This window comes from Triticum dicoccoides, chromosome 1A (genome assembly GCF_002162155.2).
Source record: "Triticum dicoccoides isolate Atlit2015 ecotype Zavitan chromosome 1A, WEW_v2.0, whole genome shotgun sequence".
Lineage (NCBI taxonomy): Eukaryota > Viridiplantae > Streptophyta > Magnoliopsida > Poales > Poaceae > Triticum > Triticum dicoccoides.
In genome coordinates this window covers 343,606,082-343,678,170 of record NC_041380.1, presented here as the reverse complement: position 1 = coordinate 343,678,170, position 72,089 = coordinate 343,606,082, and positions in this window count along the sequence as shown.

Sequence of the window (72,089 nt, the reverse complement as noted above, 5' to 3'; positions counted from 1 at the left end):
GTCTGAGCAGTGCATGATAGCCGCTGCGAAATGGAATGATATCGAAGATCAACTCTTCGCTTCAGAAATTGTCCGGAGATTCGAAGACAACCTCTAGTGTGATTGAGCCCGTATAGCGGGCCTCTGCACCTGGTATGACTCCTTTAAAGGTAGTCTTTGTGGGATTAATTCTTGATGGATTAACGCCCATTTTACGCGTTGTATCCTGATAGAGCAGGTTCAAGCTGCTACCACCATCCATGAGGACTCGCGTAAGGTGAAATCCATCAATGATTGGATCGAGGACCAGTGCGGCTGAACCGCCATGACCGATACTAGTCGGGTGGTCCCTGCGATCAAAAGTGATTGGGCAGGAAGACCATGGGTTGAACTTTGGGGCGACTGGCTCCATCACGTAGATGTCTCTGAGCGCGCGCTTGCATTCTCTCTTGGGGATGTGGGTAGCGTATATCATGTTTACCGTTTTAACTTGGGGGGAAATTTCTTCTGTCCCCCTGTGTTCGATGGACGGGGCTCCTCGTCATCATCTTCGCTTTGCGACCCCTTCTCCTTGTTCTTGGTATTTAACTTGTCGGCTTGTTTAAAAATCCAACAGTCTCTGTTGTTGTGATTGACTGGTTTGTCAGGAGCATCGTGTATCTGGCATGGCTGATCGAGTATGTGGTCCAAGCTGGATGGGCCTGAATTGTTCCTTTTGAGCGGCTTCTTCTACTGGCCGGACTTGGAGCCGCTGAATCCGGCATTCACCGCCGTGTCGTCGGTATTGTCGCTGTTGTTTCAACGCTTGTGTCTGTTGTGTTGGGGCTTGCTGTTGCTATTCTTGGCTTCCGTAGTGCCAGGTTCGCTTGCCCTGTTATTTCTACGAGCTAGCCAGCTATCTTCGCCCGTGCAAAAGCGGGTCATTAGTGCCGTAAGGTCTACCATGGACTTCGGCTTCTCTTGGCCGAGGTGTCGGGCGAGCCATTCGTCTCGGATGCTGCGTTTGAAGGTCACCAAGGCTTCGACATCCGGACAGTTGACGATCTGGTTCTTTTTAGTTAAGAACCTAGTCCAGAGTTTCCTGGCCGACTCTCCGGGTTGTTGAATTATGTGACTTAAGTCATCGGCATCTGGAGGTCAAACATATGTACCTTGGAAGTTGTCAAGGAAGGATTCTTCCAAGTCCTCCCAACTGCCAATGGAATTTTTGGGCAGGCTGTTCAGCCAGTGCTGGGCTGGCCCTTTGAGTTTTAGGGGGAGGTATTTAACGGCATGAAGGTCATCGTCGCGGGCCATATGAATATGAAGAATGAAGCCTTCGATCCATACCGCGGGGTCTGTGGTTCCATCGTATGATTCGATATTCACGAGTTTGAACCTTCTGGGAATTCATGTTCCATGACTTCGTTAGTGAAGCAGAGAGGGTGTGCGGCGCCTCTATATCGGGCCAGTTCATGACGTAGTTCGGATGGAGTCCGTCAGCGGCTTTCGGCTTGGGCGTGATTGTACTTGCCATGCTTGGCTTGATAGTCGTCATGGCGCATTGAGGCGCGCCCTCGTGATCCGTAGATCGATCTGGACAGACTTGTTTTATTCTTCAGACCCTGCTGGAGATCATACGTGTATCCCTGAGCAGTTTTGTCTCTGCCTTTGCGGTGAGGTAAGGCGGGCTGGTGTTCGGCTTGTGTTGCCACTTTGTCCTGGCCACGTGGTGGTCGGTCAGCTGCATTGTGCGATAATGGCATGGGCTCCAGCGCTTCGTCATCAAATTGAGGTAGTAATTTGCGCTTCGGGTAACTTTTGAGTGGTCGCTTAAGGCCGTATTCCTCGGCTGCCAGGATATCAGTCCATCTATCATTGAGCAGATCTTGATCAGCTTGAAGCTGTTGCTACTTCTTTTTTAGGCTCTTTGCAGTGGCAATTAGCTGGCGCTTGGAGCGCTCCTGCTCAAGAGGTTCCTCAGGCACGATGAAATCCTCACTGCCAAGGCTTGCCTCATCCTCGGAGAGTGGAAGATAATTACTGTCCTCCGAGTCTTCATGCGTGGCCTATTTACCAGGGCTAACTTGCTCATCTTCCCGTTCATCCTGTTCGGAAGTTGGCTGAATGGGCTTCATTGTCTTCAGCACAGTTCAGAGTGTTATCTTCTCCTGTACCGGTGTTACTATCTTTGTTGTGGCATGACTTAGAGCGGCGCCACTGACGCCGGCGCTTTGGTTGTATCTCGGGAGGTTTATCCTCAATCAGATCTTCCTTGTTATCGCCGTAATTCTCTTTTGGTGCATCCACCATGTATACATTGTACAAGGAAGTGGCCGTCCAGCATCCGGTAAACGGCGGGTTTTGGGCCTCTTCTTCTCCGACATCGTCGTCCGTACCGTCGATGTCATTGGAGCCATAATCGAGCATGTCAATTAAGTCTTCGACAGTGGCTATTAAGTGGGCGGGGGGTGGGAAGCGAAATTCGTCATCATCCTCTAGTTCGAACAGGATATAATTCCGCTGTGAGTCCCCTGCTAAGGATAGATTTTTTAATGAGTTTAGCACGTCGCCTAAAGGCGAGTGCCGGAAGATGTCCGCGGAGCTAAATTCGACGATCGATGACTGATCGAGCTCGACGCACGTGGACGCACATGGTTTGGAACCTGTAGCCGAAAACAAGTCCGAGGCTCCGGTGACGCAGACTCCACTCGAGGTTGGGCCTGTGTGCGGTTCTAACACCGCTGGGACTGCGACATCCGTGGCGGGGTTGAGCTTCCCGTCCTCGGATGGTGCGATCTGCTCTGGATCTGAGGCCAGAGTAGTTATAGGTGCTATCTCCTGGGTATGGTCCGATGAGAGATTTAAGTCATGTTCATCGTGGTGGTAGGGAGCGGCTACTGCCGCGGTCTCGAATCCGTCGAAGATCAAGTCTCCGCGGATGTCCGCGACGTAGTTCAAGCTTCCAAATCTGACCTAATGGCTAGGGGCGTAGCTATCAATCTGCTCTAGATGGCCAAGCGAGTTGGCCCACAGTGCGATGCCACCGAACACGAAGATCTGTCCAGGGAGAAAGGTTTCTCCCTGGACACTATTGTTGTGGATGATTGACGGGGCCATCGAACCTCTTGGCGACGGCATAGTGGAACTCTCAACGAAAGCACCAATGTCGGTGTCAAAACCTGCGGATCTCGGGTAGGGGGTCCCGAACTGTGCGTCTGAGGTTGATGGTAACAGGAGACAGGGAACACAATGTTTACCCAGGTTCGGGCCCTCTTGATGGAGGTGAAACCCTACGTCCTGCTAGATTAATATTGATGAGTATGGGAGTTACAAGAGTTGATCTACCATGAGATCGTAATGGCTAAAACCCTAGAAGTCTAGCCTATCTGATTATGATTGTGAGGATATATCTGTATGGACCTAGCCCTCCGGTTGACACCGGAGGGATCTAGGGTTATATAAGGTTGGTTACAGAGAAAGGAATCTTCATATTTGGACTCCAAGCTTGCCTTCCACGCCAAGGAGAGTCCCATCCGGACACGGGTAAAGTCTTCAGTCTTTATATCTTCACAGCCCATCAGTCTGACCCATGTCTAATAGGTCGGACGCCCGAGGACCCCTTAGTCTAGGACTACCTTAGGTCCAACCACACATATTTTTTCTTCTATTGTTAGAGGTAAAGCTACTTCATGGAGTCAAATCTTGTACTTGGTTCAAACAAGAAATAAAGTGGGGGTGGGGGAATTTAGTATGTACATCGGACGTTGTACAAACAGGAAGGAAAGGGGGTGAAAGTAGTACAGACTGGTCATTCAACCGGTCTCTTGGTCGAAAAGGGAAATATAGGGGAAACGATGTACACAATGGTATGACCAGGACTAGATTTGCTATCCACACATAGGAGTAGGTGGCTAGAGTGAACAAAAATGGGACCAACCCAGATATGTTTCTTGGATGTTTGTTTCTCGGGGCAACAAACTCTGAATCACCACTTTATGCCCCGATTTAGGTACATGGTGCTGGACTGCTGGTGCACCCATTGTCCCATGCCCTTTTACCAAATATTTAGTTGTTCTTAATCTAATGCCCCTGGTAAAATGAAGCCATGCCACTGTTTTAAGCCATGACAAGTTTAGCCAAATGTTTTTGCCTGTAATTGTTTGAGACTCTGATTGTTTCCTCTGTAGATTTTTGTGCAAACATGGATATCCATTTCACCTGGTTGCTGTTGTGACCTTTTGGTGCACTGCGCAAAACACTTCCTAAAAGAAGTGACTTTTGTGTTGTTTAACTGGAATGTCAGAATGGAACAATTGGTTCATTTCGGTGGAACTGCACAAAGAGAGATCTGTGTTCCAATCCTCATCATCCATATTGGCACCATAATCTTCCTTTAGGTAAGAATGATATTTAATGCATGTGTTCATCTCTATTTTGCGACTGCCATGAGAAAATAATGCTATTGTTTACTAGCACACTTGTACTCCCTCACTGACAAAACCAATTCTGAAATAGAAGGCCAATCATGTACTTGGTTTCACCAACTGGTGAGGAGAAAGAGAAACAGAGCATCAAGAGGAAGATGAAGAAGAATAAACAGTGCCAAGGTGATCTTGGTGAAGCTGAGGCCTCAGTCGAGGCCATTCAAGGGCTCCGACAATGTCTACCTTACATGTGAGACGATCCTCCAGGGAGCCCTTCCACTTTTGTGTATTGTCCATCATTAATTTGATGCTATTGTTAGAGTAATATGCTAATGTCTTTCTATCCTTTCTCACTAAGCTAATGAAGGTTTCACCTTGTTCCTACTTGTGCAAACAGGGATCATGTTGTGCCAATCATACATTTTAGTGGAACTACACAAGACAATACAATGAACTGTATCCCAGCCAGTGCTTTAACTCTGTTGGAAGTTCTTGATAATCTTTCGATATAATCTCAGCATCGGTAAACAAGAGCGATTTCAACCATACATTTGAAGTGCACAAAAATATATACTATTGAGTGACTCCAGTGAGTGTTTTATCATCTCTTCTGAGACTACATGAATAAGTTTTTTGCTCAGGTTGGTACCGGCCTAAGGCCTTCATCCATATTAGTTTGTTGTCATCTCTATTTGTATCATGCTACTGTCATGAGAAACTCCTTTATCTTTGCATGTTAAAGTTTTGCAACCTATGATACATGGCAATGCTTTGAGTGTTGAGCTAATTGGCACTGATTAAATAAACTAATACCTCTCTTTAAGCAATACTACTATGTTGCTAACTTTACCCATTAAGATAATGAGGGTGCTTCTATTTGTTAGTGTATGTTTCATCAACTAGTCCCACTACTACAGTAATCTCACTCTCTCAATATATGTGCCAACAGGGATTCTCGATTTTGGTGGAACTACACAAAAACTTTGGGTGCTTCATTACCTCGACAACTTCCTTCCTTTCCTATCAGTCACTAATCTGGGCTTCCTTCCTTCCTTTGTTGTCAGTCGATTCGCTTATCTCAGCTTCCAGTCAAAGGAAATAGTAATTGATATGCTACCTCACACGGGTTGGTACTGGTCTTTATCCTGATTATTGTTCTTGTCATATGTATTGGTAATTTGGTATTGTGTTACTGTTTGCCGATTTCATAAAGGAGTAACTTGGATCCTGAACTCATAGGGAAATCATTACATTGGGTGATTTCAGTAGAACTGCACAAAAGGATCAGATGGGCAGATACTTATGCTGCTGCTATGTACTCCAAAGTTCACTCAGACAAGCATCGATGTTGACAATAAGAAGTGCCTATATTCATTCGAGTATCAACCGACGTCAACCAGTTGTCAAACTCCAAGTATTAGGAGAGTGAACGTCAAAAATATTGCTTGGCGCATAGCCCAGAAAAATGCAGTCTAGTCTTTGGTCCCAACTTGTGCCTTTTGGTTATCGGCACATATGGTAGCGAACTATATGGCATGGAGCCTAAAGATTCCAGACAAATTGGTTGACGCATATATTCATCTGACACTTAATTAGTCTGCACGCCAGGGATGCTCCATTTTAGTTGAACTGCACAAAAAAATTGGGTGGTTCATTTTCTCAACCGCCTCCTTTCTTGTCTGCAATGTAGAATTTTGGAGAGCTACAGGACCAAGATGAGCTACTAAACTAGTTGGATGAAAGTAGTGGCCAAGTTTCTCAAACCACCCTCGGCACGAGGCCACTATTTGAGGATAAACCTACAAGCAAAGTTCGGATTGTTTGTGCTGCCTCTTATGTACTCGAAAGTTTACTCGTACAAGCATTAATTTTAGCAAGAAGTACCTCCGACTAAACACCATTTACTAGTCTGTACCCTAGGTAATTAAAGTTCGTCCATGGATGATATTGGTTGTGATCTCAACCATTTGGTTGCATAAACATACTGAACATGTGTATATCTGAATATTTTTGTGAATTATCTATGAATATTGTTGTGTGATCTATCAATCATTTGGATGCATAGACATGCTGAACTTGTGTATATATGAATATTTTGAGTTGTTGATTGTGAATGTTGGCTATGAATATAAACATGTCATGTGAACCTGAGTTTGATACGAATGTTTACCTGTTCTTTTGTACTTGTGTATGAACTTGTTAGTATGTCTACTATGGAATTTGTGATGTGTGGGTGTCAACATCACACCTTCTTCCCGAGAAGAATTGCACCTGCTTTATTAGGGTAGCAACGGCGCATCAGCTCTTCTTAATATTTTTGCTCTATCTTCCCCCTCCCCCACTCAACCCTTGCCGTAATGTTTTCGGCCTCAAAACAAACATAGTACTATGTTGTTTTTGGGGCTTGATGAAAAATCAAGTGCTGGTTTCTCTAGGTTGGCCCGCCCAGCAAATGGGTTGCTGGTCCACCATGGACTGGGTGGCTAAAAATACAAGTTGTATGGTGTAAAGGCAAGTATAATGCGCCACCGAGAGCCATCCACTAAAGAAAACATATCACGTCTGATGTGCTTCTTCAGTCGCGCCGCCGGCCCCCTCTTTAATCAAGTTAGCTCGGGGATCTAGTTGGTATCATTTTTTCCAGAGGGCGAACAAGTATCAGCTAGATCTAGGTATGCGTAGCCCACGACATACAGAGACAGTGGTTTCAACTTATTTTTTTAGGTCCATATCGGCCTATGGGCCTCCCAACGCAGGTTTTACTTTTTCTTAAAGATCGGCAACCCAATGTATTTTTTTAATAAAACGCAGTTCTCTGTTCTATTTATCTATATATAAGAATAATAATGTTGTGTCCAATTTATGTTTTCCCTTCTAACCACATTATATATATTTATATTATTACTATTATTGTATATTTTATAGAGACTTATATATACATTACAAAAACATCCCATGTGTTATTAACTTATAAAAGTAAATGTTTAACAGAAGTTGGCAAGGAAAATCATGGTTCTTTTTGACTCACAGGTAGGAAAATCCTGGTGATTGCATACAAAAAGCTTGCGAAGATTTTAAGGACCAATGTAATAATAACGCGCTCATTTTTATTTTGAGCAATAACTTGCTAATTTGTTAATTTTATATTTAAAAATGTGTTGCTCCGGTTTGTTTTTTGATATTAATTGCTCTTTCTAACCTAACATTATATAATGAGCCCAGCTAATTCGCGTATTTCAAGAAAGTGCAAATGGGCTGGGATTTCTTAGAAAATATTAAATGGGCCGCATTGACGCGAAATTATTTGTTCACCCAACCCAGCAAATGGACTGTACATTCTAGAAAACATGGGTTAAATATATGCCACATTTTTGCAGGCTCACATGTGGGCGAATAGGTCGAAGCCTACGCAGGGCGTTGTCAACTTGGTCAACAAATGATTATGACATCCACAACCATTGGATTTATATCCAATGGCCGTCATGCACCTTCAATCTCTCGTATTCTTCCTCCAGCGTCGCCGGGACCACCTGGTCTGGCCTCTGGCGGCTAGCGGCTCTTCTTAGCACGCATCATTGTGAAGCGCTACCCCATCGCCGGCCAGGCTATCCCTCCACCCCTCCACACCTTTAGTTATTCTCCACCGACTACAGCCCCACGCCGCACCAGAACCAGTTATAACCCTTGTACTCCTCTCAATCTGCGACTCCACTGCCACGTCTTCCCATCTCCGGGTCATTCCCGTCTGGGGCCTCTCCATCGTCCACCGCCTAGCTGCACTCGACGAGAGTCATCGGAAGATGACTGTACCTGGATAGCCTGACGGCTGGGACCCACGAGGTCCATGGTCGCAGGCAAGGAAAGTTCCTCCTTATTAAGCTGAAAAATGTTTCCTCCCCCTGATAGCTAGGACCCACCGGCTGTATCTTCGCACGGAAGGAAGTGGCTCCTTGTTATGCGAAAAAACTATTCCTCCCGTTGAAAGTTGGGACCCGTTAGATTTGGTGGCTGACTTGTGGGCCTACTAAGCGGATGTGTATGAAGGGCTTTGTCAACTTAATCAACAAATGATTCTAGCAGCTGGACCATTGGATGTTAATCCAACAGACATGCTCCTTCTTCAATGTCTGTTCTTGCTCCTGTCTCCTGTGGGTGGCAGTGCTGCCGTGCACCTGAACCAGTCAAGTTTCCCATGCCTCTTAATCCGCGACTCCACTGCCGCGTCTTCCCCATCTCCGAGTCATTCCAGTCTGGGGCCTCACCATCGTCCACTGGCCTTGGTGCGCTCGGCACGGTATGGTCAACATGGTCAACAAACGAGAGTCATCAGAAGATGACTATACGCGAGAGGCTGACAGTAGGGACGCACCACGCCCATGGACGCATGCATGCAACTGCATCCTTTTTACCCTGAAAAAAATTATGTTTTCTCCCCCTGACTGTTGGGACCCACCAGTTACATCTTCGCACGCAAGGAAGTGCATCCTTATTACAGGCAAGACAAAATCCCCCCTGACAGCTGGGACCCAACAGCTATATCTTCGCACACAAGGAAGTGCGTCCATATCCTGCCTGACAGCTCGGACCCACCCGGTCGAAGCGTACATAGCATTGTCTGTCTTGTTGGAACGTGTACATACACACTGGTCGATCGGTCGCTCTGCAATGATGAACTGTGGCCGAGTAAGTAGCGGCACATGTCATAGTATAGCCCCCCACGTAGCAGTTCAGTCTGTCCCGTCTAAACCGTGTACACATACATACATCCACACACCCAAAAATATGGCCACATATGTACATACAGGTGGGGTCTCGAATGCCTACTCGTGCATACGTACGGCCAGGGCTTGTGTACATGGCTAGGTCGGAATGGAGAAACTGCATCATCGTCGTGTTCATGGGGAGGCAACGAAATGCGTCGTGTTCATCGGGAGACAACGAAATGTGTGATGTTTGCTACCTCTTGAGCACTGCATTGGATTTCCCTGAAGAGGAGAGGATGATGCAGCAAAGTAGTGTAAGTATTTCCCTTAGTTTTTGAGAACCAAGGTATCAATCCAGTAGGAGGCTACGCGCGAGTCCCTCATACCTACACAAAAACAATAGCTCAACGCAACCAACACGCTTAGGGGCTGTCAATCCCTTCACAGTCACTTACGAAAGTGAGATCTGATAGAGATGATAAATAATATTTTTGGTATAGAGATGCAAAGTGAAAAGTAAAAGGCAAAGTAAAAGCAAAGCAATAATAAAGTGATGGAGATTGATATGATGGGAAAGAGACCCGGGGTCCATAGGTTTCACTAGTGGCTTCTCTCAAGAGCATAAGTATTCTACGGTGGGTGAACAAATTACTGCTGAGCAATTGCTAGAATTGAGCATAGTTATGAGAATATCTAGGTATGATCATGTATATAGGCATCACGTCCGAGACAAGTAGACCGACTCCTGCCTGCATCTACTACTATTACTCCACTCATCGACCGCTATCCAGCATGCATCTAGAGTATTAAGTTAAAAACAGAGTAACGCCTTAAGCAAGATGACATGATGTAGAGGGATAGTTTCATGCAATATGATAAAACCCCATCTTGTTATCCTCGATGGCAACAATATAGTACGTGCCTTGCTGCCCCTTCAGTCACTGGGAAAGGACACCGCAAGATCGAACCCAAAGCTAAGCACTTCTCCCATGGCAAGAAAAACCAATCTAGTAGGCCAAACCAAACTGATAATTCAAAGAGACTTGCAAAGATAAACAATCATACATAAAAGAATTCAGAGAAGATTCAAATATTATTCATAGATAGACTGGATCATAAACCCACAATTCATCGGTGTCACCAAACACACCGCAAAAATAAGATTACATCGAATAGATCTCCACGGGAGAGGGGGAGAACATTGTATTGAGATCCAAAAAGAGAGAAGAAGCCATCTAGCTACTAACTATGGACCCGTAGGTCTGAAGTAAACTACTCACACTTCATCGGAGGGGCTTGGATGATGATGTAGAAGCCCTCCGTGATCGATGCCCCCTCCGGCGGAGCTCCGGAACAGGCCCCAAGATGGGATCTCGTGGACACAGAAAGTTGCGGCAGTGGAATTAGGTTTTTGGCTCCGTCCCCGATCATTTGGGGGTACATAGGTATATATAGGAGGAAGGAGTACGTCGGTGGAGCTTCGAGAGGCCCACGAGGCAGGGGACGCGCCCTGGGGGGGGGGGCGCCCTCCACCCTCGTGACCGCCTCGTGGCTTTCTTGACGGAGGGCCCAAGTCTCCTAGGTCTTATCTGATGAGAAAATCATGTTCCCGAAGGTTTCATTCCGTTTTGACTCCGTTTGATATTCTGTTTCTCCGAAACACTGAAATAGGCAAAAACAACAATTATGGGCTGGGCCTCCGGTTAATAGGTTAGTCCCAAAAATAATATAAAAGTGTAAAATAAAGCCCAATAATGTCCAAAACAGTAGAAAATATAGCATGGAGCAATCAAAAATTATAGATACGTTGGAGACGTATCAAGCATCCCCAAGCTTAATTTCTGCTCGTCCTCGAGTAGGTAAATGATAAAAATAGAATTTTTGATGCGGAGTGGTACTTGGCATAATTTTAATTTAATTCTTCTTAATTGTGGTATGAATATTCAGATCCAAAAGATTCAAGACAAAAGTTCATGTTGACATAAAAAATGATAATACTTCAAGCATACTAACTAAGCAATTATGTCTTCTCAAAATAACATGGCCAAAGAAAGTTCATCCCTACAAAATCATATAGTTTAGTCATGTTTCATTTTCGTCACACAAGAATGCTCTCATCATGCACAACCCCGATGACAAGCCAATCAATTGTTTCATACTTTAGTAATATCAAACCTATAAACTTTCACGCAATATATGAGCGCGAGCCATGGACATAGCACTATGGTGGAATAGAATATAATGAGGGGGGTTATGTGGAGAAGACAAAAAAGGAGAAAGTCTCACATCAATGAGGCTAATCAATGGGCTATGGAGATGCCCACCGATTGATGTTAATGCAAGGAGTAGGGATTGCCATGCAACGGATGCACTAGAGCTATAAATGTATGAAAGCTCAACAAAAGAAACTAGTGGGTGTGCATCCAACTTTCTTGCTCACGAAGACCTAGGGCACTTGAGGAGGCCCGTTGTTGGAATATACAAGCCAAGTTCTATAATGAAAAATTCCCACTAGTATATGAAAGTGATAATATGAGAGACTCTATACTATGAAGATCATGGTGCTACTTTGAAGCACAGGTGTGGTAAAAGGATAGTAACATTGTCCCTTCTCTTTTTCTCTCATTTTTTTGGGCCTTTCCTTTTTTTATGGCCTTTCTCTTTTTTCTGGGCCTTCTCTTTTTTCTGGGCCGTCTCTTTTTTATGGCCTTTCTTTTTTTATTCCTCACTTGGGACAATGCTCTAATAATGATGATCATCACACTTCTATTTATTTACAACTCAATGATCACAACTCGATACTAGAACAAAGATGACTCTATATGAATGCCTCCGGCGGTGTACCGGGATATGCAATGAACCAAGAGTGACATGTATGAAAGAATTATGAACGATGGCTTTTACACAAATACTATGTCAACTACATGATCATGCTAAGCAATATGACAATGATGAATGTGTCATGATGGAAAGTTGCATGGAAATATATCTCGAAATGGCTATGGAAATGCCATAATAGGTAGGTATGGTGGCTGTTTTGAGGAAGATATAAGGAGGTTTATGTGTGAAAGAGTGTATCATATCATGGGGTTTGGATGCACCGGCAAAGTTTGCGCCAACTCTCAATGTGAGAAAGGGCAATGCACGGTACCGAAGGGGCTAGCAAGGATGGAAGGGTGAGAGTGCGTATAATCCATGGACTCAACATTAGTCATAAAGAACTCACATACTTATTGCAAAAATCTACAAGTCATCAAAAACCTCGGCACTACATGCATGCTCCTAGGGGGATAGATTGGTAGGAAAAGACCATCGCTCGTCCAAGACCGCCACTCATAAGGAAGACAATCAAATAACACCTCATGTTTCAAATTTGTTGCATAACGTTTACCATATGTGCATGCTACGGGGCTTGCAAACTTCAACCCAAGTATTTCTCAATTTCAAAACTACTCAACTAGCATGACTTTGATATTATTACCTCCATATCTCAAAACAATCATCAAGCATCAAACTTTTCTTAGTATTCAACACACTCATAAGAAAGTTTTATTGTTAATCTTGCATACCAAGCATATTAGGATTTTAAGCAAATTACCATGCTATTAAGACTCTCAAAATAATCTAAGTGAAGCATGAGAGATCAATAGTTTCTATAAAACAAATCCACCACCGTGCTCTAAAAGATATAAGTGAAGCACTAGACCAAAATTATATAACTCAAAAGATATAAGTGAAGCACTAGAGTAAAACTATAGAGCTCAAAAGATATAAGTGAAGCACATAGAGTATTCTATCAAATTCCAAATTATGTATGGCTCTCTCAAAAGGTGTGTATAGAAAGTATGCTTGTGGTAAACTAACAAGCAAAGACTCAAATAATAAAAGACGCTCCAAGCAAAACACATATCATGTGGTGAATAAAAATATAGCTCCAAGTAAAGTTACCGATAGAACTAGACGAAAGAGGGGATGCCTTACGGGGCATCCCCAAGCTTTGGCTTTTAGGTGTCCTTAGATTATCTTGGGGTGGCATGGGCATCCCCAAGCTTAGGCTCTTTCCACTCCTTGTTCCATAATCCATCAAATCTTTACCCAAAACTTGAAAACTTCACAACACAAAACTTAAAGTAGAAAATCTCGTGAGCTCCGTTAGCGAAAGAAAACAAAAGACCACTTCAAGGTACTGTAATGAACTCATTCTTTATTTATATTGGTGTTATACCTACTGTATTCCAACTTTTCTATGGTTCATAAACTATTTTACTAGCCATAGATTCATCAAAATAAGCAAACAACACACGAAAAACAGAATCTGTCAAAAACAGAACAGTCTGTAGTAATCTGTAGCTAGCACAAGATCTGGAACCCCAAAAATTATAAAATAAATTACTGGACGCGAGGAATTTATCTATTAATCATCTTCAGAAATAATTAACTAAATATCACTTTCCAAATAAAAATGAAAGCAGTTCTCGTGAGCGCTAAAGTTTCTGTTTTTTTACAGCAAGTTCAACAAGATTTTCCCTAAGTCTTCCCAACGGTTCTACTTGGCACAAACACTAATTAAACACAAAAAAGCACAACCAAAACAGAGGCTAAATAATTTATTTATTACTAAACAGGAGAAAAAAGCAAGGAATAAAAATAAAATTGGGTTGCCTCCCAACAAGCGCTATCGTTTAACGCCCCTAGCTAGGCATAACAAGCAAGAATAGATCTAGGTATTGCCATCTTTGGTAGGCAATCCATAAGTGGCTCTCATGATAGATTCATATGGTAATTTTATTTTCTTTCTAGGGAAGTGTTCCATGCCCTTTTTTAATGGAAATTGAAATCTAATATTCCCTTCCTTCATATCAATAATTGCACCAATCGTTCTAAGAAAAGGTCTACCGAGAATAATAGGGCAAGAAGGATTGCAATCCATAACAAGAACTATAAAATATACGGAAACATAATTCCTATTTGCAACAATAAGAACATCATTAATTCTTCCCATAGGTTTCTTAATAGTGGAATCCGCAAGATGCAAGTTTAGAGAGCAATCATCAAAATCACGGAAATCTAGCAAATCACACAAAGTTTTGGGAATAGTAGAGACACTAGCACCCAAATCACACAAAGCATAAAAATCATAATCTTTAATTTTAATTTTAATAGTAGGTTCCCACTCGTTATAAAGTTTTCTAGGGATAGAAACTTTCAACTCAAGTTTTTCTTCATAAGTTTGCATCAAGACATCAACGATATGTTCGGTAAAGGCTTTATTTTGACTATAAGCATGAGGAGAATTTAGCACGGTTTGCAACAAGGAAATACAATCAATTAAAGAGCAATTTTCATAATTAAATTCCTTGAAATCCAATATAGTGGGTTTAGCAACATCTAAGGTTTTATTTATTTTAATCCCACTTTTATCAATTTCATCATCAGATCTAAATATTCTGAATTCTTAGAACGCCTTCTAGGTAATGGTCGATCATATTCAGTTTCATCATGATTTATATTGCAAAACAAAGATTTAATAGGAGACACATCAATAACTTTTAGATCTTCATCTTTATTTTCATAGGAATTGGAAGAACACGCTTTAATAAAGGCATCTTTCATAGCACGCGTCCTAGAGGTTCTTTCCTTGCACTCATCAATGGAAATTCTCATGGCTTTGAGAGACTCATTGATATCATGCTTAGGAGGAATAGATCTAAGCTTTAAAGAATCAACCTCAAGAGAAATTCTATCAACGTTCCTAGCCAAATCATCAACTTTAAGCAATTTCTCTTCAAGCAAAGTATTAAAATTCTTCTATGAATTCATAAACTCTTTAACACTACTCTCAAATTCAGAGGGCATCTTATTAAAATTTCCATAAGAGTTGTTGTAGGAATTTCCATAATTATTAGAAGGATTACTAGGATAAGGCCTAGGATTAAAATTCCCTCTATACGCGTTGTTACCAAAATTATTCCTACCAACAAAATTCACATCCATAGATTCATTATTATTCTCAATCAAAGTACACAAAGGCATATCATTAGGATCAGAAGAAACACTCTTATTAGCAAATAATTTCATAAGTTCATCCATCTTTCCACTCAAAACATTAATTTCTTCTATCGCATGCACTTTTTTATTAGTAGATCTTTCAGTATGCCATTGAGAATAATTAACCATAATATTATCTAGGAGTTTAGTAGCATCTCCTAAAGTGATTTCCATAAAAGTGCCTCCCGCGGCCGAATCTAAAAGATTTCTAGAAGCAAAATTCAATCCGGCATAAATTTTTTGTATAATCATCCACAAATTCAAACCATGAGTAGGGCAATTATGTTCATTAATTTCATTCTCTCCCAAGCTTGTGCAACATGTTCATGATCAAGTTGTTTAAAATTCATAATATCATTTCTAAGAGAGATGATCTTAGCGGGAGGAAAATACTTAGAGATAAAAACATCTTTGCACTTGTTCCATGAATCAATACTATTTTTAGGCAAAGATGAAAACCAAGCTTTAGCACGATCTCTAAGCGAAAAAGGAAATAGCTTCAATTTAACAATATCATTATCGACATCTTTCTTCTTTTGCATGTCACATAAATCAATGAAGCTATTAAGATGGGTAGTGGCATCTTCACTAGGAAGGCCGAAAAATGGATCTTTCATGACAAGATTCAGCAAAGCAGCATTAATTTCACAAGATTCAGCATCGGTAAGAGGAGCAATCAGAGTGCTAAGGAAATCATTATTGTTGGTATTGGTGAAGTCACACAATTTGGTATTATCTTGAGCCATCGCAACAAACAAGCAATCCAACACATGAGCAAACAAAAAGCAAACGGGCAAAAAGAGGCAAATAGAGAAAGAGAGGGGGGATAGAGAGAGAGAGAGGGCGAATAAAACGGCAAGGATGAAGTGGGGGAGATGAAAACGAGAGGCAAATGGCAAATAATGTAATGCGGGAGATAGGGATTGTGATGGGTACTTGGTATGTTGACTTTTGCGCAGACTCCCCAGCAACGGCGCTAGAAATTCTTCTTGCTACCTCTTGGGCACTGCGTTGGGTTTCCCCGAAGAGGAGAGGATGATGCAGCAAAGTAGCGTAAGTATTTCCCTCAGTTTTTGAGAATCAAAGTATCAATCCAGTAGGATGCTATGCGCGAGTCCCTCGTACCTACACAAAAACAATAGCTCAACGCAACCAACGCGCTTAGGGGTTGTCAATCCCTTCACAGTCACTTACGAAAGTGAGATCTGATAGAGATGATAAATAATATTTTTGGTATTTTTGGTATAGAGATGCAAAGTGAAAAGTAAAAGGCAAAGTAAAAGCAAAGCAATAATAAAGTGATGGAGATTGATATGATGAGAAAGAGACCCGGGGGCCATAGGTTTCACTAGTGACTTCTCTCAAGAGCATAAGTATTCTACGGTGGGTGAACAAATTACCATTGAGAAATTGACAGAATTGAGCATAGTTATGAGAATATCTAGGTATGATCATGTATATAGGCATCACGTCCGAGACAAGTAGACCGACTCCTGCGTGCATCTACTACTATTACTCCACTCATCAACCGCTATCCAGCATGCATCTAGAGTATTAAGTTAAAAACAGAGTAACACCTTAAGCAAGATGACATGATGTAGAGGGATAGTTTCATGCAATATGATAAAAAAACCATCTTGTTATCCTCAATGGCAACAATACAATACGTGCCTTGATGCCCCTTTTGTCACTGGGAAAGGACACCGCAAGATCGAACCCAAAGCTAAGCACTTCTCCCATGGCAAGAAAAACCAATCTAGTAGGCCAAACCAAACTGATAATTCGAAGAGACTTGCAAAGATAACCAATCATACATAAAAGAATTCAGAGAAGATTCAAATATTATTCATAGATAGACTGGATCATAAACCCACAATTCATCGATCTCAACAAACACACCGCAAAAAGAAGATTACATCAAATAGATCTCCACGAGAGAGGGGGGAACATTGTATTGAGATCCAAAAAGAGAGAAGAAGCCATCTAGCTACTAACTATGGACCCGTAGGTCTGAAGTAAACTACTCACACTTCATCGGAGGCGCTTGGATGATGATGTAGAAGCCCTCCGTGATCGATGCCCCCTCCGGCGGAGCTCCAGAACAGGCCCCAAGATGGGATCTCGTGGATACGGAAAGTTGCGGCAGTGGAATTAGGTTTTTGTCTCCGTCCCGATCGTTTGGGGTACGTAGGTATATATAGGAGGAAGGAGTACGTCGGTGGAGCTTCGAGGGGCCCACGAGGCAGGGGGCGCACCCTAGGGGGGCTCCCTCCACCCTCGTGACCACCTCGTGGCTTTCTTGATGGAGGGTCCAAGTCTCCTGGGTCTTATATGATGAGAAAATCACGTTCCCAAAGGTTTCATTCCGTTTGGACTCCGTTTGACATTCTGTTTCTCCAAAACACTGAAATAGGCAAAAAAAACAGCAATTCTGGGCTGGGCTTCCGGTTAATAGGTTAGTCCCAAAAATAATATAAAAGTGGAAAATAAAGCCCAGTAATGTACAAAACAGTAGATAATATAGCATGCAGCAATAAAAAATTATAGATACGTTGGAGACGTATCACTGTTCATCGGGAGCCAACCGGCTTGGACGGAACAGCCGATGGAAACGAGGCCTAGCGTACCGCAGAACGGAGGAAATGACCTTGTGTTTGATTGACCATGTCGAATATCGGGTTTCGACAAACCCTTGAGGTTCGAACACTGGGGTTCGCACGAAGGTTTCCCCCTACCGATCCACGCCCTAGCTTTCTAAGATCTTGCGGACGAACTCGACGAACTAGTAACACAAAGACACAAGATTTATACTGGTTCGGGACACCGTTGTGGTGTAATACCCTACTCCAGTGTGGCGGTAGTGGATTGCCTCTTGGGCTGATGATGAATAGTACAAGGGGAAGAACCGCCTCCTGAGGTCGAGGTGTTATTGTGCTTGGTGGGTGTGTTGCCGAGGATCGGGATCAGATCTCCCTCGTTTCCCCTTCTCCCTTTTCTCCCCCTAACTACGGTGATAGCTAGCTCTATTTATAGTGGCCCTGGTCCTCTTCCCAAATATTGAGCGGGAAGGGAGCCAACAATGGCCAATTTGAAAGGGGACAGCTAGTACAAGCTATTCTAACAAAAGTAGTCTTCGCCTACAAAAGACTCTTGCGATGACACCGTCCTGGGCTCCATGGTGACCTTCGTCTTGAAGTCCTGCGGTCTTGGTCTCGTTGCACCGATATGGAAACCTTTGCTTGATGCCTCGGTACTCCACGCCTGCGCTTGCCCCCTTAGCACAAAAGAGGAAGCCAGGACACTACGCATGCTGGCGCTCGCCTGGTCTCGATCGTCATGGCTCACGTCACGAGGACCTCGCGAGGTTTGCCTCGCCTTGATCTCTCCGCCCCTCGTGAGCCTGCCTGGTGAGGCCTCTCTTGAGGAGGTCTTGCATTGTCCGCCTCGCGAGGCTTGGCCCCTCGTGAGGGTCTTGGTTCCTTGTCAATGAAGATGGGCCATACATACCTACCAGCACAACCACGCCATGGGCCGCAGGCAGGCAAGTCTGGGGACCCCCGTTCCCAGGACGCCGATAGTAGCCCTCGGGCCCACGGCGTGCTCGGGCTTGGCCTCGAGGTGAAGCCCTAGGTTAAGCGCGGAATATCGCGGGCCCCAAAAAGCCTGTTGCCTCGGTCGACGCCTGGCAACGGATTGGGCGTGGGTGCCTCCGCTTCCCCATGCTGCCTCGGCAACTACCCGACTTGACTAGTCCTTGAAACATGCAAGGAAAACCATCATTACCTGTGATCGTGGGCGGAGCCAGTTGGCCTTCTCCTGGTATAAATGGGAGGGGGCGGAGCCCCCATCCCCCATTTCTTCCCATTCCGCCTGCTTCTTCTTCTTCTTGGCTCCTCCATTGACTCCCATGGCTCCGTCGAAGAGGTTCTCCGCCGCTGAGAAGGGAAAGGCCCCTCGTGGGGGTCTCGGCTCACCAGCGCCCAAGCGGGGACGCAGCCGTCCCCGCAAGCATACCTCGACCCCCGCCGTGGCCCCTCGCTCCCAGGGTGGCGCCACTACGCGTGGTGGGGGTTGCACCGGCTGTGGCAGCCCCGTTGATGAGGTGAGGCGTGCCGTGGTTACACGGCCTCCCCGGCCACGCTTCCACTCGGCAGAGGTGCTGCCGGAGTTCGTTGTCTGGTTAGAGGATCCGGCCGGCAACTGGCTTCAGCTTCTGCGCTCCTTCCTCGGTGAGCTGCCGGCCTCTAGTCCAGGCGAGCTCTGGCTACAGGCAGACGGACGCTACAGCAGGGCCTCCTGCGTTGTGGTTGAAGTCTCCGCCATGGGTAACATAGCTCTGGCCCACGGTTGGCAGACGTTCACCCGTGTGCACGACCTGGGCAGGCGGTGCACCCTCCATTTTAAGTATGACGGTGATGCGACCCTCTACGTGAGGGTGTTTGGGGAAAATGGTCGCCGCGCCGGATGCTGCCCCGAGACGAACGACGACGAGGAGGTGCTCGGTCTCGGCGATGGCCGCAACGAGGGCGAGCCCGTCGACCGTCCATCGTCCAACCACGGTGGCTCTTCTCTTGGCGAAAGCTCCAGCAGCGGCGGCTACGACCAGCCATCGCGCTCGCTTCGAAGGGGGTAGCGGGTCGTCGCGCCGCCGTGCCTCCGTGAAGCACGAGGAGGGATCCGGCTAAGGTTGGGATGTCGCTGGAGGCCTGCCCTCATGGTTTGCTGCTGCGCTGCTTTTGTTTTGTTCCTCTTTCCTTTCCTGCATCAAAAAAGAAACCAGTATGGGCCCGGAGGGGCGTGTATTGAACTTTGATTCCTCAGTTATTACGCTATGTTTGTTATCTTGTGCGGAGATGACTTAGCCTGGCACGCTCGGGGTAGTCTCTTCGTCACGAGGCACTTCTTTCCCCGTGCCCGCCTTGGCTTAGCGGTTGTTCAGGGATTGCAAAAAATTCATTAGGTAGTTCGCTAGGAGACTTATTGCTCACCCGAGCCTTGACCCAGCGCTTCACACTGCGGTACCTGAGGGGCACGGATTAGGAGAGATGTGCCAGCTTGTGGGCTCGAATGAGGGTGTCTCGCGAGAAAGTAGACCGAAGGCAAAGGGAAGGACCAACGCAGGAGGAAGAAACCCCCGCGAAGGCGCCTGCCTAGCCCCCTCGCGAGGTAGGCGAGAGAGAGAACACAAACGAACTAGGCTCGGGAAAGACAGCAAGAGGCGACAGAACCAAGTCGGCAAGGAACACTAGAAGCAAACTTCGATTAAGAGAAAGTGAGCCAACTGCGGAAAGCAAATGAAAAGCCGCGTCCGGCACCTAGTCTAGTCTTCGACGTCTTCTCACCAGCGTGGAGCTAAGTGCTGCCACTGGGCATGGGAGGGAGCCCCCAAGGCCCGAGGGCGGTTCTCCGGAGACTCCGGGGCGTGTACAACCCCACTCATTATTACGTGAGAGTGTCACGGGCGGCGATTCTTCATAGGCACTGGGCCTTGCTTCACAGGTGCTGGGCCTTTCTTCACAGGCACTAGGCCTTGCTTCATGGGTAGAATTTCCGGAGGTGCTGGATGTTCCAGGCGTTTTGGATGGGCACCCCGTCCTGCGTCCCCAGGCGAGCGGCGCCAGGCCTAGAGATGTGGACGACCCTGGACGGGCCCTCCCACATGGGTGAGAGCTTGTGCAGCCCTTCCCTGGAGAGGACCCGCCTCAGGACGAGGTCGCCTGCCTCGAGCGTCCTGGAGCGGATGCTGTGGCAGTGGTACCGCCGCAGCGCCTGCTGGTATCTTGCCACCCTTAGTGCAGCTTCACGACATCGTTCCTCCCCCAGTACGAGATCCATCCCCCGCGTGGCGTCCTGCAGCGTTTCATCAAACGCCAAGACCCGTGTGGAGTGATGCTTGACCTCGTGAGGGAGGACTGCTTCGGCTCCGTAGACGAGGAAGAATGGGGTCTCGCCCGTCGGCTTAGTGGCGGTGGTGCGGATGGACCACATCACGGACTGGAGTTCGTCGTGCCAGCCCCTGCCGCAGGCCTCGAGCTTCTTCTTGAAGGTTCTGGTCTTGAGGCCTCTCAGGACCTCCGCGTTGGCGCGTTCGGCCTGTCCATTGCTCCTGGGGTGCGCCACCGAAGCGTAGCAGATCTGCGTTCCAAGGTTAGCACAATATGTTTTGAAGAGGTTACTGGTAAACTGCAAGCCGTTGTCGGTGATGATGCGGTTGGGGACCCCGAAACGGCTCACAAGGCCCTTGATGAACTTAACTGCGGAACCAGCTGGGATGGTGCGGACGGCTTCCACTTCCGCCCACTTCGTGAACTTGTCGATGGCGACGTAGAGGTAGCGGTAGCCCCCTGGCACTCGAGGGAATGGGCCCAAGATATCCGACCCCCAGACCGCGAACGGGCATGTGAGCGGTATAGTCTGTAGGCCCTGAGCTGGCTGATGGATCTGCTTGGCGTGGAACTGGAAAGCTTCGCAGGACTTCACCAGCTCAGATGCGTCGTTGAGCGCCGTGGGTCAGTAGAACCCACAGCGGAACACCTTGCCGACGAGAGTCCGTGATGACGAGTGGTGTCCGCAGTCCCCATCGTGTATGTCAACCAGCAACTCCTTCCCCTGGTCCCTGGAAATGCAACACAATGAAACATCATTTGGTCGCCTCCTGTACAACTCACCGTCCTGGATGCATTATGCCATGGCTTTTCGTGCCACGCGTTCTGTGTCCTCGTCCTTCTCCGGTAGTGCCCCTTGCACCAGATATTCCTTGAATTCCCTGGTCCAACATCCCTCTTGAGGCTCGAGCGCCAAGAGCAAGCAAGCTCCTGAGGTTGGGCCACAAGTTGGGGCTCCCGTGGCAGGCGGTTGTGGGAGCTCCTCCTAAGGTTGCGCCATGCTTGAAAGTGGTGGCGTCGCGGATGTATTGAAAAGCCACTCCTCGAAGACGCCAGGCTCTTGGGGCTGCCGTTTGGATGCCCTCCTGGCGATGTCGTCAGCTTCCTTGTTGGTGCCACGGGGCACATGCTGCACCTCCAGGCCCAGGAACTGCTTCTCCATCTTACGTACCTCCGCAAGGTACGCCTCCATGTGCTCATCCTTCGGCTTGTACACCTTGTCGGAGAAGTTGACCAGGAGCTGTAAGTCGCCCCTAACGGTGAGGCGCTTCAACCCTAGAGCTGCCACGGCCTTCAGGCCAGCTATGAGGCCTTCATACTCTGCGATGTTGTTAGAGACCTTCTCACCCTGCTGAAAGCAGAGCTGCACAGCGTAGTAGAGCTTGTCCTGCATGGGTGAGATGAGTACTGCTCCAGCCCCCGCGCCCTGGTGCATGAAGGCACCATCGAAATACACGACCCATCCATCTGGCGCCTCACTTCCCGGTGAAGTTGATCGGTCCTCGTTTGCCTCCAGCTCCGGGCATCCGTCCATTCCGCCACGAAGTCAGTGAGTGCGGCTCCCTTGATGATCCTGGTGGTGCTAAATTCCAACTAGAATGCCTGCAGCTTGATGTTCCACTCGGTGATCCTTATGGCAGAATTTGGGCTCCTGAGCACCCTTTCCAATGGGTAGGCTGAGACAACTTTGATGGGGTGGCCCTGGAAGTCATGCCACAGCTTGCGCGAAGTCACCAGGAGCGCGAGCAGGAGCTTCTGAGGCATGGGATAGCATGCCCTTGCGTCCCGCAACACTGTGCTGATGAAGTACACCGGGTGCTCAACGAGGATCGGTGTGTTGGTGGGCACGCGCCCCGTGTAGGCTGGGGCGCCCCCTAAGGTGGTGAGACTCTTGGCGCCTGGTCGTTTGCGGGAATCTCTACGGTGTCATCTGTTGGGGAACGTAGTAATTTCAAAAATTTCCTACGCACACGCAAGATCATGGTGATGCATAGCAATGAGAGGGGAGAGTGTTGTCCACGTACCCTCGTAGACCGAAAGCGGAAGCGTTAGCACAACACGGTTGATGTAGTCGTACGTCTTCACAATCCGACCGATCAAGTACCGAACGCACGGCACCTCCGAGTTCTACACACGTTCAACTCGATGACGTCCCTCGAACTCCGATCCAGCCGAGTGTTGAGGGAGACTTTCGTCAACACGACGGCGTGGTGACAATGATGATGTTCTACCGACGCAGGGCTTCGCCTAAGCACCGCTACGATAGGATCGAGCTGGATTATGGTGGAGGGGGGCACCGCACACGGCTAAGAGATCAATTGTTGTGTCTTTGGGGAGCCCCTGCCCCCGTATATAAAGGAGTGGAGGAGGGGGAGGGCCGGCCCTCTCTATGGCGTGCCCTAGGGGAGTCCTACTCCCACCGGGAGTAGGATTCCCCCTTTCCTAGTAGAACTAGGAGCCCTTCCAAGTAGTAGGAGTAGGAGGGAAGGAAAGGGAAGGAAAAAGGAGAAGGAAGGAAGGCCCCCCCTCCCTAGTCCAATTCGGACCAGCCCATGGGGAGGGGTGCGGCCACCCTTTGAGGCCTTTCTCTCCTTTCCCGTATGGCCCATTAAGGCCCAATACAAATTCCCGTAACTCCCCGGTACTCCCGAAAATACCCAAATCACTTGGAACCTTTCCGATGTCCGAATATAATCGTCCAATATATTGATCTTTACGTCTCGACCATTTCGAGACTCCTCGTCATGTTCCCGGTCTCATCCGGGACTCTGAACTCCTTCGGTAAATCAAAACACATAAACTCATAATATAACCGTCATCGAACTTTAAGCGTGCGGACCCTACGGGTTCGAGAACTATGTAGACATGACCGAGACACGTCTCCAATCAATAACCAATAGCGGAACCTGGATGCTCATATTGGCTCCTACATATTCTACGAAGATCTTTATCGGTCAAACCACATAACAACATACGTTGTTCCCTTTGTCATCGGTATGTTACTTGCCCGAGATTCGATCGTCGGTATCTCAATACCTAGTTCAATCTCGTTACCGGCAAGTCTCTTTACTCGTTCGGTAACACATCATCCCGCAACTAACTCATTAGTTGCAATGTTTGCAAGGCTTATAGTGATGTGCATTACCGAGTGGGCCCAGAGATACCTCTCCGACAATCAGAGTGACAAATCCTAATCTCGAAATACGCCAACCCAACAAGTACCTTCGGAGACACCTGTAGAGCACCTTTATAATCACCCAGTTACGTTGTGACGTTTGGTACCACACAAAGTGTTCCTCCGGTAAACGGGACTTGCATAATCTCATAGTCATAGGAACATGTATAAGTCATGAAGAAAGCAATAGCAACAAACTAAACGATCATGTGCTAAGCTAACGGAATGGGTCAAGTCAATCACATCATTCTCCTAATGATGTGATCCCGTTAATCAAATGACAACTCATGTCTATGGTTAGGAAACATAACCATCTTTGATTAACGAGCTAGTCAAGTAGAGGCATACTAGTGAGACTATTTGTCTATGTATTCACACATGTATTACGTTTCCGGTTAATACAATTCTAGCATGAATAATAAACATTTATCATGATATAAGGAAATAAATAATAACTTTATTATTGCCTCTAGGGCATATTTCTTTCAGTCTCCCAATTGCACTAGAGTCAATAATCTAGTTCACGTCGCCATGTGATTTAATACCAATAGTTCACATCACCATGTGATTAACACCCATAGTTAACATCGACATGTGACCAACACCCAAAGGGTTTACTAGAGTCAATAATCTAGTTCACATCGCTATGTGATTAACACCCAAAGAGTACTAAGGTGTGATCATGTTTTGCTTGTGAGAGAAGTTTAGTCAACGGGTCTGCCATATTCAGATCCGTAAGTATTTTGGAAATTTCTATGTCAACAATGCTCTGCACGGAGCTACTCTAGCTAATTGCTCCCACTTTCAATATGTATCCAGATTGAGATTTAGAGTCATCTGGATCAATGCAAAATTTGCATCGACGTAACCCTTTACGATGAACCTTTTTGTCACCTCCATAATCGAGAAACATATCCTTATTCCATTAAGGATAATTTTGACCGTTGTCCAGTGATCTACGCCTAGATCACTATTGTACTCCCTTGTCAAAATCAGTGTAGGGTATACAATAGATCTGGTACACAGCATGGCATATTTTATAGAACCTATGGCCAAGGCATAGGGAATGCCTTTCATTCTCTTTCTATCTTCTGCCGTGGTCGGTCTTTGAGTCTTACTCAGTTTCACACCTTGTAACACAGGCAAGATCTCTTTCATTGACTGTTCCATTTTGAACTACTTCAAAATCTTGTCAAGGTATGTACTCATTGAAAAAACTTATCAAGCATCTTGATCTATCTCTATAGATCTTGATGCTCAATATGTAAGCAGCTTCACCGAGGTCTTTGTTTGAAAAACTCCTTTCAAACATTCCTTTATGCTTTGCAGAATAATTCTACATTATCTCCGATCAACAATATGTCATTCACATATACTTATCAGAAATGTTGTAGTGCTCCCACTCACTTTCTTGTAAATACAGGCTTCACCGCAAGTCTGTATAAAACTATATGCTTTGATCAACTTATCAAAGCGTATATTCCAACTCTGAGATGCTTGCACCAGTCCATAGATGGATCGCCGGAGCTTGCATATTTTGTTAGTACCTTTAGGATTGACAAAACCTTCTGGTTGCATCATATACAACTCTTCTTTAATAAATCCATTAAGAAATGCAGTTTTGTTTATCCATTTGCCAGATTTCATAAAATGCGGCAATTGCTAACATGATTCGGATAGACTTAAGCATAGATACGAGTGAGAAACTCGTATCGTAGTCAACACCTTGAACTTGTCGAAAACCTTTTTACAACAATTCTAGCTTTGTAGATAGTAACACTACTATCAGCGTCCGTCTTCCTCTTGAAGATCCATTTAATCTCAATGGCTTGCTGATCAATGGGCAAGTCAATCAAAGTCCATACTTTGTTCTCATATGTGGATCTCATCTCAGATTTCATGGCCTCAAGCCATTTCGCGGAATCTGGGCTCATCATCACTTCCTCATAGTTCGTAGGCTCGTCATGGTCAAGTAACATGACCTCCAGAACAGGATTACCATACCACTCTTGTGTGGATCTCACTCTGGTTTACCTACGAGGTTCGGTAGTAACTTGATCTGAAGTTACATGATCATCATCATTAGCTTCCTCACTAATTGGTGTAGTAGTCACAGGAACAAATTTCTGTGATGAACTACTTTCCAATAAGGGAGCAGGTATAGTTACCTTATCAAGTTCTACTTTCCTCCCACTCACTTCTTTCGAGAGAAACTCCTTCTCTAGAAAGGATCCATTCTCAGCAATGAATATCTTGCCTTCGGATCGGTGATAGAAGGTGTACCCAACATTTTCTTTTGGGTATCCTATGAAGATGCACTTCTTCGATTTGGGTTTGAGCTTATCAGGTTGAAACTTTTTCACATAAGCATTGCAACCTCAAACTTTAAGAAATGACAGCTTAGGTTTCTTGCCAAACCATAGTTCATACGGTGTCGTCTCAACGGATTTAGATGGTGCCCTATTTAATGTGAATGTCGCTGTCTCTAATGCATAACCCCAAAACGATAGTGGTAAATCGGTAAGAGACATCATAGATCGCACCATATCTAATAAAGTATAGTTATGACGTTCAGACACACCATTACACTGTGGTGTTCCAGGTGGCGTGAGTAGTGAAACTATTTCACATTGTTTTAACTGAAGGCCAAACTCGTAACTCAAATATTTTACTTCTGCGATCATATCGTAGAAACTTCTATTTTTGTTACGATGATTCTCCACTTCACTCTGAAATTCTTTGAACTTGTCAAATGTTTCAGACTTGTGTTTCATCAAGTATATATACTCATATCTGCTCAAATCATCTGTGAAGATCAGAAAATAATGATACCTGCCGCGATCCTCAATATTCATCGGACCACATACATCAGTATGTATGATTTCCAACAAATCTTTTGCTCGCTCCATTGTTCCGGAGAACGGAGTCTTAGTCATCTTGCCCATGAGGCATGGTTCGCAAGCATCAACTGATTCATAATCAACTGATTCCAAAAGCCCATCAACATGGATTTTCTTCATGCGCTTTACACCAATATGACCTAAACGGCAGTGCTACAAATAAGTTGCACTATCATTATTAACTTTGCATCTTTTGGCTTCAATATTATAAAAATGTGTATCACCACGATCGAGATCCAATAAACCATTTTCAATGGGTGTATGACCATAGAAGGTTTTATTCATGTAAACAGAACAACAATTATTCTCTAACTTACATGAATAATCGAATTGCAATAAACATGATCCAATCATATTCATGCTCAACGCAAACACTAAATAACATTTATTTTTGGTTTAACACTAATCCCGAAAGTATAGGGAGTGTGCAATGATGATCATATCAATCTTGGAACCATTTCCAATACACACCGTCACTTCACCCTTAACTAGTCTCTGTTCATTCTGCAACTCCCGTTTCGAGTTACTATTCTTAGCAACTGAACTAGTATCAAATACTAAGGGGTTGCTATAAACATTAGTAAACTACACATCAATAACATGTATATCAAATATACCTATGTTCACTTTGCCAACCTTCTTATCCGCCAATTACTTGGGGTAGTTCCGCTTCCAAAGACCAGTCCCTTTGCAGTAGAAGCACTCAGTTTCAGGCTTAGGTCCAGACTTGGGTTTTTTCACTTGAGCAGCAACTTGTTTGCCATTCTTCTTGAAGTTCCCCTTTTTCCCTTTGTCCCTTTACTTGAAACTAGTGGTTTTGTTTACCATCAACACTTGATGCTTTTCTTGATTTCTACCTTCGTCGATTTCAGCATCACGAAGAGCTTGGGAATCGCTTCCGTTATCCCTTGCATATTATAGTTCATCACGAAGTTCTACTAACTTGGTGATGGTGACTAGAGAATTCTGTCAATCACTATTTTATCTAGAAGATTAACTCCCACTTGATTCAAGCGATTGTAGTACCCAGACAATCTGAGCACATGCTCACTGCTTGAGCTATTCTCCTCCATCTTTTAGCTATAGAACTTGTTTGAGACTTCATATCTCTCAACTCGGGTATTTACTTGAAATATTAACTTCAACTCCTGGAACGTCTCATATGGTCCATGACGTTCAAAACGTCTTTGAAGTCCCGATTCTAAGCCGTTTAAGCATGGTGCACTAAACTATCAAGTAGTCATCATATTGATCTAGCCAAACGTTCATAACATCTGCATCTGCTCCTGCAATAGGTTTGTCACCTAGCGGTGCATCAAGGACATAATTCTTCTGTGCAGCAATGAGGATAAACCTCAGATCATGGATATAATCCGCATCATTTCTACTAACATCTTTCAATTTAGTTTTCTCTATGAACATATCAAAAATAAAACAGGGGAGCTAAATGCAAGCTATTGATCTACAACATAGATATGCTAATGCTACCAGGACTAAGTTCATGATAAATTTAAGTTCAAATAATCATATTACTTAAGAACTCCCACTTAGAAAGACGTCCCTCTAATATTCTAAGTGATCACGCGATCCAAATCAACTAAACCATAACCGATCATCACGTGAAATGGAGTAGTTTTCAATGGTGAACATCACTATGTTGATCATATCTACTATATGATTCACGCTCGACCTTTCGGTCTCAGTGTTCCGAGGCCATATCTGCATATGCTAGGCTCGTCAAGTTTAACCTGAGTATTCTGCATGTGCAAAACTGGCTTGCACCCGTTGTAGATGGACGTAGAGCTTATCACACCCGATCATCACGTGGTGTCTGGGCACGACGAACTTTGGCAACGGTGCATACTCAGGGAGAACACTTTTCATCTTGAAATTTAGTGAGAGATCATCTTATAATGCTACCGTCAAACAAAGCAAGATAAGATGCATAAAAGATAAACATCACATGCAATCAAAATGTGTGACATGATATGGCCATCATCATCTTGTGCCTTTGATCTCCATCTCCAAAGCATCGTCATGATTTCCATCGTCATCGGCATGACACCATGATCTCCATCATCTTGATCTATATCAATTGTCGTCACATGGTCGTCTCGCCAACTATTGCTCTTGCAACTATTGCTATCGCATAGCGATAAATTAAAGCAATTATTTGGCGCTTGCATCTTATGCAATAAAGAGACAACCATAAGGCTTCTGCCATTTGTCGATAACTTCAACAAAACATGATCATCTTATACAACAACTTATATCTCATCACGTCTTGACCTTATCACATCACAACATGCCCTGCAAAAACAAGTTAGACGTCCTCTACTTTGTTGTTGCAAGTTTTACGTGGCTGCTACGGGCTTAGCAAGAACCGTTCTTACCTACGCATCAAAACCACAACGATAGTTTGTCAAGTTGGTGATGTTTTAACCTTCGCAAGTATCGGGCATAGCCACACTCGGTTCAACTAAAGTTGAAGAAACTGACACCCGCTAGTCACCTGTGTGCATAGCACGGCGGTAAAACCAGTCTCGCGTAAGCGTACGCGTAATGTCGGTCCGGGCCGCTTCATCCAACAATACCGCCGAACCAAAGTGTGACATGCTGGTAAGCAGTATGACTTATATCGCCCACAACTCACTTGTGTTCTACTCGTGCATATTACATCAACGCATAAAACCTGGCTCGGATGCCACTGTTGGGGAACATAGTAATTTCAAAAATTTCCTACGCACACGCAAGATCATGGTGATGCATAGCAACGAGAGAGGAGAGTGTTGTACACGTACCCTCATAGACCGAAAGCGGAAGGGTTAGCACAACGCGGTTGATGTAGTTGTACGTCTTCACGATCCGACCGATCAAGTACCGAACGCACGGCACCTCCGAGTTCTGCACACATTCAACTCGATGACGTCCCTCGAACTCCGATCCAGCCAAGTGTTGAGGGAGAGTTTCGTCAGCACGATGGCATGGTGACGATGATGATGTTCTACCGACACAGGGGTTCGCCTAAGCACCGCTACGATATGATCGAGCTGGATTATGGTGGAGGGGGGCACCGCAAACGGCTAAGAGATCAAGAGATTGATTGTTGTATCTTTGGGGTGCCCCTGCCCCCGTATATAAAGGAGTGGAGGAGGGGGAGGGCCGGCCCTCTCTATGGCGCGGCCTAGGGGAGTCCTACTCCCACCGGGAGTAGGATTCCCCCTTTCCTAGTAGAACTAGGAGCCCTTCCAAGTAGTAGGAGTAGGAGGGAAGGAAAGGGAAGGAAAAAGGAGAAGGAAGGAAGGGGGCGCCCCCCTCCCTAGTCCAATTCGGACCAGCCCATGGGGGGGTTGTGGCCACCCTTTGAGGCCTTTGTCTCCTTTCCCGTATGGCCCATTAAGGCCCAATACGAATTCCCGTAACTCCCCGGTACTCCCGAAAATACCCGAATCACTCGGAACCTTTCCGATGTCCGAATATAGTCGTCCAATATATCGATCTTTACGTCTCGACCATTTCAAGACTCCTCATCATGTCCCTGATCTCATCCGGGACTCCGAACTCCTTCGGTACATCAAAACACATAAACTCATAATATAACCGTCATCGAACTTTAAGCGTGCGGACCCTACGGGTTCGAGAACTATTTAGACATGACCGAGACACGTCTCCGGTCAATAACCAATAGCGGAACCTGGATGCTCATATTGGCTCCTACATATTCTACGAAGATCTTTATCGGTCAAACCACATAACAACATACGTTGTTCCCTTTGTCATCGGTATGTTACTTACACGAGATTCGATCGTCGGTATCTCAATACCTAGTTCAATCTCGTTACCGGTAAGTCTCTTTACTCGTTCTGTAACACATCATCCCGCAACTAACTCATTAGTTGTAATGCTTGCAAGGCTTATAGTGATGTGCATTACCAAGTGGGCCCAGAGATACCTCTCCGACAATCGGAGTGACAAATCATAATCTCGAAATATGGCAACCCAACAAGTACCTTCGGAGACACCTGTAGAGCACCTTTATAATCACCCAGTTACGTTGTGAAGTTTGGTAGCACACAAAGTGTTCCTCCTATAAACGGGAATTGCATAATCTCATAGTCATAGGAACATGTATAAGTCATGAAGAAAGCAATAGCAACAAACTAAACGATCGTGTGCTAAGCTAACGGAATGGGTCAAGTCAATCACATCATTCTCCTAATGATGTGATCCCGTTAATCAAATGACAACTCATGTCTATAGTTAGGAAACATAACCATCTTTGATCAACGAGCTAGTCAAGTAGAGGCATACTAGTGACACTCTGTTTGTCTATGTATTCACACATGCATTATGTTTCCGGTTAATACAATTCTAGCATGAATAATAAACATTTATCATGATATAAGGAAATAAATAATAACTTTATTATTGCCTCTAGGGCATATTTCCTTCATCATCCCCCCGTGCCTGGTCTTCTGTTGCTTCCGCCATGGCTCTTGCTGCGCCTTCTTGATCTTGCGTCATCTCAGCTGGCGATGTAGCTTGGCCCGGCGCACTTTTGGCCTGGTGCTCCTCCCGAACAGCCACCAGCACGGCGCTGGCGGAGTACGGGGTGGCAGCAAGATAAAGCACTAGAGGTTCGAGAGGCCATGGCGCCACCAATACCGCTGGGCAGGTCAGGTATCTCTTGAGGTCTTGGAAGGCTCGGTCGGCCTCCGGAGTCCACTCGAACAGGCCCTTCTTCTTCATCAACTTGAAAAAGGGTAAGGCGCGCTCTCCCAGCTTGGAGATGAAGCGCCCCAATGCAGTCACCCAACCAGCCAGCTTCTGCATTTCCTTGAGGGTCTGTGGTGGGATCATGCCCTCAATGGCCTTGATCTTCTCCGGGTTCACCTCGATCCCTCTGTGTGATACGAGGAATCCCAGCAGCTTGTCGGAAGGGACACTGAACACACACTTTTCGGGGTTAAGTCGCAGGTTCACTTGGCGCAGGCTTTCGAAGGTCTCCTCCAGGTCTTGGATCAAGGTTCTCGCCTCCCGAGACTTCACCACAATGTCGTCGACGTAGGCCTCCGTGTTCCTCCCGAGCTGCCGCCACAAAGCGATGTGCATCAGCCACTGAAAGATCGCACCCGCATTGCGCAATCCGAAGGGCATGCAGGTGTAGCAGTACACCCCACACGGGGTCAGGAAGGCTGTCTTCTCTACATCTTTCACCGCCATCTTGATTTGGTGATACCCTGAGAATGCATCCAGGAAACACAGTAGGTCACACTCAGAGGTGGTGTCGACAATCTGGTCAATGCGCGGGAGAGGGAACAGATCTTGAGGGCATGCCTTGTTGAGGTTGGTGAAGTTGACACAGATCCGCTCCTTCCCGCCTTTCTTCAGCACCACGACTGGGTTCGCCAGCCATTCGAGGTACCTAACCTCACGAACGACACCCGCCGCCTCCAACTTGTGGGTCTCTTGGATGACGAAGGCTTGCTTCTCCATGGACTGCCGCCTTGCTCGCTGCTTCACAGGGCGCACATTGGGGCACACTCGTAAGTGGTGCTGAATCACCTCTCTTGGGACCCCCACCAGTTGATTGGGTTCCCATGCGAATATGTCCTTGTTCGCTCGCAAGAACTTCACTAGCGCTTCCTCTTGGCTGGGGTGAGGCCAGCACCTATTGTAAAGGTGGCTCCTGAGGAGCCGTCCTCATCGACCGACACCTGCTTTGTCTCTTCCTTATCTTGGGTGAATAACTGCTTCTTCTAGATTGGCGCGGCCTCCTTGGCCTCGGGAGCATCGGCGTTAACGTGCCGTGCCGCCATAGAGGTCCTGAAGGCAAGTTTGAGCGCCATCTCGGCCTCCTTGGTGTCTCCCCGGACGGTGAGGACACCCTTGCTTCCAGGCATCTTCATGAGGTGGTAGGCTGGATGAGTCGCCGCCATGAACTGGGCCAGAGCCGGGTACCCGAGGATGGCATTGCACGGGAGGCCGATGTGGGTGATGTCGAAGTCGACCAGTTCGGTGCGCTAATTGTCACGCGTGCCGATGGTGATGGGGAGGCGGATCTGCCCCAGGGAGCGGGCAGCGCCACCTCCAACTCCTGAGAAGGGCTTGCTGAGGCCGAGCCACTCGAGCGGCACGTGAAGGAGGCTGAAAGCTTCCATGGAGAGCAGGTTGAGGCCAGCGCCGCCGTCGATGAGGGTCTTGGTGACGGCCATGTTGCAAATGGTGGGCGTGCAGAGCATCGGAAGCATGCCCGAGCCGGCAGTGGAGTCGGGGTGGTCTTCTGAGCTAAAGGTGAGGTCGGCCTCGGGCGTAGCCCAGCCCAGCGGGGCCCCCGAGCGCTTGGAAGCGGCACCAATCTGGTGGAAGAATGGCTTGATGTGGCAGTCTGAAGGCGGAGCCTATGATCCACCTAGCAGGGCCGCGACCGCGTGGTGCGCCGGTGCCGCGTAACGCATAGCGAAGAGGTCGTGGAGCTGCTCCCAAGACGCCACCGTGGATCCGGGGAGGATGAGCAGCCAGGCGTGCGGCTCGCCCGCGAGGGCCATGGGAAGCCAGTTGGCCATGACCTTGTCATCACCCTGGCCTCGAGGACAGCTTCCTTGTACGCCAGCAGGAAAGCTGACGGATCTGCCGCACCGTCGAAGCGCGGCGGCATCTCCGGCTTGAACTTGGGTGGCCACCGCATCCGTCGCAGGGAAGGGCCAGAGCTCGGAGCCCTCTGGGCCCATCGTCGACGCCGGCCGTTGGAGTCGGGGGCAGGGCGCCTGCCATGTGGGCGAAGCGTGGGGGCGACAGAGCGCAGACCGACGGAAGAGAAACCATGGTGCACCCCTACCTGGCACGCCAAATGTCAGATTTCGGGTTTCGGTAAACCCTTGAGGTTCGAACACTGCGGTGCACGCGAAGGTTTCCCCCTACCGATCCACGCCCTAGCTTTCTAAGATCTTGCGGACGAACTCGACGAACTAGCAACACAAAGACACAAGATTTATACTGGTTCGGGCCACCGTTGTGGTGTAATATCCTACTCCAGTGTGGTGGTGGTGCATTGCCTCTTGGGCTGATGATGAACAATACAAGGGGAAGAACCGCCTCCTGAGGTCGAGGTGTTCTTGTGCTTGGTGGGTGTCTTGCCGATGATCGGGATCAGATCTCCCTCTTTTCCCCTTCTCCCTTTTCTCTCCCCTAGCTACGGTGATAGCTAGCTCTATTTATAGTGGCCCTGGTCCTCTTCGCAAATATTGAGCGGGAAGGGAGCCAACAACGGCCAATTTGAAAGGGGAGAACTAGTACAAGCTATCCTGACAAAAGTAGTCTTTGCCTGCAAAAGACTCTGGTGATGACGTTGTCCTGGGCCCCATGGTGACCTCCGTCTTGCAGTCCCGCGGTCTTGGTCTCGTTGCACCGATATGGAAACCTTTGCTTGATGCCTCGGTACTCCGCGCCTGTTCTTGCCCTCTTAGCACAAAAGAGGAAGCAAGGACACTTCGCATGCTGGCGCCCGCCTGGTCTCTATCATCATGGCTCACGTCACGAGGACCTCATGAGGTTTGCCTCGCCTTGATCTCTCCGCCCCTCGTGAGCCTGCCTGGTGAGGCCGCTCCTGAGGAGGTCTTGCGTCGTCTGCCTCGCGAGGCTTGGCCCCTCGCGAGGGTCTTGGTTCCTTGTCGATGAAGATGGGTCGTACAGACCTGCCAGCACAGCCACGCCATGGGCCGCAGGCAGGCAAGTCTGGGGACCCTCGTTCCCAAGACGCCGACAGTCCATGGTCAAAACATGATCCTGTTCATCGGGAGGGGTCTTGCGTACCGCAAAACGGAGGAAATGGACTTCTCTTGGTCGAGACGGGGTCCTGTTGATCGGGTGGGGTGTGGCGTACCGCAAAACGGAGGAAACAGACTTGTGTTGGAGCGCTACGGTCGAAACGGAGGTCATGTTCATCGGGAGGGGTGTGGCGTACCGCAAAACGGGACTCCATGGGATACTTTTCATCTCCACCGTCGACCTCCTCCAGCATCCACAGGCTACTGTTCATCCACCGCCGACCTCCTCCAGCCTCCACCTGCGACTGTTCATCCACGGGCTCCTATTCATCCACCCTCCACCACGCGCTCCTCCACCGGCTACTGTTCAACCAGCCCTCTCCACGGGGTCATGTTCAACCACCCCTTCACGGGCCACTGTTCATCCAGCCCTCCACCGGCTACTATTCAACCAGCCCTCCACGGGGTCGTCCTGTTCATCCACCCCAACCGGCTCGATCAGGGTCCTATTCATCCAGCGGCAACGACCTCTACTACCACGGGGTCCTGTTCATCCAACCCCCACCGGGAACTGTTCATCCAAACCCCCAACAATGCTCACTGTTCATCAAGAGGCAGCATCGATCGGCTTCAGTTAGTAGCAGTAGCGAAGGAATCACTCGGGTTCAGTTAACAACAAGGGATCGATCGCTCGGGTTAAGAAACGTAGCTAGAGCAATCTCTCAGGTTCGGTTATAGCCCAATGCCTCGCTCCGGTTCAGTTAGAGCACAACGCCTTGCACACACGCGCATACGTATGAGAGAAGCGCGTATCGCTCGGCCCCCGACCACCCATCGTAACCGGGAACTCCCCCGATATTTTCCTCGCCCTTGCTTCTACCACGGTTTTTTCCGTCATGGACGGCCCAAAGAATGTCATGCAGCTGCATCTTCGGCTCGCCAAGGACGAATAGCCCATTTTCTGTCATGATTTTTTGTCATAGAAGTAGGAGCCCACCACATCTATGATGATACCGGGTTTTGTCACATTTATCGTCATAGAAGTGTCATAAGCATGACAAGAAAAAAATCATTCGGCCAAAAATGTCACGGATGTGTCTTTTTTTGTAGTGGTGCGGAGAGTTGTATCGGTGGTCGATAGAACTTGAGAGGATATAAATTCTACCTTTAGCTCCTCGTTGGGTTCGACACTCGTACTTATCAAGAAAGGCTACAATTGATCCCCTATACGTATCAAGACCTTTTTCTGGAGCCGTTGCCGGAGAGCAATAGCATGGGGTGAATATTCTCGTGTGTGCTTGTTTGCTTTATCACTAAGTAGTTTTTATTTTTATTTCTGAGTTGTTCTCTATCTTTAGTTATGGATATGGAACACAACCTCCTGAAACCCCCCGATGCTCGTTATGTGAAAAATATTAAACACTACTTTGGTAATCCTGAGAAAACCCCATTCAACTTGATAATGGGAGACACGTTGGATCAACGTGAATACTTTAGGGATTATCGCTTGACTCAAAAGGGAAACTCTTATGAGATCAAATTGAGTTGGAATTATCACTCCACATTACACAACTGCACCAGCACCAAGTTTCACATGCAACATCTAGAACCTTTCAAAATTAGCATCCTAGACGGTACGTAGACAGATTCATCTCATCTTAAAAACTGCTGAAGTGGAAGGCGAATATTGAGCCTTCATTCATGTTGAAGGTCTTTGTAACTTTAGGCTAGTGCATGTGGATGATTGATCGTCCATCCTTCTTCCTCTTCAAGAACACTTCAATATTGAACGGTGGGTGTTGTATGAAAACCTTCCTCGGCTCCTGACCTTAGAGGTGGTTTGAGAGGTAATCATCAATGAACTGCTTTGGAAAGCCCTAAAAACAAGAATGTGCATAAATATCTTCTATATATTGGAAATGGGGCAAAGGAATAAAAAAGGCAAGGTATAATAGTTAGTACCATCTTGTAGTTAACTGATGTCTTCTTCATTGTGTAGACAAAGATTTTGTTGTTTTTTGTCGCTGATTTCTTTATCCTAACAATCTTTCTGAGTTTCTTGACTTGATTGATATTCATGGACAACTCATTTCCCCATATGCAAAAAGGGTCGAACAGTGGGTCAAAACCTCTGGCAGCAAGACCTACATGTGCAAGACCAAATTGTTAAAAACCTAAATATTAGAAAGGCTCCTGCAATTGCACAATAATGTGCTATTAGACAACGGACCATGCATGTGCTAACCTCGATTGTAAACCATAGTGCTTCCCATTGTTTCCCTGCAACACATATAAGGTAGTTAGTCATCAGGGTAAGTAAGGGTTCGTATGCTATCAGTAAAATATGTTGATGAAAAATAAGCACATTGCAGATTCATTAGATTAATTCAAGCCACATGGAAAACCCATTTATCCAAACCAAGCATGATTAAGAACTAGGAAGTATAGCACTTGTACATGTTTCACATGTATTAAGTGCAGGAAAATTCGATTTATTCCTCACATGCAGAACAATACAAAATTCTACCCATGACAATTGGACATCGCATTGTAAAATTGAACCAAGCAGATAACTAAACACCACAACAAATGAACCGACCATTAACTGAGCACCACATTGCAGAATGTAACATACTCCTAATAGAAGATTAGACAGTTATCCAAACCAAGCATGCTTAACAACTTGGAAATATAGCAGTTGTATTTGTTTCTCATGTATTTAGTACAACCAAATTCGATTTATTTCTCACATTGTATACAATAACAGAATGCACCCACGACAATTAAACATCGCATTGCAGAATCGAACCAAGCAGTTAACTAAACACCACAACAAATGAACCAAACGTTAACTGATGTGACACCCCGATAGTTAAGCTACAGTAACCCCTATTAACGATGTCAGGTCATCATAATGAAAATTTTGCTAAACCTCACCCGTTTCAAGCTAAATTCAAATGACAAGTCAAATTATAGTTTCTTAAAATAGTAAAGCAAAAATGTTTGTATTATTCTATAATTTCCCCTGATCAATTGTCATGTTGAAACAAACTTCATTTGACTCACAAATAAATTCGTAGTAATTTAACAAATGGTCCAACAACAAGTAAAATGACCTTTTCAAAATAAACAATTATTTGTTTAACTCAATTTGCCTCAAAACTTTGTGGGCATGCTCAAAAATAATGCCTAGTATTTATGTGCCTAATACCATATTTAACAAAAGTCAATGGGTAACAGATGTTAATACAAAACAATGGAGATAGAATAACAAAGAAAAGAAAACAAAAGGAAAAAGGCCTAGCTAATACTGTACTAGTGGGCTCTATGTGCAACAATGCTATGGCCCGGCCCAATGGGGTTCATCCCCTTCCTCTATACAGGACAGGGGCGTGGTGGTCATCCACCGGCTCCATAGCTGATAGGGTGCACGCGCCGTCCATCCACTATCTCCCCGCCATTTATAGGAACATCCAGACTCCTAGACGAACCCTAGTCGTCCACTCCTTCCCCCTCGCGCCATTCTCTTCCTCCCACACACACCTGAACCACCGCCGCCATGGCCGTCATTATTTGTGTGCTCCCCGTCATCCTCAAAGCCTGTGGTCGTGCCCCTGGACTTCGTCGTCACACGCTACTTCCTCTACTGCCTCCTGTTGAAGCTCGGCGCCACTATATCACCTGCATCGAGTCATCTTCCACCTCTGGCCGCCGCTCATCACCGCTTCAACTTGTCGCCTCCAAGCCTTCCCTGAGCTTGCTTTGCACCTCTACAGGTTCGCGATGAGGTCCCTGACCGATTCCCCTCGCTCCCAACTTCAATCCACCCCATTAGGCGTCGCCCCTGTGCTCGTCCGTGGCCACCATGGCTGGAGCCCGGGCTCCTATGTACATACTCTGCTGCTGCCTCCCCCCTCACTACCGCGCCCTGCCTCACTTGCAGCCCCTCTAGGCTGCACCCTGGCCGCTTGATGGCCGGGCCGCCTGCAGCCTTCCATGCCGCCTGTGGCACCCTCCCCGCCTTGCTCCTGCCGCTGTTGCTGCCCGGCAGTGTCTGCTTGCTGCTCCCGCATACTGCTATTTCTACTGCTTGCTTGCCGCTGCTATTTTGTCCTGTTGCCGCTACTCCTTGCGTTGCCCTATTGCTTTGTACTGCTCTAGCCATTTTTGCACTTTTGCTGCTTTGTACTACTCTAGCTACTGCATATTGCTGTTGCAGCTTCTTGGGCATGGCCACCAAGGACCCTGTACTCGGTCGCGTGTGCGTAGGCATGTGTATGAGCCGGATCTTGTTTAGTCTAGTTTAGGATTAAACTTGTGCTAAGTGAGTCTAGTAGTAGATGACACGTAGGGCCCCCATTTAAATAAGTTAGATTTATTTATTTGTTTAGGGATTAACGAGATCTTGGTATTTGATCTGAGTCTGGCCACTGGCCTATACGCACTAACCAACTACGTGGGAACAGTTATGGGCACTCGACGTCGTGGTATCAGCCGAAGCCTTCTTGACGTCAGCGACTGAGCGGCGCGCGTCGGATTGGACTGGAATGCCTTCTCTTGTATTAGGGAGGCTAGGTCTGCTTACTGGTCGCGTTCGCAATGTGCAGGTGTGCAATGGGCGATAGGCCCAGACCCCTGCGCCATAGGATTTAGACCGGCGTGCTGACCTCTCTGTTGTGCCTATGTAGGGCTGCGACGTGTTGATCTTCGAGGCCGGGCATACCCAGGAAAGTGTGTCCGGCCAGAGGGATCAAGCGTGTTGGGTTATGTGGTGCACCCCTGCAGGGAAGTTTATCTATTCGAATAGCCGTGTCCCTCGGTAAAAGGACGACCCAGAGTTGTACCTCGACCTTATGACAACTAGAACCGGATACTTAATAAAACACTCCCGTTCAAGTGCCAGATACAACCTGGTGACTGCTCACTCACAGGGCGACGAGGAGAGGAACGCCGGGTAGGATTATGCTATGCGATGATACTTGGTGAATTTACCATCTATTCTCTTCTACTTCTTCAAGATGGAGGCTGCCAGAAGCGTAGTCTTTGATAGGACTAGCTATCCCCCTCTTATTCTGGCATTCTGCAGCTCAGTACACAGATACTACCCATTTCATTGATACCAATGCATATGTATTGTAGATCCTTGCTTGCGAGCACTTTGGATGAGTACACACGGTAGCTTTCCTACTTCTTTTTCCCCTTTTCTCGGTTACTGCGATCATATGATGGAGTCCAGGAGCCAGAGGATCCCCAGGATGGTTCTACACGGAATTTGACTTCGAGGAATAGTTAGGAGGTCCCAAGCAAGAGGCCTTGCATTTTCGATCGTTGCTACTTTTGTGCTAGCCTTCTTAAGGCAAACTTGTTTAACTTATGTCTGTACTCAGATATTATTGCTTCCAAGTGCCAGATACAACCGGTGGTCGCTCTCTCATAGGGCGACGAGGGGAGGATCGCCGGGTTAGGATTATGCTATGCGATGTTACTTGGTGAACTTACCATCTACTCTCTTCTCCTGCTGCAAGATGGAGGTTACCAGAAGCGTAGACTTCGATAGGACTAGCTATCCCCCTCTTATTCCGGCATTCTGCAGTTCAGTCCACATATGATACCCTTATTCCATTTGATACCAATGCATACATATGTAGTGTAGCTCCTTGCTTGCGAGTACTTTGGATGAGTACTCACGGTTGCTTTGCTCCCTCTTTTTCCCCCTCTCTATACCCGATTGCTGCGACCAAATGTTGGAGCCCAGGAGCTAGACGCCTCCGTCGACGACGACTACTCCTACTCAAGAGGTGCCTACTACTACGTGCAGCCCGCTGACGACGACCAGGAGTAGTTTAGGTGGATCCCAGGCAGGAGGCCTGCGCCCCTTTCGATCTGTATCCTAGTTTGTGCTAGCCTTCTTAAGGCAAACTTGTTTAACTTATGTCTGTACTTAGATATTATTGCTCCCGCTGACTCTTGTGCATTCGAGCTTATGTATTCGAGCCCTCGAGGCCCCTGGCTTGTAATATAAAGCTTGTATTATTTTATTTTGTGTCTAGAGTTGTGTTGTGATATCTTCCCGTGAGTCCTTGATCTTGATCATACACATTTACGTGTATGATTAGTGTACAGTCAAATCGGGGGCGTCACAAGTTGGTATCAGAGCCAACTGCCTGTAGGAATCCCCCTTCCACACTCCTTGGCCGAAGTTGAGTCTAGTCGATGAAAACAATTTTACTAACATGGCTGTGCGGCCCATGGGCCCACGTCGCTATTGGGTGGTATTAGAATCTTTTATTCCTCATCTATACTCTAGGACTCTAATCTCTCTTCTATTCGGGTTAATGAATTTAGCTAAATCTAACATTAGGATCTCGTGATCACTTTCACCCAGAGAGCACCTTATTACGATGATCGTCTACTTCACCAGAAGATTCTGAAGTTACTCTCCGATGTTCTCTCGAGACTTTGTGCCCACCACTTTTGCTATTCCAGACCACCGCTAAATCCTTATGGATAACTGCTTACACTTGTCGTTCATACCTTCTTTCCCAGTTACCCCTGTTATTACTCGATACACTGAAAAATTCTCTGATATTCCGAGAATCCTTTGTGCTCATCGCTTTGCAGCTCTTTTCCGCATTAATACCCCTACGGATAATTCCTCGCACTTATCGAGTATCCGCTCATCCCCAGTTGATTCATGTATTTCACAAAAGTCTTCGAAACACCATTCGATCTTCCAAAAATCCTCAATAACCTATTGCTCTTGAAATTCTTGCTTGCATTATGATTAATTCCATAAGTCTGGCAATCTTATTGGCATCCTTCATCATTATCATTTTGAGTCCTTTGAGTCAATATGTTGCGAATGCTCGCAATCCTCAATCAAATCCTGGAATTCATCCTTCCGGCTCAGACGTCGTTTTAAACATGAGCTGGATCTCGACCAATCAAGTTGTCATTGATTGTACCCCTAAGTCTATTCAGCTTACCCATCCTTAATCAGAGCGTTCGCTTCTGATCCTTTGAATCAGAAATCATAATTCTTTACATTTGAGCTATGAATTAGTTAGTTGTTTCTATAATCCAATACATTTGCATTGTTTCTTCCTCTCGTTGTGTGTTGATGCTCACATCAGCTCCATTATGGACCGTCGGATCCTTTGTTGAATTATCATCCGATAGTGTCCTTTGTATACAAAAATCTCGAGAAGTTATTTCCCTGATACATAATGCCATTGGTAAATCCTATTCTTTGATTTGGCCAAACCATGCTCTGCTTTTGAGCTGGTGATATTTACTCTTGAAATTTGTGGTATATGCTTCTAAGATGCCCCAATGGGTTGAACCTATACCTTCCCAAAAACCGTATGAACCTCAAGGTTTTCACAAGTCATACCCTTCTGGTGTTTTACCAGATAATTTTCTACCATACAACTTCTTTGCAGATGAGAAGTGAATGGAAGGTTCATCAAAGAAGTGGGAGTCGACCTTGAACTTTGTGTTCATGCCCATCAACCCGATGTGAAACTTATCATGGAAGCTTCTTGCAAAATACTTAATCATTTGGGAAATTCTTTCAGTGTCATTATAATTGGATCCCTTGCAGCTATGGTTTCGACCATATTGTTCTCCTTTGATCCAATTTCTCGGGCAAGTTTAAGCATTTGTCTTCTGCGGATTAATACCCCAGTCCAACCTTGACTTTGATCTACCATCGAGTATTACACTCTACTATCTTGAGAATATCATGGAACTGCATAACTTCTTATGGGTTCTTCATCAGCTGTTATTCTCACTAATTCCAATTTTCCTGGGTTCTGGGTTGTCGTCAACCGAGAACACCGATATGTGAACGGATTCCACATTCTGGTTTGATAACCCTAAGTAATTTTCATTACTTATGAGTTCAATAATCATACAAGTCATTCCTAGCCTGATCGGCTATATCATTATTGTGCTAATTTTTAAACTGTGCTACATGGTCCTTCTTCATGGAGCACAATTTTCGACGATGAGCTAACCCTACATCGATCTTCCTTGTCTTATCGTTTCACCTCGAACAACAAGCTTGATTCCGACTTGGTGTCGTATCCATGATTCCAACAATCTTTCACTACATTAGTCCTTTTGCTTGATGTAGTAGTTGTTCGATTACTTCTTTGTGGAGCCTCTCGACAAAATTTGTCGTGATCATCATCAACATTTTGACTCCTTCCAGGATATTAATCAAATTCATGATGATAAGTGCCATCCTCATCCCTTGGTAATTTGAGTTACCCTCGACAACATCTTACCTTCCTTTCATCACAAACTTGTCCATGTTATGGATGCTACTTGCTATCCAGCTTGTATTATGTTCTACCTTGAAGTATAATTGTCCTTTATGTCAAGGATGTTGCAAGGATTGCTCCACCTCTTAAGAATTCTTGGTATAGTGATACTTCTCACAAGCACCATTCTTTCTTGGTCCTCGTATTGATTAACCGGGAATATCAACAAGTGAACAATGTTGCTTGGATTCTGTAATTGAGGCAACCCTATTGCTTTGAAGTTAATGGCCGACAGTTCATCCTCAGACTATTGGTTATTGAATCGCCATTCTAACATTGATCGTGCTACATAAGCCCATATTTCGGGTGCACCTTTCAACCAATGTTAATTGAGTATGTTTTGCTCGAGCATACCTCATTATATCATTTGATCTGAAAAATGTTTTCTCCTTGTTCACATAATTGTGGAAATTCATCTGTTGGAAATCTCGATGAATTGTCACTGAGTTCATCAACCACCTCCTCATACTCTCCTAGTTTTAATGATGAACTCTACTTGCGGAACTCGCTTCGGTAGTTCAATTCCCGAGAATCTTACAATGTCATCGCGTCAATTTGTGTCGCACCTTTTCTTCTCAGGCATCCTGACTCTGAGGTATCCTGACCCCAATCAGATCTGAAACTCGGTCAGATATGATGGTTGGAACATTTTCCAAGAGTTATAACAGTGGTCTTATTATGACCCGGTAAGGTGATGTCATGCCTAGCACACCTGGCCGAAGGACCTATCGTTATAGTTCCCTTTTTAGCAAGGTTAGCCATTCTTCCATGAGGAAATTGTAAGACTTATTCTACAAGTTGTTCCTGATGGATCCTTTCTGTTTCCAAAGTCTGATCTTCACCTGATGACCATGTCAATGCTATCTCGAAGCATGTTTGTGGTACCCCGATTTTCAATAAAAACATTTGAAGCAAAATGCTACATTTTCCTTATTAATTATCCAAACACCATTCTATGGGTAATGTCATGAAATTTCTCTCCCCTTTCCTAAAGGGTTTTCTATGTTATATCTTGTCATGGATATCATGCTCTACTTGTCCTTGGGAAGGATATACCGCTAAAATATGTGTTAAACACATTTTCCTTTCCATTTATCTGTTTAATCTGATAATCATATTATCTTTTCCATTGTTTTTTTAACCTTTCCTGTAATCCAATTTATCTGAGCAGAGATAATTTCCTACTTAGGTAAACACCTCGGTGTACAACTCTGTCAGTAAGGCCCTGTTATTATTGTTGATGACTTTCCAGTAATCACCGATGGACGAGAATTTTGCCTATTGGTCTGCCTCGTTCAACGAGCAGGAAAATGGTTCTCTTTGTCCCTCGCCCTTGGTACCGATGTTGTTGCTGACATAACTGACAGACTATCCTCTAACATGCCTTGCTTACATGATCATGTAAGTCATCATCGCCTTCCTACCCTTAACCCGCATGGTGGCCCCATAACCCATAGTTCCACAAGATTGAAACTTGACTCTCCAGCACCCCATGTTCCCAAGGTTATTCCTTGTGTGTGACCTCGTATGTAATTCACGAGCCACCTTCTGAGAGATCATCAATTCTGCTATCAAACACAATACTTATTCACATTGCTCTGAACCCCTTTCACACTCTATTTCAGGCAACGAACGATTGCCTATCCGCTAGAAACTTCTTATTGCACCTTCGTCCCTTGCTCTCAATGACTTTCTTGAATTTCAACTCAAGAGATGCCCCTATGCCTCGTCCACTAAGATAGCCCCCAGGTACCTAACAGTCTTGAGCTCCGTCCTTCCTGACTTTTTCCCCTTATCTTTTTCATAAGTACGATGGAGATCCTGAAGGAAGAATGGAAAATTCATCATGACGCATTGATGCAGAGAAATGAAGATGTCAACGAAAGGGATCAACCTCTTCGAGAAAAGCAACCAAGACTAAGAAGATCCGTTTGAATTTCGTAACCAGAACTTTCCCCCTTACCCCACCTCTTAAATCTCGGGACGAGATTTATTTTAGTGGAGGAGATTTGTGAGACCCCGATAGTTAAGCTACAGTAACCCCTATTAATGATGCCAGGTCATCATAATTCAATTTTTGCTAAACCTCACTCGTTTCAAGCTAAATTCAAATGACAAGTCAAATTATAGTTTCTTAAAACAGTAAAGCAAAAATGTTCGTATTATTCGATAATTTCCCCTGATCAATTGTCATGTTGAAACAAACTTCATTTGACTCACAAATAAATTCTTAGTAATTTAACAAATGGTCCAACAACAAGTAAAATGACCTTTTCAAAATAAACAATTATTTTTTAACTTGATTTGCCTCCAAACTTTGTGGGCATGCTCAAAAATAATGCCTAGTATTTATGTGCCTAATACCATATTTAACAAAAGTCATTGGGTAGCAAATGTTAATACAAAACAATGGAGATATAATAAGAAAGAAAAGAAAACAAAAGGAAAAAGGCCGAGCTAATACTGTACTAGTGGGCTCTATGTGCAACAGTGCTATGGCCCAGCCAAATGGGGTTCATCCCCTTCCTCTGTACAGGACAGAGGGCGTGGCGGCCATCCACTGACTCCATAGCCGGCAGGGTGCATGTGTCGTCCATCCACTACCTCCCCGCCATCTATAAGACCATCCGATGCCTAGATGAACCCTAGTCGTCAACTCCCCCCCTCGCGCCGTTCTCTTCCTCCCCGCATTGATGACCCACAAGTGTAGGGGATCTATCGTAGCATTTTCGATAAGTAAGAGTGTAGAACCCAATGAGGAGCAAAAGAAAATGATAAGCGGTTTTCAGCAAGGTATTCTCGACATGCACTGAATTTATCGGTAACAGATAGTTTTGTGATAAGATAAATTGTAACGAACAACAAGTAAATAAAGTGCAGCAAGATGGCCCAATCCCTTTTGTAGCAAAGGACAAGCCTGGACAAACTCGTATATGAAGGAAAGCGCTCCCGAGGACACATGGGAATTATCGTCAAGCTAGTTTTCATCACACTCATATGATCCGTGTTCGGTACTTTTATAATTTGATATGTGGGTGGACCAGTGCTTGGGTACTGTCCTTCCTTGAACAAGCATCCCACTTATGATTAACCCCTATTGCAAGCATCCTCAACTACAACAGAAGTATTAAGGTAAACCTAACCATAGCACGAAACTTATGGATCCAAGTCAACCCCTTACGAAGCAACGCATAAACTACGGTTTAAGCTTCTGTCACTCTAGCAACCCATCATCTACTTATTACTTCCCAATGCCTTTCCCTAGGCCCAAATAATGGTGAAGTGTCATGTAGTCGATGTTCACATGACACCACTAGAGGAAAGACAACATACATCTCATCAAAATATTGAACGAATACCAAATTCACATGACTACTTATAGCAAGACTTCTCCCATGTCCTCAGGAACAAACGTAACTACTCACAAAGCATATTCATGTTCATAATCAGAGGGGTATTAATATGCATAATGGATCTGAACATATGATCTTCCACCAAATAAACCAACTAGCATCAACTACAAGGATTAATCAACACTACTAGCAACCCACAGGTATCAGTCTGAGACTTAGAGACAAAGATTTGATACAAGAGATGAACTAGGGTTTGAGAAGAGATGGTGCTGGTGAAGATGTTGATGGATATTGACCCCCTCTCGATGAGAGGATCAATGGTGATGACGATGGTGATGATTTCCCCCTCCCAGAGGGAAGTTTCCCCGACAGAACAGCTCCACCGGAGCCCTACATTGGTTCCACCAAGGTTCCGCTCATGGCGGCGGAGTTTCTTCCCGAAAGCTTGCTTATGATTTTTTCCTTGACGAAAGACTCCATATAGCCAAAGATGGGCATCAGAGGGCCACCAGGGGGCCCATGAGGCAGGGGCGCGCCCAGGGGGGTAGGGCGCGCCCCCACCCTCGTGGATAGTGGGTGGCCTCCCTCTGGTACTTCTTTTGCCCAATATTTTTTATATATTCTGAAACATGCTCCCGTGAAGTTTCAGGACTTTTGGAGATGTGCAGAATAGGTTGTCGGTGTCAAAACCGGCAGATCTCGGGTAGGGGGTCCCGAACTGTCCGTCTAAGGCGGATGGTAACAGGAGGAAGGGGACACGATGTTTACCCAGGTTCGGGCCCTCACGATGGAGGTAATACCCTACGTCCTGCTTGATTGATCTTGATGATATGAGTATTACAAGAGTTGCACTACCAGGAGATCGTAGAGGCTAAACCATAGAAGCTAGCCTATGGTATGATTGTCTGTTGTCCTACGGACTAAACCCTCCGGTTTATATAGACACCGGAGGGGGCTAGGGTTACACAAAGTCGGTTACAAGGGAGGAGATCTACATATCCGTATTTCTAAGCTTGCCTTCCACGCCAAGGAAAGTCCCATTCGGACACGGGACGAAGTCTTCAATCCTGTATCTTCATAGTCCAATAGTCCGGCCAAAGGATATAGTCCGGCTGTCCAGAGACCCCCTAATCCAGGACTCCCTCAGTAGCCCCTGAACCAGGCTTCAATGATGATGAGTCTGGCGCGGGGTTTTGTCTTCGGCATTGCAAGGCGGGTTCCTCCTCCGAATACTACATAGAAGATTTTGAACACAAGGATAGTGTCCGGCTCTGCAAAACAAGTTTCACATACCACCATAGAGAGAATAATATTTCCACAAATCTAATCTGCTGACACATTTGACAGCATGACATCATGCCATGGCCCAGTCATTATTCGAACCATTTTTCTCAACCAGCACTGCACATATTGCGAGGCGGTTTTCTTGACACGTCTTGTCAAAGCAGAGATTGTGTCCCCCTTATTACGGGATTCTCATCAATACGGACATGGGTAACCCAATCATGCCTATTGGTATGACTCCTCGATTTTAGGCAAGTCCCAAACGGCCACGAGGAGGACGCTTGATATTCACCCTCTTTATAAAGAGGCCAAGGCCTATCCTTTTCTCCCTCTCGTGCTCAATCGAATCCTTCCCCCGCCTCGAGTTCCAACACCCAAGGCTCAGGTCAGGTGCTTCGGACCTTCATCCATGTCCAGATCCAACCTTCAAGGTCGGTGGATGCCCTCCTCTGTCACAGAGGAAGACATCAAGAAGCTAAGAGAGGCTAGGTATCTGACCGCCAAAATCTCGCACAGGCTGCCCACCCGAGGGCATGTCATTCCCACTCCCGAACCCGGCGAGAGCGCTGTATTCATCTCTCACTTCCTCTGAGGGCTAGGCCTCGCTCTGGATCCCTTTGTTAGGGGGCTCATGTTCTATTATGGGCTGGATTTCCATGACCTAGCCCCGGATTCCCTCCTTCACATCTCGTCATTCATCGTCGTGTGTGAGGCCTTCCTCCGCATTACCCCACACTTCGGCTGTGGCTCAAGACCTTCAATGCGAAGCCGAAGATGATCGAGGGACGACACGTAGAGTGCGGAGGTGTCGTGATAAGCAAAAGTGCTGATGTTCCGTGCCCAGAGGGTTCCTTCCCAGAGGTGTCCGGTTTATGGCAACGGGAGTGGTTTTATATCACAGCTCCCCGAAGTGCCACGTGGGTAGCCGCCCCTGCCTTTCGCTCGGGCCCCCCACCACAACTGACATCATGGATCAACAAGGGGCTGAACTGGGGGCCAGTAAATGATGTGCCGATATTGCAGAGTCGCATCCGAGATCTCCTCGAGAGAGATGTCAGCCTGGTCGCGGTAATGCAAGTCATGCTAGTTCGTCAAGTCCCGCCTTGCAAACGTCGACCCCTCCGTATGTGGGAATTCAACCCGGAAGGACCGCGAACTATTCAGCACTTCCTCGGCATGACGCTCAAAGAGATGTACAAATTGTTCTTCGGACCACAAATAAAGTGTCTGGACACCACCGAGGATGTGGGTCTGAGCTGTAATCGCCTAGATACCCAAGTAAGTAATCCCCTGGCCGAACATGATGTCTTTTAATTTATCATAACATTATTCCAAAAAGTCGCTCCTTGACCAGGACTGGGTAACAAAGGCGAAGATGATCAGGTGTTCGGCCCCCCTTCCCGAAGGCTCAGCAAATCCAATACTAGCCAGAATGCTCGAGCCGGCGCCTTATCAGGCGCCCTCAGGGGAAGATAAAGGGGGGAATAAAGAGGCTGAAAGCAGGCCTCACTCATTACTCATCCAAACCGGGGGAATTAGCACCTCCATGAAGGAGGATAACCAGGGAGAAGAATCTGAAATTCCCTCTCCCCAAGGAAGAATGAGGACCACCTCTGAAGACCCGGAAACAAAGGTTTCCAAACGGGGGAAGAAATCTTTGCCAGAGGGTCCTACCTCAGAGGGTACTCTTGCCGCACAGTGCCCGCAAGGGGATCAGCCCTCTACCGAGCTGTAAGTAAACAAAAAGTACTTAATAGTAAAAATATCCTACATTACTTCTGAAGACAATAACCGAAGCATATGTCTTGTAGTTCGGGTCGTAGCCCTTCTCGACAAAGTTCGTCTTCGGGGGATCTTCTTCCGGAGATGATGGAGAGCGAAACACCTCCCCCTACCACCCCGCCTCATGAGGCGGGCGACCCTGAAGTGTCATCGCAGAGGGTTTCTCCTGATCTGCCGAGGCCAGAGGATAATCCTTTGGCCACCCGAAGTCCTCAGTATTCGGCTCCTAAAGAGAGCAACAGAAAGAGTCCGGAACCGTCCGGTGTGCGATCAGACGCACTGAAGAATCTTCTGGATCAAGCGGCCATCTCAGAAGCACATGGTACACTTATGGGTATGGTTATTGAGAGGATTTCATCCACCGAAAGAGGGTTGCACGAAGCTTTTATGAGTCTGCTGAAAGGCTTTGAGGTACGTGAAATAGTGTATGTTTTTGACAGTACCGTACACGTTAGGTGTGCCCTATGCAGATAGTAGCCCCTGAGACTCTGGTTTCCATCGAGAATGGCGGCAAACAGAGGATCATAGTCCCAACTAATAATCAGGCAGCCTTCATGTGCAGGTGGCTGAAGGTCTGGTGGCTAGCCCGACTAATGAGTTTGCCGAGCTGAAGTGGCAATTTGATGCGGCGGATGCCGACATCGTGCTTGTCAACAAGCGGCTCGACGAGGCACAGGGTATGTGATTTCTCCGGTGATACATAGTAAGAGGAGCATGATGCCAGTATCTTAATATGTTGTGACTAAAGGTGGAGCTTCCGCCATGGAGACCCTTCGGGCGGAACTTGCCCGAGCCAAGGAACAAGCCAGGAATAGTGATGCGGCCGCTCTAAAGCCGCATTGCCAAAGCAAGGAAAAAATAGCCAAAATGGCCGTTGAGTTGAAATATGCCGCCCACTGAGGAGTCCTGGATTAGGGGGTCTCCGGACAGCCGGACTATATCCTTTGGCTGGACTGTTGGACTATGAAGATACAAAATTGAAGACTTCGTCTCGTGTCCGGATGGGACTCTACTTGGCATGGAAGGCAAGCTAGGCAATACGGATATGTATATCTCCTCCTTTGTAACCGACCTTGTGTAACCCTAGCCCCTTCCGCTGTCTATATAAACCGGAGGGCTTTAGTCCGTAGGACAACAGACAATCATACCATAGGCTAGCTTCTAGGGTTAAGCCTCTCCGATCTCGTGGTAGATCAACTCTTGTAATACTCATATCATCAAGAATAAATCAAGCAGGACGTAGGGTTTTACCTCCATCAAGAGGGCCCGAACCTTGGTAAAACATCATGTCCCCTGCCTCCTGTTACCATCCGCCTTAGACGCATAGTTCGGGACCCCTACCCGAGATCCGCCAGTTTTGACACCGACATTGGTTCTTTCATTGAGAGTTCCTCTGTGTCGTTGCCGTTAGGCTTGATGGCTCCTACGATCATCGATAGCGATGCAGTCCAGGGTGAGACTTTTCTCCCCGGACAGATTTTTGTGTTCGGTGGCTTCACACTGCAGGCCAAATCGCTTGGCCATCTGGAGCAGATCGAAAGTTACGCCCCTGGACACCAGGTCAGGTTTGGAAGCTTAAACTACATGGCCGATATCCGCGGAGACTTGATCTTCGACGGATTTGAGCCCCTGCCTTGTGTGCCGCACGGTCACAATGGGTACGATTTAGCTCTGCCATCAGACCATATTCAGGAGATCGCACCGGCGGCCGCTCCGAGCCTCAATTCGGAGCCAATTGCGCCATCCATGGACGGGCGGATAGACCCCGTCACGGAGGCCGTATCCTCAGCGGCGATCGAGCCGAATATCGACTTTACCCTTCACGAGAGCCATGTTGTCAAGCTGTCGGATTGTTCTCCGGCCACGGGCTCCGAACCGGCTGCGCCTGTTCCTGTCGAATCCGATTGGGCGCCGATCATGGAGTTCACCTCCGCGGATATTTTTCAGCACTCTCCCTTTGGAGACATACTGAACTCATTAAGGTCTCTCTCCTTGTCAGGAGAGTCCTGGCCGAATTATGTCCGGCAGGATTGGGATGCGGATGACGAAGAAATTCGCCGCCCACCCACCACCCATTTAGTAGCCACTGTCGATGACTTAACTGACAAGCTCGACTTCGACTCTAAAGACATCAACGGTATGGACGACGATGCGGGAGGTGAAGAGGAATCACTGCCCACAGGGCACTGGACAGCCACCTCATCATACGATATATACATGGTGGACACACCCAAAGAAAGCAACGGCGACGAGACAGCGGAGGATGACCCCTCCAAGAAGCAACCCAAGCGTCGGCGTCAGCGGCGCCGCTCTAAGTCCCGCCAAGGCAAAAGTGGTGATACCGGCATAGGAGATAATAACACTCCAGACAGTGCTGAAGACGGCAACAATCCCCTCCAGGAAGATTTAGGGCAGGAAGATGGAGAAGCCAGTCCTCCAGAGAGTGCGGCAGATGGAGAGACGGAGGATGATAATTACATGCCTCCCTCCAAAGACGAGGCAAGCCTCGATGATGATGAATTCGTCGTGCCTGAGGATCCCGTCGAACAAGAGCGCTTCAAGCTCCGGCTCATAGCCACGGCAAATAGCCTTAAGAAAAAGCAGTGGCAGCTTCAAGCTGATCAAGATTTCCTAGCTGACAGATGGACTGAAGTCCTGGCGGCCGAGGAATATAAACTCGAACGCCCCTCCTAGAGTTACCCAAAGTGCAGGTTGCTACCCCGACTGGAGGAAGAAGCATATGACGAGGCTGATCGGCCACCTCGTGGCCGCGACAGAGAGGCATTCCAGCCAAAAGCTCAGCCTGCACCTCGACGCCATTCAAACAAAAAGGCATGGGGAAATACGCCAGACCTGCGATACTGTCACAACCGGGTTTTCCGGGTATAAATTTCCAGAAAAGACCGTCGTGCTCATCAGCCCCAGGATTACTGTTAGCTGATGAGGCTCCAACTTGATACAGAAATTCCAAGCAAAATACAAAAAAATGTAGTACAAGACCATTTTGGCCTGTGAGTACAACAATGGTTTCTAGTGGTTGATGGCGGAAGCGGTTTGTGGGTCATCAGTGTCTATGGGACTCCATTTCCCACAGGAACAACTGACCAGGTCAACTCCTATCTTCGCGAGGCTGCTATCACCGTTGCTTAGTTTCCGGGGCTGTCATCGCCACGCTCCTCTCCAAGCAAGCAATCTGGTCAAGACAATAGCCAGGGACAAGCCAGTGAGTACTTTGAATGTACTCGCAAACATTATGAACACTGGGATAATATAATTGATAATCATGCACTGAAAGATTCTATGATCACATTGTCAGTCATAAATAAAACATCTTTTATGCATGCAAGCAGGTTATTTTCATGCAACATGAATAAGCAGTAATGGAGTGGGAATAAAATGCCGCAGTCGGGCGTCTGAGCGACACCACATAAAGGGCTTTAAAAGAAATGCCACAGTCGGGCGTCTGAGCGACACCACAAAAAGGGCTTTAAAAGAAATGCCACAGTCGGGCGTCTGAGCGACACCACATAAAGGGCTTATAAGAGAAATGCCACAGTCGGGCATCTGAGCGACACCACATAAAGGGCTTATAAGAGAAATGCCACAGTCGGGCGTCTGAGCGACACCACATAAAGGGCTTATAAAATAAATAAATAACAAGCAATGCCACAGTCGGGCATCTCAGCGACACCACATAAAGGGCTTATAAAATAAATAATCACAATGAATATCCAGGAGGTAGAACCGTCCCAGGGATACTCAATAATACAAATAATGCAACAGGTTAGTCCATCACAAAATAATAATCATGGTCCTCACAAGTAACCAGTCGATATCCAAGTTTGGTTTAACAATAATTCACCTCCGAAGACCGACACTAAGACCAACACTTGACCCATCCCAGACTGTAATCCTTAACCATGGACACGGCTATTCGAATAGGTTTTAATCTCTGCAGAGGGTGTACTCTTTACCCACGAGTAACGGATTCCTTTAGTACATCGGGACTAATTCCGTTTACGGCCTTTTAGTTGAAAACACGCCTAACTTGCACACACCAGCTTAACTCATCGGTGCCTGGAATCACCCATGACACTTGTTAAGCAAAACTCTAAGTGGGGAGGCTACAACCTCGCGTAGCATGGGATCAAATTTATATCGCGCGCTCTAAGGGGTGGCCTCCCCTCTCGGTCCCAACCGGAAACACCCATGCCCCCGGACCAGGTGGCCTGCCTACCAGCTACAACCGGTATCTTCCACCATGGCCTCTCTGTACGGTGTGTGCTTGAAAGGGGTTGACGACTTACTGAACCGTACCCTACCTGCGGCAGGGACAAGTGGTAGTACATAGCAAGTATGGGGGTTACTGGAACAAGACTCGGTCTACGGTCGACTCAGGAGGTTTATAAATTCCCTGCATGACATGTATAACAAATATATTTCAACCAACAAAATCACCACTCAATATACCTTACCATGCCATACCGGACATAACCGTCCCGACGGGGACCGGCGACAAGCTCACTCCTACACAAGGCAGAGGCTTTCCCGGATTCCTTTCCGGCATGCATGCAAGGCACATGAGGAGGATTACCATCACAAGTATATTCATTTCCAACAGCAAGGAAATCACTAATATGCATTCATGCAAATGATCATATCACATGAAATAACAAGTTCTCCGATATAAGGTGGTGTTATAAACATGTCAACTGACACACTAAAAATATTATTCCGGGGTTCAGAATGCTTGCCTTCATGGTGTGGAGAGGTGGGGGGTGCTCTCCAAATTTTTTGAAAGCTTCCTTCTCTCCCAAAAATCTGGGGTGGATTACGCCTTCACTTAACCCACGTGGATAGGTACAGGGTCACTGACAGTGGGTCCAGGGGGCCCACTGGTCAGGTTTGACCAGTCTATCCTTCCCTCCTCTTCCTCTGCCCGAACGGAGGCGAGGAACGGCCATCGTCGGCGGTGAACGGCGGCTCCCGCGGGTTCCAAACGGTCTGGATGGATCCGCGAGACCGAGGCGGTCCTTCCGGTGGTCGCTGGGTAGACGGGGGTGGACGGAGTCGTCGGCGGTGAGCTTCGCGGCGGAGGGAGCTTCGGGAGCAAAGTGTGTTCGGGGCTGTGCTGGTTCCCGATCAAAATCGAGCAGCAGAACGAGTTCACGGGAGGATGAGAAGGTTCCTGGTGAAGAGAACGGAGAGGGGGAGGCCCTGGTGGTGCCCGAATGCCCGGGGCAGTGGCGGCGGTTGTGGTTGCCGGAGATGGGGAAGGAGACCTCCCCGGGTCGATTGGCTGCCAATGGGGGTCCTAGGGAGATGGCTTGGGACTTCCTGCGTGCGGAGACGAGCTCGGGGCTCCTTAAATAGGCGATTTGGGTCGGTTCCGACGGTGGCCGCGGATAAGGTCGCCGGCGACCGCCATTCTGTAGCTAGGGCGTCGTGGCGGCGACGAGCGCTAGTGGACACACTCGTGGATGAGCTCGCGCTGTTCCAGGGGCCAGGTGGCGAGCGGGAGAGGCTCGGACGGCGCCGACATGAGCAGAGGCTGTCGGGCGGCTGCGGCGGCTAGCTCTTGGCCTGCCGGGCATGGCGAGGGGCGGCTTGGCGCGTAGCGGTGAGGAGGGACGTGTGTGGCGTGGCTCTGCAGTGGTGGCAAGGCCAGGGGCGCGATGCGTCGTCTCGGGCGCGGCACGTGCAAAACGCGTGCCAAACGCACGCTCTGCTCGCGCTCCGGGCATGCACGGGACGTGCTCAACATAATGCCAGAGCATGCTAGAGGTCGCGGTTGAGGCTGGGAAGAAACAGGGCTAGGTTAGGGTTAGATAGAGGGTGAATGGGCATGGTGGTTAGGTCAGGTGGCCAAGTTCACAATGTAAACTTGAATCCATGCCAAATCTGGCTATGCACACAGGGTGTTTATCAAAATGCCAAGGGCATCTAGGCAATACTTGGGGTGGCCAAAATCTCCAGATCAAGGTCTCCTTAGATGAATGAGAAGGTGGTGAGGTTAGTTGGCCAAAAGCAGAAACTTGTTAGTGCAAGTTTTGCAAAACTTCAATTCTGGACAGAAGATAAATGACATTATTTCATGAACCAAAAATATTCAAATGGGTGCATGCTCCTGGACTTAGGGGTTTGGTAGGGCTGTCTACAAGTAGGAGAAGGCACAAGGTTACTGGAGCAAAGATAAATAGGGTTGCAGTAGAAATCACAAGGCTGGACCAGAATGAAAATGAGGTTGATTCACTCAAATTTTTCAAATAACATCACTGGGTTTTTGCATAAAGTTGAATCATATGCTACTACCAACATCCCATAATTTTGGTGGGGGCTAGAAAGAATTATTTAAATGGGTTGTAGTGCAAATTTGCACTCTGGACCAGAGAAGAAAAAATGATGCAGAGCTCAACATATTACATGAATAAAAGATATTTTTGTATAAAAATGATTTAAAAACATCACATGACATCTCCAAATTTTGGTTGGAATTTCAAGTGAATTTATCAAATGGTTGTAGTTCAAATATGGCCATATAACCTTGAAAAACCATTTTTCAAGAAAATAAAGATCAAGCAAATTAATTAGATAATTAGTTATACTGATAAAAGAAAAGTTTTTCTTGAGAGGTTAAACAAGTCCAATAACATATTTGAAAGGTTTTCCCTTTAGGGAACAACTCAATGATAATAAGAAAGGAAATGTTTAAAAAAATCAAAAGGGAGTCCAAAAAAATCAAAGTTTTAATTCCTGGCAAAATTTTAATTTAATAAAACAAGGCCAAAAATTTGGGGTGTCACAACACTACCCCCCTTAAGAAAAATCTCGTCCTCGAGATTTGTTAAAAGCTGTTTTAAGAAAAATTATAAGCAGTAAAAATGTGGCTACAGTGAGAGGGCAATAAGTGGTGAAAAACCACAGTGTGAATACTGGTGCTGCGTGGAAAAATCTACGGTTCGGGACAAAAATGTGAGATTTCTATGCCGGATATAAATTTAGAATAACTTCTAAATTTAAATATACGCTGGTTGTACCCGAGAGCACAGTGCTCTCTCTGGCCGACAGGTGGACCCGGGGCCCACTGTCAGCCTCTTCTTCTCCCTCTGGTTCTCTCTTCTTCCTCTCTCCCGCGCGCTTTCTCCACCGGCGACGCCTAGCGCGTAGGGCATCTAGGCCGTACCGCGGTAGTGCGTGGCGTGCTAGCTGCCGGTGCAGCGTGCACTCACCTCGCGGGCCAGCGCGCTGTCGGCACTGCTCGCGGATTCGTCTCCAAACACCGGCGATCGGCGACGAGCGGTGTTGCTGGACTTCGCCCACCGTACACCGAGCTCGAGCTATAAAACGGCCGGGGTGCCCCTCTCTTCTTCCTCACACCTGGCCTCACTTCTCCTCCTCCTTCTTCCTCCATTACTGCTTACAAAAGCTTGGGTTAGGCTCTAATGGCGGAGGCGATGCCGGACTGGTTTGCGATCCTGATAAGCGGAGGGCTGGCGACACTGCTGGGGCTCTTCGTGCTTCTGTGCGCGATGATCCTCGACGATCGTCGCGACGCTGCTGCTCGGGTGTTGGCTCTCCGCGGTGGTGGTGATCACGAGGAGTAGATGGGGTGTGCCGGGTGCTAACTGTTGTTAGGGGGTGATTAGCTGGATGTAACACCGTTGCAAAGTTTTGCAAACAGTGTATGTGTTCGCATGATTATGGTTGTGAGTCTGCTGCCGTGGTGTTGCGAGAAATTAATTAATCCACGCCGTGAGAAGGTGCAGATGTAGCAACTCAGGGAAAAGAAATCTCACTCCAGGATTTTGCGAGAGAAAAATAGTTAATTTAAAGGAGCATAAACCACAACAAAAACTACACACATTAATAGAAGCCAAATAATTGACTCGTCGTACAAACTCAAGGTATCACGCATAAGTCACACACATAAATAAATGTTGCAATAATGAACACTGCAGCGATGTCTAAAATGGGAATGGTAACTGGACGGAGTCCCTAGAAAACGTCTCCGGTACTGGGATACACTCCTCTTCTATCAGGGGAAGTGGATTGACCAGTCGATGCACGTGTCTCTCCTGGTCGGGCCTTAGTGTTCTGCCGATGGCGATTTGAGGGTTTAAATCTGCGAGGCTCTGGAGATAACCCATCACACGTTGGGTTAAACGCTCTTGAGCGATGACGTACTGGACAAGGTTGGCCAGGACTGGGTCTCTCTCAATGCATCCACCGGGAAAAGATGTCACCCCTCCGGGTGCTGCACGGCTCGGGAAGTAATAATACCCTCGTTCGCTGGCATAGGGTACCGCGAATCGAAGGCGAGTAAGCGCTTCGTATGCAACAACTTCTATGGCCATATGTGGGGTTGGCATAGATTTCCCCACAAAGGAGACCTCCGTTGGATCTTGGTTTGAGTTTACGGGAGGGATGTGTACTGCTGCCCAATATCTCGAGGTGGAAGGGGTAATTCTCGATTTGAACAGCTCGTACTGGAGTGGCTGGGTAGCGCCCATGGTATTGCAGGTAAAATCCCGCAATATCTTGACAAAACTACCCTGGGTTGCATCTGGGGTTCTCAGATAAATGCTGGGGCTCGGCATGGCAAGAAATGGTTGTGAGGGTGGTGCACAAGGTGAGAGGTGCTTGGCAAGGTTACGCGGTGGCCTTTTTATAGCACCGGAGCTGGGTCATTTTTACCGAGGTGAATGGTAAAGAAAAATTTCAGCTCTGTTCCAAGGGTCGGGGTCAAGCCACAGATTCACACATTTCACTATAGTGATGTGTTACTGTGGGGTTGACGGGGTGATTTTTTTGGTAACTGTGTCCGGGATAGAAATCTTATACTGCATACTGGCGTATCCAGGCAAGGCTACTATTAAAATAGAGGCACGACAACAGGCGGCATTTAATTACAAGGCCACACGATTACAAAGAGAGGGTACACTGGGACTCGATACGACTCAGGTGACTTAGTCTACCTCGTTTACATCCAAGCGGGCGTGCCTTGAGGCTCCTCCACGGGTCTCGTCGTCGGAATTAGCTGGAGTGGGTTGAGGGGCTGCAGGCTCGGGGTAGCGATGAGGACCATCTCGGGGATTGTTGGCCACAATCCCGTTGGAGTGTGCTCCCAATATGCGATGAAGCACCTCTAGGGTTATTGCAGCACCTTGGCCGATGGCTGGGGCAGGCCTCAGGGACTCGATCGGGTGTCCAAACAGCACGACTGGGTTGTCGGCGTTGGGCTCGTTCTCTTCTCTCGCCGGGGCTCGACGAACCAGCTCTCCACGAGCTGCGATTAGATCAATAGTGATCTGATCACACAGTTCCTCTAGTGCACTTACGTAGCGCACTAGGTGCAACAATGCAGGATCTGTCTCGTGATCTCCGTTGGCAACTCGGGGTGGTCTACCATACCCTTCACGTCTGGGGTAGTAGTGGAACGAGCGACAGTTAACTCTGGGCGACAAGTGCCGGAGATGAACTATAGCCTCTCGAGCAGCTAGTTGGATGGCTTGAGGTTCAAAGGAAGTTGTCCTTCCAGTGAACCTGTAGGGGCGCTCGGGCTCTAGACTCCTACCATAGATGTGTACAGTGGCCCAGAATTGACGGTTCTCACCGCTTATGGGTCCTTGGTACACAACATATTCTGGGGGCTCTTCTAACGCATAGGCACGACGTGTGAGGTTTGCGAGTATGGTCACAAAGCCTCCAAGGTTGGTTGCTGTGGTCTCATTGTGCACGATAGGGCCAGGTATTGTGGCTTGGTTTGGGGTAGAGGCTGTGCTGGGCTGTGTTTGGGCTAGCGTGCCCCTTTTTATAAGAAAATGGGACGGAGTCTTCCTTCGCACATTTGCGAGAAAGGACTATTTAGGGGCCGGTCACTGGCACATGAGCGACAGGTTAGGTTGATAGGTTGGGCACCGACTGCCAAAAGGTGTTGGGTTACTGTGTGGCTATCTTGCACGAGAAGCTTGGTTTGGTTATGGCTTGATGGGTTGGTCTGCCTAAGTTTATTGACCTGGCTAAGATAGGATTAGCCAATGGTCAGCCTGGCTCTGATACCAAGTCTGTCACGACTGGGTTTTCCGGGTATAAATTTCCAGAAAAAGACCGTCGTGCTCATCAGCCCTAGGATTACTGTTAGCTGATGAGGCTCCAACTTGATACAGAAATTCCAAGCAAAATACAAAAAAATGTAGTACAAGACCATTCTGGCATGTGAGTACAACAATGGTTTCTAGTGGTTGATGGCGGAAGCGGTTTGTGGGTCGTCAGTGTCTATGGGACTCCATTTCCCACAGGAACAGCTGACCAGGTCAACTCCTATCTTCGCGAGGCTGCTATCACCGTTGCTTAGTTTCCGGGGCTGTCATCGCCATGCTCCTCTCCAAGCAAGCAATCTGGCCAAGACAATAGCCAGGTCACAAGCCAGTGAGTACTTTGAATGTACTCGCAAACATTATGAACACTGGGATAATATAATTGATAATCATGCACTGAAAGATTCTATGATCACATCGTCGGTCATAAATAAAACATCTTTTATGCATGCAAGTAGGTTATTTTCATGCAACATGAATAAGCAGTAATGGAGTGGGAATAAAATGTCGTAGTCGGGCGTCTGAGCGACACCACATAAAGGGCTTTAAAAGAAATGCCACAGTCGGGCGTCTGAGCGACACCACAAAAAGGGCTTTAAAAGAAATGCCACAGTCGGGCGTCTGAGCGACACCACATAAAGGGCTTATAAGAGAAATGCCACAGTCGAGCGTCTGAGCGACACCACATAAAGGGCTTATAAAATAAATAAATAACAAGCAATGCCACAGTCGGGCGTCTCAGCGACACCACATAAAGGGCTTATAAAATAAATAATCACAATGAATATCCAGGAGGTAGAACCGTCCCAGGGATACTCAATAATACAAATAATGCAACAGGTTAGTCCATCACAAAATAATAATCATGGTCCTCACAAGTAACCAGTCGATATCCAAGTTTGGTTTAACAATAATTCACCTCCGAAGACCGACACTAAGACCAACACTTGACCCATCCCAGACTGTAATCCTTAACCATGGACACGGCTATTCGAATAGGTTTTAATCTCTGCAGAGGGTGTACTCTTTACCCACGAGTAACAGATTCCTTTAGTCCATCGGGACTAATTCTGTCTACGGCCTTTTAGTTGAGAACACGCCTAACTTGCACACACCAGCTTAACTCATCGGTGTCTGGAATCACCCATGACACTTGTTAAGCAAAACTCTAAGTGGGGAGGCTACAACCTCGCGTAGCATGGGATCAAATTTATATCGCGCGCTCTAAGGGGTGGCCTCCCCTCTCGGTCCCAACCGGAAACACCCATGCCCCCGGACCAGGTGGCCTGCCTACCAGCTACAACCGGTATCTTCCACCATGGCCTCTCTGTACGGTGTGTGCTTGAAAGGGGTTGACGACTTACTGAACCGTACCCTACCTGCGGCAGGGACAAGTGGTAGTGCATAGCAAGTATGGGGGTTACTGGAACAAGACTCGGTCTACGGTCGACTCAGGAGGTTTATAAATTCCCTGCATGACATGTATAACAAATATATTTCAACCAACAAAATCACCACTCAATATATGTCACATCCCTAGCTGCTGGTAGTGCTCTAGGCTAGCTTCATGTGTGCATCATGTTTAAATTCTGAAATTTGAACTGAGGGAAATTGGAAGCCTCAAAACCCTAAATAAAAGAAGGGCAGAAACCCTAAAAATCTCATTCATTGTTCCAAAATGCTCTTCTTAAATGTTTGATAATTTTTGGCAAGGGTTCTGGTCCCAACCAAAATATTGAACATTTTTAAGGATTTATTTTTGGGACTTTGGATTTAATTCATTAGCTATTTGAATTTGAATTATATTCATATAATTAGAATATAATTTCAAATACCCCTGAAATATTTTATAAGCTTTTGGAAAAGTCCATCTAGCAATATAAAATATTCAGAGGAGTTTTTGGCATTGTTTGTATTATTTTAAATTCAAAACAGTGGCAAAATAAATTAAATAAAAGCAAAACAGAAGAAAAATATGAAACAGAACAGAACTTACCTGGCGCCACTTACCTGGCCCAGCTCCATCTGGCCGGCCCAGCCCACCTCCTCCCCCTTGTCCTCTTCCTCCTCTGCCAGGAGGACGAACAGAGGCGAGGCGTGGCGCGCGCCCGAGAGGCCTCGGCCACCTCCTGCTTCCCGGCCACCTCCTGCTTCCCCCGGCCTCCCTAGCAACGCCACGACGAGGCCTCGTGTCCCCTCGCTCCTCTTCCTCCCCCGCTGCATCCCCTCTCTCCTCTGTTCCCTCTCTCTCGCCCGGACCGAACGGAGCCGCCGCCACCGACGAGCTCCCTCGCGGCCACCGCCACCCCCTCTCCTCCCCGACGCGCTCCCGAGCTCCGCCGGTCCTCCCTCATCCTCCTCGTCGTCTCACGCGACCAGAAGACCCCCTGGATGCCCAGCAGCGCCGTCGCCGACGCCATCTTCGTTTCCTGCACCGACGGCCGCCGTCGATCGATTCGTCGTCACCAGGCCGTCCCCGAGGCCGCTGAGATCACCTACGACCCCGCCGTGAGCTCCTCTTCTCTTCCCCTCACTCCGCGCACTTGATTTCGTCCCCTAGCTCCATCTTCCACCACGGCCGAAACTCGCCGCCGCCGTGCCTCGTCGCCGTCGTGGCCAGAGCCACTGTGGCTCGAAGCCGGGCACACCACCGTGCTCCACACCTCACCAGGAGCACGTAGCACGCACCAACGCCTCCCCTAGCGCCCTGCATCGCCTAACCCACGGGTGCCCGAACTCCGGCCGCCGCCTCCCTCGCCGCTGCCGACGCCACAGCCAACCCCAACTCCTCTGGCTTGCTCCATTGGATGCACACGAGCTCGAGCTCCCTATAGAACCCCTCCGCGCGTCGAATGGGCGCCGGAGCAGCCATTCCGGCGAGCCACCGCCGCGTCTGGTCGGTGCCGGCGGTTAGACGCCGGTGGATTAGCCGGGCTGACCAGGGATTTGACCCCCCTGGGTCACTGACGTGTGGGCCCGTCCCCTGCTAACCTTTGGTTAAGTTAATAACTAAGTTTAATTAAGCCACTGACTCACTGACATGCGGGCCCGGGCCGACTAATTAAACTAGGTTAGGTTTAAGTTATATTAGGATTAGCCGTAGTCACTGACCAGTGGGCCCCACTGGTCAGGTTTGACCAGCAGCAACGTCTGTTGACCTGCTGACGTCACGGTGACGCAGTGCTGACGCAGTAAATTCATTTCTGGATTTATTATTATTCAGGAAATTCCAGAAAATGGTAAAAAACTTCTAAAAATCATAGAAATTCAACCGTAACTCCAAATTAAATAATTTATATATGAAAAATTATCAGAAAAATCCAAGGAATCCATCTGTACCATTTTCATGCATGTTAGAACAACTTATAGCTGCTGTTTAGCACAAATCAATTAAATGGCATTTGAATAATCACATATGGAGTTTGAATTTGAATCTTGTATTCAAACCAACTTCATTTAATCTGTTGCTAGTTGCATTAGCCCAAAACACATTCATTTTGCCATGTCATGATCATGCATCATATTGTGCATTGCATTGATTGTGTTCCCTTCTGTGTTGCCGGTATTGTCCCCTCTCGATAGACGTGATATCGATGATGTGATCGTTGACACTGATGAAGAGCTATATTATCTTCAGAAGTGCCAGGCAAGCAAAACCCCCTTGTTCATTCCGATAAAATCCCACTCTCTCGCTCCTGCTCTCTTTTACTACATTAAGACAACAACGACATATTTGTTACTTGCTGCGGTAGCTGAACCCCTTTATCCTTTGCATGACCTGTCATTGCCACAGTAAATAGATGAAACCCACTAGCATGAGTAGGAGTTGTTTGAGCCCTGATGTGCCTAATCATTCATGCTTGTTTGTCATGCCTGCTACTGCTTAGAGTTGAGTCAGGTCTGATTCATCGGGGATGAATCAGAGGCGGGTGAACATGTCCTACTGTGTGTGAGCTAAGTGTGTGAACACGATTTGGTAAAAGGTGTCGGTGAGAGGCCATGTAGGAGTACATGGTGGGTTGTCTCATTGAAGCCGTCCTCAGGAACTGAGTTCTGTGTTTGTGATCCATGATTCAGCTACTACCATACATTGGGCCCTGAAATATGACCCCGCTCGACTTCTTATTCACCCTTGTCCTCTGTCCAGGAGTTGCAAGTAGTTTCTGGTGTTTGTAGTATGCTGGAGGCCGTGGACAGCGCTGACCGTAGGGGTGGGCTGTGATGCGGTAGGCACGTGGCCGGGTATACCGGGCGCCCGTTTGGTGTCACGGAACCCTGTTCACATCGTTTGGGGCTGTGAGCGAAACTCCGGCCGGATCTCCTCATGGATGGAACCCGAATAGGCGATAAACCTGGACGAGAGACTTAGGTGTTTAGGTAGGTCGTGGTCTACACCCACGTCGGCTTTCGCTTGAAGTCTGCCGAGCACATGTCGTGTGCAGACGCTAAGTGGTGGAAACATGTATGAAGAAGTACACCCCTGCAGGGTTAACATCATCTATTCGAATAGCCGTGTCCGCGGTAAAGGACTTCTGGGTTGCTTATATCAGTTCATAGACAAGTGAAAGTGGATACTTTAAAATGCGCAAGATAAGCGTGAGTGCTATGGATGGCGTTCTCGTAGGGAGACGAGAGCGGATCCATAGTGGTGTATTGATATGGTGAATATGTGGACTCGTGTGCGCCACCTCAAAAGAGTTACTTGCAGTCGTAGTTCAGGATAGCCACCGAGTCAAAGCTGGCTTGCTGCAGTTAAACCCCACCATCCCCTTTGTTAATAATGATGCATATGTAGTTAGTTCTGATGTAAGTCTTGCTGGGTACATTTGTACTCACGTTTGCCTATTTTATGTTTTTGCAGAGAGACTTCGGTCTCACTAGTAGTTCCACGTGGACTTCGACGTTTAGCTTGTTACCTCAGCTACGATCTTGTGCCCCGGCAGGATCTGGTAGATAGTCAGGCTTCTCAGCCTTTTTCAGTTATAGATGTCTGTACCCAGACATGATAGCTTCCGCTTGTGCTTTGATTTGTATGCTCTGATTGTTGGGTCATGAGACCCATGTTTGTAATGTCTCGCTCCTCGGAGCCTATTGAATAAACTACTTGAGTCGTAGAGTCATTTTGTGATGCCATGTTGTATTGCACATATCGAGCATATTGTGTGTATGTTATTGAAATGCTTGGTATGTGTGGGATCTGACTACCTAGTTGTTTATCTTTAGTAGCCTCTCTTACCGGGAAATGTCTCCTAGTGTTACCGCTGAGCCATGGTAGCTTGCTACTGCTCTGGAACACTTAGGCTGGCTGGCATGTGTCCTTCTTCGTTCCTGTGTCTGTCCCTTCGGGGAAATGTCACGCATTGAGTACCGGAGTCCTGTTAGCCCGCTACAGCCCGGTTTACCGGAGTCCTGCTAGCCCAGTGCTACAGCCCGGACCCACTTGCTGATGACCGACACGTTCGATGCTGGGTCATGGATGCCTGTCCCTGTAAGTCTGTGCCACTTTGGGTTTACGACTAGCCATGTCAGCCCGGGCTCTTTATCATATGGATGCTAGCGACACTATCATATACGTGAGCCAAAATGCGCAAACGGTCCCGGGCAAAGGTAAGGCGACACCCGTGGGGATACCGTGCGTGAGGCCGCAAAGTGATATGAGGTGTTACCGGCTAGATCGATGTGACATTGAGTCGGGGTCCTGACAGCGTTGGTATCAGAGCTTGACTGCCTGTAGGTTACCAAGCCAAACTGGTCGAAGTTGAGTCTAGAAATTCTTTAGTTATATAAGGGAATTGATTGTGGGATGGAACGTAAGGCTCTTTTTACTCCTTTACCTCATGCCCTTCTGATCTGAGTCATCTTATCTTTCCTACGGGGATTAAGAACTAGGCTATCTCTTCTTTCTATTAGGATCACGTGTTACTAATCAGTAGACTTATAAGATTGTTGGATTTAAGTCTCAGTTCAGTTCCTACTACTTCCGTATGTTAATTGTTGATCTCGGAACCTTGATATTGTGCTTCTGAGTGGTTATGCCACCATTTTTGTGATTGTCTCAAATCTTTTTGAGCAATTATAGCCGTTATGCTGTCCGAGTCATCCCAGGTTTCTAAATAGTCCGATGCATTTGCAAATCCCTTCCTTCTGTTTCCGATGTTCCCATGGGCCAGATTAACCACACTAATCGGTGTGTTGAGGTAATTATTGCCTCGACATATATGTTGGCATTATTATTATGACCCTAAGTGCTTAGGGGATCATCTAGTAGTCTAGCCATGATTTATGTTCCAGTGTGATGATTCTGGCCATCATTCTCGAAAGCATCCCGTGATGCTACTTAGTAATAGGTATTCTGTTCCTGGGTTCTTGAACCTGAGATTCACTCTACTTACTTCATGTTGATAGTGTTTGCTAGTTCCTTCAGGATATTAGTAACTTTGCGATAGTCCTCGAGGTCCGTGGTATTTCCTTCTTTCAAATACTATGAACCGCTTATGGCAGATGTTTATTGGATCAAAAGATCACAATTAGAGTACTCTTGAGGAGATCTCCATTCATAAATCGTGACTCTGCCAGTCCTACCTCTCTGCATGGGTTATCTGGAAGAAATGTTGAATTCGTTCGACATGCCAAACCATGCATCCACAACTCAGAAAATCGTGTGTTCCTTTGAGTTGTCCCTCTTTAGTTGTCTACTGACCTTCGTCTATCAATTGATAGTCAAGAGTATGCGTGCGTTCGTTTATCGATGCCTATTACTCTTGTGGTCCGTCAAGCCATTCTATCGCATAATGACTAGGAGAAACAAACTCCAGTACCTCTTCCATATCCAGGATTGGGTCAAAGAAGTTGTGCTCCGCAGATCAAATTGCTAATCCAGCTTTTGTTCTGTTCTACCTTGGAGTATTACCATCTTTATATCGGGATTGTTATAGGAATTGCACACCATCCCACGAACTCTTGGTACAGTGATACTTCTTGCCATCACTGTTCATTCCTCGGCCCTCGTGTTGATGCAACCGGAGTACCGACAAATGAATTGTGATGTGTGAAATCAATACTCCCAGCAACCTCGTTGCTTGGTAGTTAAAGGATAATAATTTCATTCTTAGCATGTTGGTTTTTGAATCATCCTTCTAAGACTTATCGTGCTACCTAGTTCTTATTTCGGTGCACCCTTCGATTGATGAGTTAGGATCTTGTCAAGTCCTCACTCATTTGATTATATCGTCTTGCCCTCAAAAGCGAGATTGTTCTCGAGCTTAGTAACATACCGGTGGTTCGTGATTTTCTGAATGTCTTCTCGGAAGTATCACCAGGTCGTCACCTGACCGTTATGTTGAGCCCGTGATCAAGTTGGTTTCTTATGAACCACCTTCTTTCCAAGAATCGGTGTTAGATATCCCTGAGCTAGTTGGTTAAGCTGGACAACAACTTGGAGAGTTGGAAGATAAAAGCTTGTCTGACTTAGTTCGCTCCAAAGGGATATTCTTGTGTAGTGTGTGTTGAAGAAAGATGATATCTTCATCGATTGGTCCCTGTGATCAGTTGTTGGACCTATTGTCTTATCAATCCTTTGATTTGAGTGTGGGCCATCGTCAAATCAACTCAGTACCAACGATGCTCGTAATGTTGTCTTATTCGTGGTTAATCCCTCGAGCATACACCATTACATCTTTGGTCTGACCAATGCTATCACCGTGTTCACTTAACTATGGAATTCCTTTTAAAAGGAAACCCGGATGAATTGTTGTTGAGCCCATTGACAACATCCTTATCTCCTCCATGATTTTGTTGAGCATTAAGCTAGTGTTGGAAATTTTTGAAAGCATTTGTTCATGCTAGCTCATGAAGCATATGTTTGGATGAAGGTAGTGACTTCCTTTAATTCATGTGCATCTGATGCAAGTTGCCGCCGTGGATTCGAGAAAGTCAATGTTGCTTTCTTTGGAATCATTCCAAATCAGTCATGCACACGTGCGAAGAATGTTGTGGTTTGAAGACTTGCAACCTTCAATCTATATGTATCCCTAGCACACCAAGCCACTGGTTGATTTGTTCAAGGAGAAGGAGTTCCTTCATAAGAGCTAATCCGGACTTATGTAAGGACTTCGATACCCTCGTTGATGGTTCCCCCTCCTGAACTCGGTAGTGTTTTATTATAAGACTACTATGTGGTCATGCTTGTCTGGGACAACGTGTTCACATGTTAGTAGCAGAACCAGCTCATGTTTTGGAGCTTGCTATCGTAGTTCATCTCCCGAGAATCCCGCAACGTCATCTCGTCGATTTGTGTTGCAAACTTTCATTTTTCTTCCTAGACTCGATGGGTCTGGAATATTCTGACACCAACCAGATCTGAATCTCAGGCAGATATGATGGTTGGAACATTTCCCCAAGAACTATAATATTGGTTCCTCGATAACCGGTAAAGTGGATGTCGTGGCCAACACACCCAACCAGAAGACCTATTATTGTAGTATCTTGATTGAAGAAGTTGGCCACCTCCCCTAAGGATTTCGTAGGATTTACTCCCTAGTTGCCCCTATGGATTTTTGTGTTCCCGAAGTCCGACCTTTTACTTGATGTTTTAGATATCAAACCATATCTATGAATGGGTTATACTAGCACATCAAGGAGAACATTAGAAACGGAGTGCTAAATGTCTCTCGGTCGATCATCCAGATTTTATTTGCTTGGCCTCGCTAAGGTGAAATCTGAGAAAGTGTTATCCTCCTTCGCATCTGCATCGTCCATCGCTATTCATCATGGTAGTATGTTGTGTTGTCAGCACCCTTGACGCGGTTGTTGATAAAACCTTGATGATTGTGGAAATGCTCAAGTTCTTGAGAGCACGCACAAGCGCTACGTCTTATCATCGGCACTAGCTGGGATGGCCCCAGATTTCCTCGGTTATGCTATAACCACTCCAACAGTGAATTCACTCTCTATTGTTGGGTTCTTCCCCAGTTACCAGAATCATTCCCAGCATTTGCATTTTGTTCCCAGCTTGCACCGCCAATGTGCCATTCTACCATGGGTCTCTTCCATTTCCGGTGATAAGCAAAATTCATCCATTACGTTGTCTTCAACAAGGTAATCCACATCATCCAAGTTTGAGTATGCCATTCTACCGAACCCCTCTAAATGATCGATTATGATTTGCCTTAAGCTGGTATAAAGAGTTTCAATGATCTCTGAATCAAAGGTAATTCTTTTGCCACTTAAGGGGAGATATCTACGAGTCACGGTTCCGAAGGTGTCTCGTTGTGGTATCATGGCAACTCAACTCCTCGCTACGTTGACAACCGATTACCACCTTCTTAAGTGTGTAATTGTTGTCCACCTAGTGAACCTTCGTCATCCGTTTCTTTCCACCCCTCTTGATGTGTATCTCGTGTCTCAACCCGAGAGATGGTCCTATGTCTCATTCCGTGAGTTGTTCGATCTTCAAGAAGATCGACCCTTCTAGAGTCTCCTTCTTCCCTCCATGTCATGTTGGCAGGATTTCTCAGAGCAAGACATCAAGACAATGATGGTGAATGAATCAACGTTCAACTGAAGTGCACCCTGGATCGTGAAGATTATACTAGTTGCGTTTCCCCTTCACCTTACCCTACGCTTGAATCTCGAGACGAGATTCTTGTTTAGTGGGGGTGAGTTGTCACATCCCTAGCTGCTGGTAGTGCTCTAGGCTAGCTTCATGTGTGCATCATGTTTAAATTCTGAAATTTGAACTGAGGGAAATTGGAAGCCTCAAAACCCTAAATAAAAGAAGGGCAGAAACCCTAAAAATCTCATTCATTGTTCCAAAATGCTCTTCTTAAATGTTTGATAATTTTTGGCAAGGGTTCTGGTCCCAACCAAAATATTGAACATTTTTAAGGATTTATTTTTGGGACTTTGGATTTAATTCATTAGCTATTTGAATTTGAATTATATTCATATAATTAGAATATAATTTAAAATACCCCTGAAATATTTTATAAGCTTTTGGAAAAGTCCATCTAGCAATATAAAATATTCAGAGGAGTTTTTGGCATTGTTTGTATTATTTTAAATTCAAAACAGTGGCAAAATAAATTAAATAAAAACAAAATAGAAGAAAAATATGAAACAGAACAGAACTTACCTGGCGCCACTTACCTGGCCCGGCTCCATCTGGCCGGCCCAGCCCACCTCCTCCCCCTTGTCCTCTTCCTCCTCTGCCAGGAGGACGAACAGAGGCGAGGCGTGGCGCGCGCCCGAGAGGCCTCGGCCACCTCCTGCTTCCCGGCCACCTCCTGCTTCCCCCGGCCTCCCTAGCAACGCCACGACGAGGCCTCGTGTCCCCTCGCTCCTCTTCCTCCCCCGCTGCATCCCCTCTCTCCTCTGTTCCCTCTCTCTCGCCCGGACCGAACGGAGCCGCCGCCACCGACGAGCTCCCTCGCGGCCACCGCCACCCCCTCTCCTCCCCGACGCGCTCCCGAGCTCCGCCGGTCCTCCCTCATCCTCCTCGTCGTCTCACGCGACCAGAAGACCCCCTGGATGCCCAGCAGCGCCATCGCCGACGCCATCTTCGTTTCCTGCACCGACGGCCGCCGTCGACCGATTCGTCGTCACCAGGCCGTCCCCGAGGCCGCTGAGATCACCTACGACCCCGCCGTGAGCTCCTCTTCTCTTCCCCTCACTCCGCGCACTTGATTTCGTCCCCTAGCTCCATCTTCCACCACGGCCGAAACTCGCCGCCGCCGTGCCTCGTCGCCGTCGTGGCCAGAGCCACTGTGGCTCGAAGCCGGGCACACCACCGTGCTCCACACCTCACCAGGAGCACGTAGCACGCACCAACGCCTCCCCTAGCGCCCTGCATCGCCTAACCCGCGGGTGCCCGAACTCCGGCCGCCGCCTCCCTCGCCGCTGCCGACGCTACAGCCAACCCCAACTCCTCTGGCTTGCTCCATTGGATGCGCACGAGCTCGAGCTCCCTGTAGAACCCCTCCGCGCGTCGAATGGGCGCCGGAGCAGCCATTCCGGCGAGCCACCGCCGCGTCTGGTCGTTGCCGGCGGTTAGACGCCGGTGGATTAGCCGGGCTGACCAGGGATTTGACCCCCCTGGGTCACTGACGTGTGGGCCCGTCCCCTGCTAACCTTTGGTTAAGTTAATAACTAAGTTTAATTAAGCCACTGACTCACTGACATGCGGGCCCGGGCCGACTAATTAAACTAGGTTAGGTTTAAGTTATATTAGGATTAGCCGTAGTCACTGACCAGTGGGCCCCACTGGTCAGGTTTGACCAGCAGCAGCGTCTGTTGACCTGCTGACGTCACGGTGACGCAGTGCTGACGCAGTAAATTCATTTCTGGATTTATTATAATCAGGAAATTCCAGAAAATAGCTAAAACTTCAATAAATCATAGAAATTCAACCGTAACTCCAAATTAAATAATTTATATATGAAAAATTATCAGAAAAATTCAAGGAATCCATCTGTACCATTTTCATGCATGTTAGAACAACTTATCACTACTGTTTAGGGCAAATGAAGTGAATGACATTTAAATAACCACATATGGAGTTTGAATTTGAATCTTGGATTCAAACCAACTTCATTTAATCTGGTTTTAGGTGCATTAGCCCAAAACACATTCATATTGCCATGTCATAGCATGCATCATATTGTGCATTGCATTGATCGTGTTTTTCTGTATTTGCCGGTAATTGTCCCCTCTCGATAGACGTGATACCGATGATGTGATCGTTGACACTGATGAAGACTCAATGTTATCTTCAGAAGTGCCAGGCAAGCAAAACCCCCTTGTTCATTCCGATAAAATCCCACTCTCTCGCTCCTGCTCTCTTTTACTGCATTAGGACAACAACGATTCATCTGTTACTTGCTGCGGTAGCTGAACCCCTTTATCCTTTGCATGACCTGTCATTCCACAGTAAATAGATGAAACCCACTAGTATGAGTAGGAGTTGTTTGAGCCCTGTTGTGCCTACTCATTCATGTTTGTTTGTCATGCCTGCTACTGCTTAGAGTTGAGTTAGGTCTGATTCATCGGGGATGAATCAGAGGCGGGTGAACATGTCCTACTGTGTGTGAGCTAAGTGTGTGAACACGATTTGGTAAAAGGTGTCGGTGAGAGGCCATGTAGGAGTACATGGTGGGTTGTCTCATTGAAGCCGTCCTCAGGAACTGAGTTCTGTGTTTGTGATCCATGATTCAGCTACTACCATACATTGGGCCCTGAAATATGACCCCGCTCGACTTCTTATTCACCCTAGTCCTCTGTCCAGGAGTTGCAAGTAGTTTCTGGTGTTTGTAGTATGCTGGAGGCCGTGGACAGCGCTGACCGTAGGGGTGGGCTGTGATGCGGTAGGCACGTGGCCGGGTAAACCGG